This window comes from Apium graveolens, chromosome 5 (assembly GCF_009905375.1).
Source record: "Apium graveolens cultivar Ventura chromosome 5, ASM990537v1, whole genome shotgun sequence".
NCBI lineage: Eukaryota > Viridiplantae > Streptophyta > Magnoliopsida > Apiales > Apiaceae > Apium > Apium graveolens.
The window spans coordinates 249,713,511-249,785,599 of record NC_133651.1 but is presented as its reverse complement, the minus strand read 5'-3'; the positions used below and the strand labels follow the sequence as shown (position 1 = coordinate 249,785,599).

At 32.8% G+C, this 72,089-nt stretch overlaps 2 protein-coding genes and 1 non-coding gene across 3 annotated transcripts; 1 reads left to right on the top strand and 2 right to left on the bottom strand.

Moving 5' to 3' along the window:
- The first annotated feature begins 27,524 nt into the window (after positions 1 to 27,524).
- Positions 27,525 to 30,700, top strand: LOC141725042 (uncharacterized). The gene is made up of 2 exons (XM_074527416.1): positions 27,525 to 28,011; positions 30,315 to 30,700. Exons 1-2 carry the CDS (start codon positions 27,586 to 27,588, stop codon positions 30,525 to 30,527), a joined length of 639 nt encoding a protein of 212 aa, XP_074383517.1. The 5' UTR covers positions 27,525 to 27,585; the 3' UTR covers positions 30,528 to 30,700.
- Positions 30,701 to 33,089: 2,389 nt separating this feature from the next.
- LOC141725041 (alkaline ceramidase-like) lies at positions 33,090 to 38,542 on the bottom strand. The gene is made up of 3 exons (XM_074527415.1): positions 38,323 to 38,542; positions 34,762 to 35,110; positions 33,090 to 33,927 (listed from the first exon to the last, which is right to left on the bottom strand). Exons 2-3 carry the CDS (start codon positions 35,013 to 35,015, stop codon positions 33,414 to 33,416), a joined length of 768 nt encoding a protein of 255 aa, XP_074383516.1. The 5' UTR covers positions 35,016 to 35,110; positions 38,323 to 38,542; the 3' UTR covers positions 33,090 to 33,413.
- An 18,246-nt stretch (positions 38,543 to 56,788) lies between these two features.
- Positions 56,789 to 56,895, bottom strand: LOC141663394 (small nucleolar RNA R71). Its single transcript, XR_012551467.1, has one exon. It is a non-coding gene; the product is annotated as a small nucleolar RNA R71 (small nucleolar RNA).
- Positions 56,896 to 72,089: the final 15,194 nt, after the last annotated feature.

Genomic DNA, 72,089 nt, shown 5'->3' with positions numbered 1-72,089 from the left:
AAGCACTCCACCGGTATCCACCAAGAAAATGATGTAATGGAGGAGGAGATGGAGAGAATTAGGGTTTTGTAAATCTTTTTGATTGAGGCAAAAATAGGGTTTATAATAGTATATTTATAGGCAAAATTTTCAGCTGAAAATTTTTCCATAAAATATTATTATTATTAACCCTTTATTATTCTCACTAATAATTAAAACACATTTTAATTATTAATCATTTTTCTAAACTCTTTAAAAATAATTCTCTCACTTGATTTAATTTCAAAAAATTAAATTCTTAATTAATAATATTAAGAACCTTTTCTTAATTTTTATAATCAATTAAATCTCATTTAATCAATTATTAAATTTGCCAATTAATTATTTATTTCATAATTAAATAATTATCAGCCATTATTAATTAATTCCTCCACCATTAAATCATTCTCTTTTATGTTGTGACCCTGTAGGTTCAATATTAAGCCGATAGTAGAAATAAATAATAATAAAACTATTTTATCATTATTTATATAAATTCTCTAATTCATTAAATATGATTAATTAATTAATCATATTTATTCTACATCGTGAGGGATACTTCTCAGCATATCGCGACTATCCGGATAATACGAATTCACTGCTTAGAATATCAAGAACCTATTCAGTGGGTAGTTACCGTATAATTAATTCCTTCTACCCTGCAATGTCATGATTAAATACAAGGCATGGAACTTGTGTCAAGCCTATCTTATTTAATCACTTGCTTTCCCATTCACTATGCTTAGTTCTATTTAATGTAAATTAGAAACTCATTTCTAATTTCATTCACTATGGCCAGAGATTCCTGAACTAACACAAGTGGATCAGCATTGAACATTCTCTTCCTACACTGGAAGGGGTAGATCCTTTATTGATCATACACTATCTTCGTGTATAAATTCCTATACCCAGTAGAGCCCTTATAATTGTCCCTTGAGACTAAGAACTAAACCAAAGCATAGTTCAGTGTACACAAGATGACTATGATGACCTCAAGTCTAAGGATACTTGTACAACTATCACTATGTGAACAACTGCTGACACGTGAGTGAACTCCATCAGTTGTTCAGCTGTGTGAGTCATATTCAGTGAACTTATTCTATAATAAGCACCTACATACTAGCTATAGTGTCACCACACAAATGTCTATGAGAACAGACATCCTTCATAATGAAGCAAGCATAGTATGTACCGATCTTTGCGGATTATTAATTACCAGTTAGTAATCCTACGACCAGGAACTATTTAAGTTTAGAGTTATCATCTTTTAGGTCTCATTATTATGATCTCATCACAATCCATAAAAAGCTTTACTCTAAACTGTGGTATATCTTATTTAAATATTTAAATAGATAGAGCCCGCAATAAAAACAAAACAAGCATTTTATTAATATCAATGAAATCAAAACAGATTACCTAAAAGTTATTCCTAAATCCTCATACATGATTGGACTTAGGACATATCTCTTTCAAAAGGCTGTATATATAATAGAGTCTATATGTTTGTGTGTTTGTTTTGTGTTTTTATGTGTAATCTGTAAACATTGCATTGTTTATTGTTTTTTCCAAGATTGTACCAAGTTTGGTGCGGTACAAATACAGTGAAAAGCTTATGAAAATAATGAAAATCTCGCTTGAAGGGCATGAATCTTTCGTTTCATACAACTCGGTAAATGGATATTTTAACTGCCTTGGATATATGTTAAGGATATTTTATTTGCGCGAAAGAGATACACTTTTATTTATAATGGATGATAGTGATATCATTTCAGCAAGGATATTTCAGGAAGATGGATTAGAGACTGATTATTTGAAAAGGCATATTAGTGGAAAAGAGATGATTGGAAAAGATTGGTTTCTACAGGTTCATTTAAATTCAGGTGAAGGTATGTCACTTATCAATGTCTTAAAATCTTTATGATTTTAAATTTATATTTATTGAACATATGTTTCTTAATTACATATTTTATAGATATGGAGATTGAACATAAATTTGATGACGGAGAAAAAGGAAAAGGTCTTTTAATGGAAGAAGCAAATGAGATCAATCCATTGCAGGAATTTGTAGTTGGTTACCACTAATAAAGGATGCAAATAATTCCTAAAATAAATTTAAAATTGAAGCAGAAGGAGAAGATGGTATGTAATCATATCAATTCATATTAATAGAATCAAGTTAGATGGTTTTTTAAATTTTAAAATAATTATTTTCTGACCCTGTAATTATTAGGTGGATATTTTTGTATCCAAGCTTCCAGAGTTTATTGTGATTCTTAAATCCGGTAACTATGTACAAAATGTAGTGGTAAGTTTTTTATTTAATATTGTACAAATTTCACATATTAATTTTGCTATAATATATAGTTTGCTGCAAGTATGGTTTACTAATGAGTTTTTTAAAATTTAACTGATTTATACAGAAATTACCAGAGAGGTTGGCTACAACATTTGCAAGTGTGATGCCAAAAAAAGTTTGGTTTCGGTTACCAAATGGTCGTCAATTTGATGTCAAGTATTCACAGGAAGACCACAGTTTTGTAAAGCGTACATGGTTCTTGAAAGAAGTTAGCAGGTATTCAGCTACAATTCTGATTTTCAAGCATGAGGACCTGGGACAATTTATGGTATGTGCACTAAATCCTAATGCAATTGAAGTAGATTATACTTCTGCAAGACTCGCTAACCGGTCGCATTTATCTTCTAGAGGTAAATGCACATTTATACAAAGTTTTTACTTATTTTTTTTGAGAGAGAATTTTAATTTTCATTATTCATTATAACTAAAATTGGATATTGATATTTAATTTATAGATACAATAAGTGGAATTGATTGCAAGTTCATGGTATTTGGTATTGCCGATGTAGTAGACTCTGGAGTAATAATAAGCTTTAAATTGCCTAATCATTATTTTCCCGCACTATGATCAGTATCTCTTTTTTGTAGCAATACTAATCTCTTTTTTGTAGCAATACTAACTTTTAAACCTAGCGATACTTATGATGCTTGTGACAGACCATACCAGAAAAGTTTCACACCTCTTTTGGACAGTTAATACCTGTCAAAGTACAGTTGATGTTAAATAATGGAATGATATACAATTGTCAGTACTTTGAATCTACTGGGAAGATTTCTGATCTACTGGAGCTAGTAAATGACAAAATATTTGAGAGGAAGGATTTCATGTTGCTTACCTACAGAGGATTTGGGAAGTTTGACACTGTCATTTTTGATAGTTCAAAAATTGAAAAATTACCTGTCAGATGTTCATCAAGAAATGGTAATACTTTAAGTACTGCATATCATTTAATTTGTCTTGTAATTAGGATACCAAATATTAGTCATATAATATTCTTGTTAAAATGTTAACACTTATTGAAGCAATGCACTCATTCGCTAATAATGGAGAAGCTATTTATGAAAATATTCATCTTAATACATTTTCTTAATTGTCTGCAGATGTTAATGAAGAGCTTGAAGGTGGAATTGCGGAAATTGGACCGATTGTTGACATGAATATTAAAGAAGAGGCTGATGATGCTGCAGAAATTCCTGAAGCAGGAATGCAGGAAGAAGAAGAAATCTTTGATATGGATATTGAAGGAGAAATCAGTACATATGCCCAATGGCGTGTGTACCCAATAGTCTCGTAAGTGGATTTGGGCTACTTCCTTTTGTTGCCATTTTGTCCTTGTAATTTTAATCACTAACATTAATGTTTACTAGTGTTTCAGTCATACTAATAACCAGGTTGCCATTTCTGCAATTAAAGTAGTTGGAAATATTGCGAGATGGGGAAGGGATGAACAGATTCAGGTTTGACTAATCCTATTTATAACTTTCTTGTTCTCTATCTTTCTTGCTAAATTATATAGATTTTGTAGTTACACATATCTTGGCTTTTATTTATAACTTTCAGAGTGATCTTGCATGCTTCTTATGATGTTTCCCTGTAATTTTGTTGGGGAGATGCCAACATCATTTTTTTGCCCTCTCTCCTATGTGGTACCATATGATACATTTCTGTTGCATCGGTTATGCCAGCAAATACACAATTACAATTTCATCAAAGAGAATAATATAATCAACAACCAACTTTGTTGAACTGTCGAAGGGTGTAGTCAATCTAAACATATGGAGCTTTGTTGGTCATGTCCCTATAATTCATAAAACTTAGCGCGAAAGATTGTGTTAATTCTTAGTTACTGTTGTATTTCAGATTAATAACAAAAATCATTAAAACTTTAAGAATGTTTGAGAAAAAATCCGGTTTCAACTAATAAATATAAAAAGAATGTATAATTTTAAAAACTATCATCGTAACGTAGAAAAAGTAGAAGAATTAACATTTATATTGTTTAGATTTAAAAAGAAAAGTTACCAATAATTAAATGTATAATTTCTGACAAATTTGTTTAAATTAGGAAAAAAATACTAATAATTAAATGGGTAAATCTCTAGATACAGACCAAAAAGTAAAAAGGGACATAACTCAATAGTAATTGTATCATATATGCAATTATAGGAATAGTTATATCGCGCCCAAATAAGCAATTGCATGACCGTACTGTTGAAGCAGGAAGCCAAAAAGAAACTAATATGTGTTTCACCCCGTCTACAAACATAAGAACAACTGATTCCCATCCATGAAGAATGGAGGTAACTATCTCTTCCATCTAAAAATTTATGTTTTCTATTGTTGAATATGGTTATATTGTAAAAAGGGGTTTGTTATTGTGTCGTTACTTCCGATTAATTGAATTTCTTTGATATTGATTTTCATCTTGATGACCATATGAATGTTATGAAGTTTGTTGATATCCTGTGTTAACCATAGTTCGTGCATGTCAATTTCTGATTATGTATCTAAATTTTATGTTCCAAAATTCGAAAACTGAAAATAGGTGATTAGTTTTGTATGCACAAACAGAATGTGAGACCATCTTAGAAAAATATCACAGTGTTAAAATGATTAAAAATTGGTTTGATTTGTTAATATGTAAGGGAGTACTAAAAAATGTCAATTCACTGACATTAATAATTCATGTAAGACAATATAAGATCACTGTAACTACAATCAATTCTGAATTTGTTAGCAATTAGGATTAGATTCAGTAGTTATTGTGTAAAAATGTTAGAGAATGAAGGTTATAACGAAAGAAAAAGGTTCAATATCTTTTGAGATTACGTTATGATGATGAATAATCAGTACACACCTCTTGTCATATAGTACAATTGAACGAAAAATTGAGATTTTATAAAATCACTATAAACGTAGTCTCTGCATGTAAATTGGTGTTAAGTAAAATTATAATGAAAAAATCCAATATGGCAGTAATTTCATTTTTTTAAAAGGGTCATTTGTCAAAATATGCAACTAAATTGAATGAAACGAAACCATAACAATATCTCTGTTAAAATCTATTATTTTAGCCACATTTCAATTTAGTGATTAACTTTAAATGAGTATTGATATTGATATAATTTGTAATTTACAACAGTAAGGACATATATTTGAAAGAAAAATGGAAGATATAGAAAAAGGTCGAAACAGAAAAGTCGAAAGTTTTTTGTCCTGTAACAACGCCTCAAATGTGTTTGGTTCATTTGTAAGTACCAAAATGTGTTTCTTACATAATGAATGGACATAAAATTTCTTAGTGTAACAAAATTACTATTTGAATGCAGAAAATTCCAGATCAGTTTCTATCAGAGTAACTATGGTTCAGGTGTGGCAATGTATTCTGGAAAGGCAGAATTAATTTAGAAATGAGAATATTTGATGGATTGGAAAGTTTCATGAGGTACTATACAGTTAAAATGTATAGTACGATTCAATTTGACTATTACGGAGACGATACTTTCAAAGTGATAACCTTCAAAACAAATATGGTTGAATAAAATTATCCTACTATTGATGTGGAAATTTTTATAAAAAATAAGAATACTGACAACTGGAAAGCTGAGGAATTCATTCTAGGAAAATCAAATTTGAGAAGCACGCTAGTCTGTGGGGTTTTAATGGTTACAGTTAATTCAAAGAGATGAAAGTTTATAATTTTAACATCGATCCTAAATCATATTTCCTGATATGCTACGCAAGTAAAGGATCGTTATATTTGTGGTGATTGTGACACGAGTAACTTTCGAGATGAGGGAATTTTAAATTATTTTTGTTAAAAAGTGATTGAAAATTGAATTAAATTTTTTATCATATTTTTGTTAATTATAAATATCAAACTGTACAAAAATCTGACATCTTTTTCAATAATCTTCAATATATTTACTATGTGTTAAAATTTATGTTCATTTAGTTTACCTAATTACATTCTTAAAAAAATATGATCCAAAAATTATTACAAAAACTTATTTTCAAGATATATTATTTTTAACTTGTTATGATTAAATACAACTATAGAGTACAATATTACTTCACGTTGTCTCACAATGCGTCTTGTATTTTATTATTAGAAATAATTATTAATATTAAAAAAATTATTATGACAAAATTAAATTGCTTGAAATAAGGTTAGGAAAATATTACTTGATCGCATTATATTAACATTATTAATATAATGCAAAATATTAAACGGTGCATAAATTTTACGTCTTTTTTCAAAAAAATTAATAAAAACGGTTACATATAAAAAATTTGTAATTAATTTAATTATTTAAATTTTCGATGAAATGAGATCAAAGATTTCTTAAAAATTATCATAAATTTATAAAAAAAATTAGTATGACAAAGACACATTATGCCCTTAATATAAAATTTTGAATATATTTAATATGTTTAATTAAATATTAAATGAAATAAAAATTCAAAATTCATACTAAAAGATGATTTTCCCGATTTTATGTCCCACGTGTTACTCCTATGTTACCTCACATCATTGTCTCAGCATTTATATAAAAAATATATATTTAGTGACCAGTAGATAAACGGAGGAGTCTCGTGTTAGTGAGAATTGTGATAAGATGAATTTTCCGGACATGGTAATTTAAATTATTTATATAATTTAATTATTAATAAATTATTTGATTATATTAAAAAAAGATTGATTCAAAAATTTACTTTAGTATTAGTTTAAATATTTAAAAAATTCAATATAATTTGTATATCAATGTTATTACAAAAATTAAGAAGAAAGTGTTGAATATTTTTTTTTTTAATTTCGTAGTAAATGATTTCATAATATTCGTTTTACAAAATAAATGATTATTATGTATTAAAAAATTAGTTAACATGTGTATAAAACTAACATATATGTGAACCACTTTAATTAAAATTTAAGGAAATTTAAAATTCTATTCGATGAATTTTTCCTAATATGTAGATTGTGTTAATTAAAATTTATGTGCCATGAAATATAAATACTTGAAATTATATGACAACTTATTTTACATGAATTATTATGTATGACTTTCTGATAATATAATAATTTAAAATTGTGTTATGTTTAACTATTAGAATTAATGATGCTAAAAAAGGATGATGAAAATAAACTTTTATAAATTTTTAATACCTTATTTTTATAATCCATTAAATTATATATTATGACACGCGTGTTTTAGTTTTAAATATTTAATATGTTGAAATCATTTATACTATATATAAATAATTTGTTTCTTCATGTGAGAATATTAATTTGATACAAAAGTCTATTTTACTAAATAGTATTATCACATATAAGTACACAAAAAATGTAATATAAATATTATTATTAGAACTACAATATATAACAGAAATTTGTAATACAAATTATATTAAATATTACCAAAAACAAAAATTCTTTATCATTGAATCATCAATCAGTAGCAACTTAAAAGAAATTTAAAATGGCTTAAAAAGTAAACTTGTTAAAATGTTAAACTCAAATAATTCTTTTGAACCAAACCGATCATTCAGTGCCTGACCTAAAAAAGAAACAAATCACTTTGTACAATAATACCTTAGGTCGGTATAGTAACTATGGTAATTCTAGGTAACTTCTAATAGTATTTAACATTAGTTCATCAGATGTTGGATTAGTATGTGTTTACAGGGTTCAAAAAACTTGGATTAGTATGTGTTTATAGGGTTCAAAAAGTCCAGAGTCCTTGTGCTCCAAAGGTTAATATGAGAGAATCGAGTGTAATAAATAGTTCTCTCCAGCAGTGACAAAATTGAATTCCCAAACCTTTTTGTTTCTGAAATACCAGATCCCCCACAAAGTTTTAGCTATCATGATCCTTTCACAAATATAGTGTGAGGCAGTTAATTCTAATTCTTTGTGAATGGTAACGTGCATTGCTTGATGTACTTGATCTTTCTTCAGATTGTCCAGGAGTTTATCATCAGACATGTTGCTAGTTTCCATAACCTCAACACCATCTTCAGGTTTACTGACCCTGCTTGATTGCTCCATGTTTATTTGATCATCAGAACTGATGTGAACATCTGCGTCCACAGTGTCTTCATAATTGTGGCTACTTGAAGAAGAATCTGCACTACAAATCTCTCCCAAGACATGATGAACTGAATCAGGTTGGAGTTCTATTATTTTCTTAGTATCATCAAACTCGACATCAGCCTCATCTACAGCAAATATGATATCACCAAGTCCATTTATTTATGGATCTATTATAGGATTCTGGGTCTTTATAACAATTACAGGTACAACGGAGCCGAACCTGAATAATTGTATGTTGATACAATAAAAAATTATATAAAAAACCTGAGGACCTGAGAAACTGAAAAGAAGAAACATGGAGGTTAGAGTTTAAAACCTGATACGTAATTACTTTATAAAATTTGTTCATATATATTGCACAGTGCAAGTAAACATTCAAAACTGATGGTACAATCCATATCCTTAAGTACCTATTATCAAAATCGTAGCATAGCACATGCATTTTAATTATTTAGCAACTACATGCATGTAGTTAATCAAGCTAACCCCTCCACTGCGGATTAGTACAGAAAAACCTTTAAGTTATTAATTTTTTCAGTGACTGCATAATCTACTTACGGAAGCAGAGAAATGTGTACGAAATTACTATCTGACACATCATAATCTACTTGAAAATTAAATTCATCTTGTATACTTGTAGGTTAACTATTATCCGGTCTCTTCAGGTTATAGCGCAAATATATTAATGATGCTAAACTTGCATTCTTACCTCGCTGTCAGTCAATGGGCGATCAGCTGATATAACGAAGAGAAGCAAATGTGCACGGGGCACAAATTCACTTAACCATTGTATTTTGATAAAATCACATTGCACGACCGCGAGAGCTCCCTTATAGTACCATTGTAGATTCCCGAGCAACACCTAAAGAGGATTGATTAGCTGATATAATAAAGAGAAACAAATCTGCACGGGGCACACGTTCATTTGCCCATTGCATTTTGCGCAAATCACATTGCGGGACAGCGTGAACTTCTTTGTAGTGCCACTGTATAAATCCTCGAGTGACAACATCCTCTTCTCTGATTTTCCTTCGACCCCTGTTACTACCACCACCACCTATAAATTAACAAAACAATTATTAACTATGACAATTAAACACAAACAAAGAAATATCACCAGCAATTCAACAGAATAAGACAAATCAACGTCGTTGTATAACTTACCGAAAGGGCTTTCACCACCAAAGAAAGATTAGAAGATGTATTGTGGGTTAAGGTCACCACCACCATCTCCCATTCCTTCCTTAAGTGCACAAATCATAAATTTCACGCTTTTCAGGATCAGTAAAAACCTCATAAGCCTGAGATATCTCTGTAAACTGTAACACATAAAACATAATTATTCATCCATCATTCCCACACAAATTTACATTGACATTCCCTCATCACTGATCGACTTGAATTAATCAGGCTTGATTACTTCTTCGGGATTAGACTTGATAAGTTGCAACATCTTCTATGGAAGAAATTACAGGTGTTTTGCATTGAGTTAAAATTCGGGTCTTTGACATGCCTGGACTTAAGTTTTCTAGCAAAGGAACAGTCTTTCAACTGCAGTTCCTTTGTAGATAACTTAGTCTTTCTTCCCACCTTTCTTGGGAATTGCTTGCATTCTCCTCCATACACAACACATGTTCTCTCATAGTTATGAACGTGCCCAAATAGAGCCAAGTCGACCTATTACACACGATGTACATGCAAGAATTCAACCACAAATGTTAAATGATTAAATTAGATTCTGCAAGTTATTTTTTCGTAATTGTTCATATCTTGTTAGATTGCATCAGTGGCTATACTGCTTAGATAAAATATGTGTCAACACTTAGAATGAGTATCAATACATCACCTGCGGTAGAATGCATAGGTCTGGAACATGTGTTACATGTCATGCTATAAGTATTCACTTTTCATTTTCAATCTTGTCTTTGCGCTCTGAGTAATCAGTAGACGATATTAGTAAATTAGAATGGGCAAATCATCAAAGTAGTTTTGATATCTAAATGTTGCATACAGCGCAATCTTGGTAAACAGGCTAGACACATCTAAAGTAGCACTCTCGAGCTCTGCTTGTGGCTCAAATGCCTAATCCATGAGCGATTACTCTGACATAACAAACAACCAAATTTCATTGTCAGAATTTCATAAACATAAGCATATGTATAATCTGAAGAATTTCACACATTGTGAGCTATTTAAACATAAGCTAGTAACTCACAAAAAATCTAATGAAGTCTGTTTGTAACACGATAAGAAAGCAAGAAAAATCAAATCTTTGTATCCTAAAATATATCGAACCATTAACTAACTTGTTTGTGGAGTAGATGATGCATCATCATTCGAAGTTTCATCCATCAGCTTTAGCGCTGCTTTTTCTTCCATATCTCACGTCCAAAATTCACAATAGCCACTACCTAATACATATCATAAACCAAATATCGAGTCCAATATAAAGGTTGCATACCATTGCAAATTGACGTCAAAATATTAGGATCTTGATTCTCAGCTAATAAATGTCGATGTGAAGTATTTCCTGTAATATTGGACGTCTGAGGTGTATGACCAATTTTATACTGTTCTCCTGTACAACCAGAAATATAAAGCATTACACATCAAATAAATTAAGCAAAACATCATATACTACATTTGTGAAGCAGAGTGTATTAATTGAATATATATAAAAATTAACCAAGATATCAAAAATTCCAGTACTGAAAATTAAATATCCTGACGGCCTGTGTAGTTGCGTTTTACTGTTGGTTTGAGATAAATTAAAACTCCTAATAGCATTGTGGGATGGAGTACCCACATCTTTGTAAAAATCAGAACAATGGGCAATACCTAATACAAAATAGAGTAATAAAGATACACAAACATATTTTGATGTGTAAGGCAAACGACTCTAGAAATCTCTGAGAAAGTTATTCTGGGAAATAAAACAAATCAATACTCCTGGGATGTAGTCATATTTTTATACAAATCAGAACAGTGGCCAATACCTCCTACAAATTGAGGAACGAAGGTACATAAACATATTTGGACTTGCGAGGCAAATGACTGCTACTAATCACTGAGAAAATTAGTTTGTGAAACAAAAAGTCTAACCTTTAGATTCGGAATAACGATTGCAAGAACCAAGAGGGAGTCGTTCACGTCCTACAGAAAAAAGGGTCTTAATGTAAATATTATCCGTTTCAGCAAAACAGAAACTATATTTATTAATGGCATACCTGACATTAGAGAGGATGAAAAAATGGGATTTTTTTTCTCAGCCACATCTGACTGTATTTGTCGGACTTCAACACTGGAAATACCAAAGAGTTGGGTTATTTTCTTCCGATAACCTACAACAACATCAAAAACACATTGATTATGAAAACACACAATATATTCCTTATGGACTCCAGTAAAAGATCGAACCTTTATTGCCAGAAGAAGGCCCGAGAGGGGGTCGCTTGCGACCTATAAAAGAAGAACACATGAAAAAGATATTGCAGTTATGGTTAATCTAAGTTTGAAAGGCAAGATGAAATATATCCATGAAAAAAGATCATGGATTTTTGAATTTGAATTGATATATTCGTGCATAGAAGAAAGTTATATCTAGGGTTGGTTAATGGCTGCTAAAATCACGTTATCAGTTATAAAAACAGAATCATAGATAACCGGGTAGATCCAATATTAGGTCATGCTTGCAAAGAATGAGAGAGAATAACGAAATCAATAATTATCATTGAATTAGTGTGGTAACAGATGTGAGAAAATCATGCAAATCTTTCCTTAGATAAGATGTTTAAATTTTAAAATTCAAAAAATGTCCATGTTTAGTGTTTTGATGGGTAAAAAAATGGGTAAACTTATATGGATATATCCATGGATATATAGATTTTATACTTAATATGGGTCATGGGTAAATTTATTTACCCATTGGGTAAATTTTGTGGATATATCCATGGATCTAGTGATTTTATACTTAATATGGGTTATGGGTACCCATTTGGAAAATGGGTAAATTAAGGAGTAATCATTAAGAATATATAGATTATATTTAAATATGTTATTATATTTCAATAATATATATTAAAATGCTATTATATTTAATATATTTTCATTGAATATATTATTTATAGTTTTACTTGTATTTAACTAAATATATACTAAATTTATTTTAACATATAAAATTTTCATATATATATATATAAATAATAATAAAATAATTTTATTGAATATGGATAACCATTATAGCTAATAATACCACTAAGTAAAAACTCTTAAATATTCAATTTTTAGAGATTCAATTTTTAGATAACAATCATTTAACTAACCATTTTAGTTATGGGAGGTAATCCTTAATAATCGTGTGCTAAATAAGTCATATTTAACACACTGTCCGAGAACCCTTAGAAATGGCCAGGTATAAGGAAATTTTTTTAGTTTTCCGCGGATATTTTTCGTGAAAGTGATCCGCGGAAGGGAGAAAAATCATTTGACGGAAAATATTCACGCAAGACTAAAAAAATTTCCTTAATTTTGTGGCGCTTGAAAAATAAATCTACCCCTGAAATAGTATGTTAGATAACACACTATTGTCGGTAACATGACCCTTATTAGCCTTTTGATGCGTATAAGTGTCAACTGTCCCGGTTTTGTTAATTTCATGGTTTCTGATGATGTCTCAACAGAATGGATTAACGCAACAAGAATGATTCAACAAGACTTATCCGGATGTTTTGCAAGTCTACAAATAAGGATTAGGGTTTTTATGTAAATCTTGTTTACCTAGATAAATATCTTTTAACTTATCTCAAACAAACCCTATCTTATAAATCAAGTTTGAATTATTCAAAATCTATCTTTTACTTGGTTTATCTATTTCAAACAAACTAACAGATTAGCCTTCAAGACTAATTCAAATATTTTCAAACAAACTTGTTTTCAAATCTTATCTATCTTATCCTTTGTTTAAAAATATATCTGTTAGAACTTTGCCTATAAATATAACTCACTATTTTCAGATTTGTGGCTAATGTTTGCACGTCAATCTTTTATCATCTGAAAACACCTTCTTGTTCTTTATACCTGAGATATACATCCAGTTAAACAAGAAGCCTGGTTTGAGTTGTAATCTTTCACATTCTATTCTTATATCTGAAAGGTGTATTATATCACTTGTCCCGGGTTGTGGAAGTTTGATTACAAAAGGACGGTCAAGTAGCTGTGTGCTAGGGAAAGGTTTCTTTCAAGTGGGCCAAGTTTGTAATCAAGGGAAGTTTGTAAGTACTTTGTTTTAAGTGGATATAATACATTCTCTATGCTAGTTGGCATAGGGACTTGGATGTAGGCCATAGACTAGGACTAGGGGCCGAACCAAGTGAAAGCTCTTGGTGTTATGCATTGTTTAATTTCTTTATTACTACATTTATATTTCAGTAATTTATTTTTGTGCAGTTAAAAGAGACTGTCCCATATCCTGTCTCATTTGTAAAGGGACTGTCCCATTTGCATAAGAGACTGTCCCATTTGCTTTGTCAGTTAGAATATCATACTATCTATCAAGCCATTGAATTTCAATTGGTATCAGAGCAGGTGCATTTAATTCTCTTTTTAGTGTTTATTTTGATTCATGGCTCAACCAGATAGGTATTCAAATAATTATCCACCACTGCTTCATGGTGCTGAAAACTACAATGACTGGAAGTACCGGATGAAAATCTTTCTCCAGCGTGATGCATTCGAATGGGATGCTGTAGAAAATGGTTTTACAACTTCAATGAAAGATAGGAAGCCAAAATCCCTCAAGGATCTCTCTCCTGAAGAAGTGAATGCATTGAACTCCAATGCTAAATCTATGAACTCTCTTCTTAATGGCATGGTAGCTACCGAGTTACGAAAAGTATCAGCATGTACTACGGCCAAACAGATCTGGGATACGATCAAAGTCAGCCACGAAGGCACTTCTAAGGTATGTGAAGTAAAATTAAGTATGCTCATGAGTGACTATGAAGGTTTCAGGTTGGAAAGAGATGAAAGCGTGTGAGATGCTCAAGGGAGATTCTTGACATTGATGAACTCTATCTCACTTCTGGAAAGGATCATTCCTTAATCTGAGATCAATAGGAAAATCCTCAGAGCAATGCCAAAGAAGTTTGCTCCAAAGGTTACAATTCTGCAGGATTCAACACTTCTTTCAACCATGGACACTTTAACACTCTTCAGTGAATTGGAAGAGTTCAAAAATCAGCTACGAAGATATGATGAAGAAGATGAAGCTCCTCGTAAAAAGACTCTTACACTCAATGCCGAAGCTGATGAGTCTCCTGATGATTCTGATGAAGAGATCGCTCTTCTGACCAAGAAGTTTCATAAATTTCTTGCCAAACGGAATGCCACCAAATGACCTATGAAGTCACAGTTTCCAAATAAGGACTTCAAATCTATTCCGAGCAAGGAAAATAAAACAAATCAAAGCAAGGACACTTGTTTTGAGTGTGGAAAGAAAGGACATTTCAAAAAGGACTGCTACAAGCTGAAGAACAAAAAGAAGGCATTAATTACTTGGAGTGATGATGAATCTGACGTAGAGATCGATTCAGATGATGAAGTTGCTCAACTTTGCTTTGCAGGACTCGAGGACGGCTCCAGTGACAATGATGAGGTACAAAATATAAAGTATAATTCAAATATGTCTTCATCGATGTTGAAATTGCAGGTCCAGGTTAAGAAGCTTAAAGAAAAGAATGCTTATTTAAAACAAGCACTAAGTGAAGTTCTTAGTGAAATGGATGATCCCATGAAGGATGAAGCCTTGGTTGCTGAAAACAAATCCTTGCTTGAAAGGGTTTCAAAACTTACTGAGGAAAATCAATATCTCAAAAATGAGATTGAGATGAAAGATGTCTATCTTGAAGCTTTGAAGAAAGAGTCAATTTCTGTTGATCCAGAAACTGTCAAAAGAGACAGTGTACCTGATCCCCTGGTTCCAGAATTAAAGTAAAAATGGCACAACTTGAAAAGGATTTAGCGAAATGCTTTCATGGAAAAGGAACTTTGAATGCTCTTCTTGGTGAACAAATATCTTCTCTTGATAAAGGAGGTTTAGGATGTGAATCAATCAAGAAACGTGCATTTCAAGGCGGTTACAAGCGAGAAACTATGAAGTATAAGATGCCTTATGAGAAATGTCGAGATTATGGCAAAGCTGGTCACATTACATCTGAATCTAGATTATGTGGAATCAAGGGCCACTCATCTAAATCATCTCATAAATCGTCTGCTAGATATAAGTCTGCTAATACATCTGTTAATATTGTTCAGATGTGGATTAAGAAATCAGATAGACATTTATATAAGATCTGTGATACTAACCAACTAGGACCCAAGGTTAAGTGGGTACCTAAGAGATAAAGCAATTTTTTACAGGTTTGCTTGAATATCCATGTTTCGCAAAATAAATGGATCATCAACAGTGATTGTTCACGTCACATGACAGGTGATAAATCCAAGTTTCTACTCTAGTTGCCAAGGAAGGTGGTTTAGTTACTCTTGGAGATTCTAACATCATCCGAATTATTGGAAAATGCACCATTGGTAATGATAGGTTTGCTATTTCTAACGTTCGTTTAGTTGATGGTTTGAAATACAATCTTATTAGTGTAAGTCAACTTACTGATGTTGGTCATAAACTTAAGTTTGATAAAGATGTATGCTATATCGGTACTAAGACTAACGAGTTTGCTTTAGTTGCCAAAAGGAAAGGGAATATTTTTATGTTAGATTTTGATGAACAGTAGGAGAAAATATGTCTTGCTACTGTTCAAGATCAGCAGAATCTTTGGCATCGACATTTAGGTCATGTTCACATGGATCTTCTTCGGAAGATATCTTCTCATGATCTGGTACGAGGTCTACTCAAACTGAAATTCAAGAAGATTAAACCTTGCACAACATGTCAGCTAGGAAAACAGGTAAAAATATCTTTCACTGCTAAGAATCGTGTGTCAATAACTGACCCTTTGCAGCTTCTTCATCTAGATCTTTTTGGTCCAAAAAGGTATGTAAGTTTGGGAGGTAAGAATTATGCTTTTGTTATAGTTGATGATTATTCTCGTTTTACTTGGGTACTATTTTTACGTACTAAGGATGAAGCTTTTGTTGAGTTTAGGGATCGTATTACTAACCTTGAGACTAAGTATTCCTTTAAGCTCAAAACAATTCGTAGCGATCATGGAGGTGAATTCGAGAAGGATTTCATTACCTTCTGCAAATCGAGAGGAATTACTCATGAATTCTCAGCTCCTCATACTCCTCAGCAGAACGGAGTAGTGGAACGCAAAAATAGGGCATTACAGGAAACTGCCAGAACTCTACTGCATAAGAGTAAGCTTCCAAGAAAATTTTGGGCTGAAGAGGTACACACTTCCTGTTATGTTTTAAATAGAGTACTTATTCGTCCTATATTGCTTAAAACTCCCTATGAATTGCTTAAGAAAAAGACTCCTAACATCAGTTATTTTCGAGTATTTGGTTCAAAGTGTTTTATTTTAGATACTCAAAATAATCGAGGCAAGTTCGATGCAAAATCTACGGAAGGAATCTTCTTGGGATATTCTACAATAAGAAAAGCTTATCGTGTTTATAATTCTGTCAAGAACAAAGTAGAAGAATCCATCAATATTGCTTTCAATGAATCCTCAAGGAATATATCTCCAATTGATGAAGACACTGCGGATCTACCGTCTCATTCCCAAATGAGACAGTCTCATTCTGAAAAGAGTCAGTCTCATTCTGACAAATCAAGCAGCCAAAACTCTCCAGGTTCATCTCAGTCTTCTGATAATTCTTCAGGATCTAATCAATCTTCAGATGAATCTTTTGGATCTCCAAAGACTCCTGATAGTGTTTCGAATGTGATATCTGTTGCTCCTTTGGATAAATCTTCACAAGCGGAAATGAGGCAGTCTCTTTTGAATGAGACAACTCCGATTCATTTCCAGGCAGACAATTCTAATGTGGAAGAGATGAGTAATATTCAACTTCCTAAGTCTTCTAGGACTGTTAAGAATCATCCACCAGATAATCTTCTCACTGATTTAGATCAAGGGATTTCTACTCGAAGCATATTTTACAATTTGTGTGCATTCTGTGCTTTTGTTGCTGAGTTCGAACCAAAGAACGCTCAAGAAGCAGTTGCAGATGAACATTGGTCAGTTGCTATGCAGGAAGAACTTAATCAGTTCGAGCGTTTTGATGTTTGGGAACTCGTCCCACCTCCTCAGGATGCCAAAATTATTGGTACTCGTTGGGGTTTCAAGAATAAGAAGGATGAAGATGGAAATATCATTCGAAATAAAGCTCGTTTGGTTGCTTAGGGATACAACCAGCAGGAAGGAATCGATTACGACGAGACTTATGCTCCAGTAGCTCGGTTAGAAGCTATTCTGCAGCTCACAAGAAGTTCAAGCTCTACCAGATGGATGTCAAGAGCGCTTTTCTAAATGGCTATCTCAAGGAAGAAGTTTACGTGAAGCAGCCTCCAGGTTTTATTCATGAGAAGTACCCTAACTATGTTTACAAGCTCAAGAAATATGTCTATTGATTGAGACAGTCCCCTCGTTGTTGGTACGAGCGTCTCAGTCAGTTTCTTGTGAACAATGGTTTTATTCGCGGTACACTCGATCCAACTCTCTTTATTTTTCATAAACGTGATAACTTTCTTTTAGTTCAAGTTTATGTTGATGATATAATATTTGGATCTTCTAACGAATCTTTGTGTAAGTGGTTTTCTGATTGCATGCATAAGGAATTCGATATGAGTTTGATGGGTGAATTGCAGTACTTCAAAGGTTTTCAAATTAATCAGTCTAATGCAGGAATATTTATTCACCAAGGCAAGTACATAAAGGATTTACTCAAAAGATTTGCATTGGATCATGTCACACCTAAATCAACTCCGATGAGTACTTCAATTAAGCTTACAAAGGATGAACAAGGTACACCTGTAGATGTCATTAAATTTCGAGGTATGATTGGTTCATTGTTATATTTAACTGCCTCACGACCTGACATTATGTATAGTGTATGCTTGTGTGCTCGTTTTCAATCTCAACCTAAAGAATCTCATTTGAATGTCGTTAAACGTATTTTTAAATATTTGAAAGGTACGAGTGACTTGGGATTATTTTATCCAAGCTCCTCTTCCTTTGACTTAATCGGTTTTTCAGATACTGACTATGCAGGGTCACATATTGATAGAAAAAGCACAAGTGGTGCTTGTGAATTTTTAGGAGATTGTTTGATTGCATGGCATAGTAAAAAGCAAACTTCTGTAGCTATTTCTACTGCTGAAGGAGAGTACATTGAAGCTGGAAGTTGATGTGCTCAAATTTTATGGATGCAACAAACATTGCAGGATTTTGGTATTTCTTATTCAAATATTCATATTTATTGTGATAATACCTCTGCAATTAATATTTCTAAAAATCCTGTCATGCATTCTCGTACTAAGCATATTGATGTTCGTCATCATTTTCTTCGAGATAATGTTTCTAAAGGTAATATTGAGCTTATTTACATATTTACTGAGAAACAGCGTGCAGATATCTTCACTAAGCCTTTAGCTGAAGATATATTTTGTGTAATGCGTCGTGAACTAGGTATGTGTTCCATGTAATTTTATGTGATTAATTGTGCATTTTGTCATAATATTCATATATATTTTTGTTTTCGTGATAATTAGCTAATTTAGTTCTGTGTTAATCGATTTTTACTATATGTGTTTATCTGTTTTGTAATTATTAGTATTATTATATTTTATTATTTTTAGTCCGTGTGTTATTGAGTGTTTATTGCTTATAGATTTAGGATATCTTTTGATTTAACTTATCACCTCCTCGTATTTCATGCATGTACTTTCTTTTCAGTACATCATTTTTTTCTCTCCTCTGTTCGTTTCCACTTCCATCTCTAACTCTTCAGTTCTCTTCTCTATTTAAGCCCATCTTCTTAACCTTTTCATTTTCTTATTCATCTACTCTCTCCTAAAACACTCAAACCCTTTTCATCTCTCTTCTAATTTCTCAATCTTTTTCCATGGCACGTAAATCGACTCCGTTCACCCGTTCTCGATCCGCCTCTCAACGAACCCCAATCAATGCAGCCTCAGGTTCAAAGCGTCAAAGAGTCGATAAATTGGAATATGAAGTGTCTAACGGGGCATCTGATAGTTCTTTTGAGCGACATGCAAAAGAAAATATTTCGAAGGTGATGTCAAAGTTAATTTTGAAGGGACGTCTGTGTGATTTGGATCTTTTGAAGAAAGTCGGTGTTGTGGAGTTGTTTGAGTCAGTTGGTTGTTCGTCGTTGTTGTCGCCCCTGGAGGTTATTTATCCTGAGTTAGTGAAAGAATTTTATGCCAAGCTTCGTATTCTGGATGGTAATATTGTGTTCTCGGAGGTGCAAGGGAATTCGGTTTGTTTCTGACAAGGGAATTTGTCCGTCGACTACTCATCAAGCTTTTCAAGATATTCTCGGCCTTCATTATGAGGAACAACTCAAAGTCATTCTTGGCGACAATTTCATTTCAGTATCTGTCAAACCGCTGGTAAACGATTTAACTCATGTCTCTCTTTTATTGTTTCGTTTATTTCATACAAACGTACTCCCTCGCAAATCTGACCGTGATAGAGTCACTTTCCAAGATTATATTCTTATGTCTTTTTTTATGAAAAAGATTCAGTGCGATATTGCTTCATTAATTATAACCAATTTGAGTCATTGTGTCAACCATGGTTCTATGTATTTACCGTACCCTGGTCTTCTATCTCGTGTGTTTGAATACTTTCGTGTGTTGACCCCTGTTTCTGTGTCTGACAAAATTTTGGTTGATTTTGATTTGTCAGTGTTAACCTTGAATGGTTTAATTATTTCTGAGTCGAATGAGTTAGTTTTTGATGATTCTCATAGGACAGTTGGTGGAATTCCTAAGTCCTCAAACTATGCGTCTGACCCCTTTGATCAGCCTACAAACACTTTCCTTAATTCCTTGTTGATTAAATTAAATGAAAATTCTGCCGCTTTGGCTAATCTTAATCAACACTTTGCGTCTGTTGAGACTTTAGGTTCGCTAACCTCACAGGTTAGTATGATGCATGCTTCGTTTGAGTTGTTTCGTAAGTTTGTTTGTTCTTCCTTGGATTTAATCAATGCAAAGCTATCAGTTTTGCATGCTTCTGATGTTAAGTTGTCTAAGACTCTGGACTTTGAGTTTGGCACCCTTCAAGAGGGTCTAGTTTCCTCGGCTAAGGCCTTGGAAAAAGAGTTTGTGAAGTTGTTCTTTAAGTTGGGCTCCGAAACAAAGTTTGTGTCGCGGCAGCTGTCCGCTATGCAGGACAAGAGCAAAATGTACTGGCATAAGAAGCGTGACTGGATAGGCGATTGTACTTTGGAAGAGATTACAGCTCCTCTGCCACTTCCTGCCATCCCTCCACCTTCGGTCTTCAGCATGATGCGGGAAGAATACAAAGCGAAGATCTTTGACTAGCTTCGTGAACGGGACGACAAAGTACCAGCTAAAGATGTTTTTGACAAGCTCTTCTCAGAATATGGTTCTGCTCCTGTCTTTCCAACTGCCAAGGATAAAGCTTCGGGTTCGGGAAAAGACAAAGGGAAGGCTCTAGTTAATGTGGACGACTCAGATTAAGCCTTTTACGATGATGAAGGGGGAGGAATTGTTTGAGTTTTTTATTTGAGTTTTTAAGACTTTGATTTGGTTTGTTATGTTTTAAGACTATGATTTTATGTGGTTATATTTTATGATTTTATGATGCTTTGATGTTTGTGTTTCAGACTAAGTTGTTTTGGTTGATGAATGATGAATGTTTTGAAAGACAACTGGACACCCTGGTTGAATGGGTGGGTTGTTCTTTGGGTTTCTAAGTTTTATATATAATTGAGGTTGTCTCATTTGTATGTCTCATTCTCATTATATGCATACTGTTTCATTCATCCTTAACATATCTTACTGTCTCATTCACATTGTTGCATTCATATTATACTTGTTATATTCTGTTCTTGCTAACTTTCTACCTCCAGGAGCTTTAAGTGTTTTTGATAGGGGGAGCAATTTGTCATCATCATAAAAGGGGGAGATTGTTAATTTCATGGTTTCTAATGATGTCTCAACAGAATGGATTAATGCAACAAGAATGATTCAATAAGACTTATCCGGATGTTTTGCAAGTCTACAGATAAGGATTAGGGTTTTTATGTAAATCTTGTTTACCTGGATAAATATCTTTTAACTTATCTCAAACAAACCCTATCATATAAACCAAGTTTGAATTATTCAAAATCTATCTTTTACTTGGTTTATCTATTTCAAACAAACTAACAGATTAGCCTTCAAGATTAATTCAAATATTTTCAAACAAACTTGTTTTCAAATCTTATCGATCTTATCCTTTGTTTGAAAATATATATGTTAGAACTTTGCCTATAAATACAACTCACTATTTTTAGATTTGTGGCTAATGCTTGCACGTCAATCTTTTATCATCTAAAAACACCTTCTTGTTCTTTATACCCGAGATATACATCCAGTTAAACAAGAAGCCTAGTTTGAGTTGTAATCTTTCACATTCTATTCTTGTATCTGAAAGGTGTATTATATCACTTGTCCCGGGTTGTGGGAGTTTGATTACAAGAGGACGTCCAAGTAGTTGTGTGCTAGGTAGCTGTGTGCTAGGGAAAGGTTTCTTTCAAGTGGGCCAAGTTTGTAATCAAGGAAAGTTTGTAAGTACTTTGTTTTAAGTGGATATAATACATTCTCTATGCTAGTTGGCATAGGGACTTGGATGTAGGCCATAGACTAGGACTAGGGGCCGAACCAAGTGAAAACTCTTGGTGTTCTGCATTGTTTAATTTCTTTATTATTGCATTTATATTTCAGTAATTTATTTTTCTGTAGTTAAAAGAGACTGTCCCATACCCTGTCTCATTTGTAAAGGGACTGTCCCATTTGCATAAGAGACTGTCCCATTTGCTTTGTCAGTTAGAATATCATATTATCTATCGAGCCATTTAATTTCAGGTTTGACTATTGCTCTCATCCTAAAATATACACCAAAGTTGTATACACAAAAGTTGTTCTCGTTAGACGCAGTCTTTTAATTTGTGCATATTTTATACACCAATCGTCAGATCACGTCAAATTTAATTTTGTATGCTCCGCGTGTGAGCATAGTTTTCAGAATAATTTTGAGACTTAGGGGTCATTTGATAACCACTTAACGAAACCAGTGGAACTGAATCTGAGGCATTGTATGTTTCAGATCATTTGTTTAATATTTGCTAGTTACTGGACGGCACAAGAATTTATGGACAAAGCGTACAATTTAGCTGGATGACTGGAGCCCAAAGATATGGCTGAACCAGTCCTGAAATCCACTACCCAACTTTTGTACAAATAGTTTTGGGTTCTCCTTTTCGGCTTAATAATTTTTAAGAAAAGTTTATATTCGAATTAAGCTAATTATATTATTATAATATATAAAATAGGGTCAGAGGGTGTCCTCAGGTAAATTACCTCAATTTAATAAAATTTTAAGGAAAAACCATAAATATAAACACCACCCGTATTTGCAAAAATACTCAATATGCTATACTTGTTTTCTTTTAACCTTTATGTCTTCTGAGGTCATCCACCCGGCCAGTAATATTCAATTTATGCAACAAAAAATTTGGGTTTTCATATATCATATGTATTTTTATAGTTACATGTTTTATAAGAGAGATATAAACTAATATTGTCAAACTAATTTTATAGTAATTTAATATCATTTGTTATTATATAAAAACACGTTTTATATTCATTTTTTAGTTACATGATTAAGCACTTGAAATTTTTGTCTAAGATTTTTTTTTGAAAAATAATTAGATTATTGTTATCCAGATAATTTAGAAAAAATATCAGCAAATAACATTAATTCATTCATATTTTCTAGTCACCTTCTCGTTCAGATCAGTTGATCATCCAGAAATTTTTATCATTTAGAAATAATGATTCAGATTTAACAAATGACCCCTTAAAGTATTTCTCTTAAAATATTTAACTCAAGAAAAAGGTTGAATTGATAGTATAAGTCCTTTTGAGCATATAAGATTTGTAATTATTTAATTAATAATGATAAATTTTTTTATTTAAAATAGATCTATTACTATTTTATTTGTTTTCATCACCTGAGTCATAATTGTATGATCTAAAACTAAAGCGGCTATAAATATAAATTAATATATAACTCATACGATACACGGTTAACTTGATTATATATATATATTAAATTATAACTTTAAAATATTTCTTATGGGATTCAGACATTATAATTATTGAATAATAATTTTTAAGATTTATATGTAACGGTTTTCATCAATTTAAACCTAAGGGATGTGGAGTGACAAGAGAAACAACAATCAAACTTTTAATATTTTGACTTTAATATAATACTAGCTTAAAACGCGTGCGATGCACGGATCACACATGTTTTTTAATACTATATAGGTTTTTTAAGTCGATATTTATAAGATAGTTTTGTTTTAGTCCGCATAATTATTATATATTATTTTTTTAGTTAGTTGAATTGTATTTTAATTTTAATTTTGTGTGTGTTTTGATCAATTGTATAATATATTTTTCCTCGAAGAATAATATATATTATTATTTTAATTTTATAGTCGGATCAGTAATATTTATTATTACGTTTTAGTCCGAGGCCCATTATATCAACCAAAGCCAATTAATTATATTTAGTTTGCCTAAATATATTTTAGCCAGAAATATCAATTAGAATAATATAAAACTCAATATAATGGAATTAAAATTGGTAGAAAAAATTAATTTAAATTGGTAGAAGAAGTTGACTTTAATATCAATTATAGTGATATAGAGTTGGATATAAAATTAAATTTAAATTGGTGGAGGAACCTGACTTTAATATCAATTAAAATTAGAATTGATTCACCAACATCAATTAGAATTAAAATAAATAGGTAAGGGTGGATAAGTAATTTCAGCAAGTACTGAACAACCGACTACCAAACTTTTAATGTTTCGTCTATTATAATATACTAACTTTACAACCCGTGCGATGCACGGGTCTTTATTAATATTTTCATATTATTTAAAATTATAATAAATTTCTTTTTGGATTATTACCTTATTAGTATATTTATTAATTATATAAATATTTGTTGTTGGCAGGATTCGAACCTGAATCTTTGGGTCGTGTATAAATAATAATATAAATATTTGCGTTGGTGAGATTCGAACCTGGAGCTTTAGTATTGTATAAATAATAATATAAATATTAGTTGTTGGCGGAGTTCGAACTTGAGAGCTTGAGTAGTTTATATTCTTTTAGTATTTGAATCTAACGATCCTAATCACTTGATTAAAAAGATCCAACGGTCATAAAAGGAGATAACCAAACCAACCAAAAAAATGTATACCAAATTATATCTCATTCCGGTTATTATAGTATAATATAGATAGTTATATCCTATATATAATTGGAGTAAGGGGGTTTGGGTGGTATGGTTTGGTCGTCACATAGGTGGGGTTGCACGTGCTAAAGTACGTATAATATAGACTATATTTATTCATTTATTCTATTATTCTACTATAGTATCTAATAATATGTATAACAAACATTACTTAAGAAATTGAACTATAATTATATATAATACAAGCAACAATTATCTTAATAAAAATAAATATAAGTAACAAATAACAAATAATTTATAATCGGGTCAAAACAGTATCATTTTTTTAAAAAAAATATTGAAAAGGGTAAGTTTGATTTAAAATAGTTTTTAATTGATAATTTTCATTCGTGTCTTATAAAATAAGAAAAATGTTTAGATTATATTTAGGTAAAACTATTATATTTTTTTGTTTGATTTTGTAAAAGGGGAAAATTACGAATTGTCTTTCAAAAACTTTATAGAAATTGAAACACAAATCTAATAAAATACATTAGATTATATTTATTTCATTTATTCTATTATAATATTATAATATTTAATAATATGTATAACAAACACAATAGGTAATTAATTAAGAAATTGAACTATAACTATATATTCTTAAATGATATAAAATAATGTTAAAAGTGTTCTACATATAATACAAGAAAAAATTATCTTAATAAAAACTAAATAAAAGTAACAATCAACAAATCATTTGTTAATCAGTTTATCGTAATATCATTTTTTTTAAAGAAATGAAATGGGCAATTTTGATTTAAAATATTTTTTAGTAAATAATTTTAATTTTTATCTTATAAAATGAGAAACACATTTAGATTGTATTTAGGGATAAATATTATATATGTTTTGTTTCATTTTGTAAAATAAAAAAATTACGGAATGACTTTTACGAAATTTAGAGTATATTAATCCTATAAAACATAAAAATTAGGAAGAAATATAATAATAATAATAATAATAATAATAATAATAAACTATTACAATTCAAAATTGAAAATACAAATCTAATAAGATATATTTAAAAGTACTATAATAATTAAATGTAAATTATATTTTTCAAAATCACTACACAAATATTTCCAGTATTTAGGCTAAAATATTAAACACAAATTAAAATATATAATGTAAAATTACACAAAAAGTAAATGTTTAGAATTATTGAATTTAATAATTTGCAAAAATATAGTTGTAAATAAGTTTAATAAAAAATAATTTCACTAAAATGAACGAAAAAATTATTCTATACAACATAACAATGATATTTAGGAAAAAATAAAATACTACAAATTTTGTTAATTTCAAAATTACAAAACATAAAAATACATCAAATTCACATTCTAAAATTAAATAAAGTTATATATATAACTCAGAAATTTAATTATTAGAATTTTTTAATAATATATAATAATTTTAAATATACATTTATATAAGTTAGTGTTGTTTTAGTTTAAAAAGTGTCACTAATTAGGAGATATAGTTTTATTAATGTCAATATGTGTTTTTATGAAAGATAATTTTGTTTTAATTTAAAGGTAAATTTTAGATCATATACGAATTATCTTTAGTTTGGTATACCGATTAAATCCAACTAATTATATTTAAATTTATTTTATTTCAATTTGTTTAAACCCGGATTTATGGTAAAAAAATAATGTATCAAAGATAAAAATTTATGCTAATTATTTTCTTATTTTAAGTTTAATTTTAATTTTAACATGAATCTAGGTAACTGTAATCTAAGTAACTGTGTGTAGTTAATTTTTAATTTCTATTTAAGGCTGAATCACTAGTAAAATTTTATTTAACCAACTCGAGTGAGTATTATTTATTATTTCGAGTGAATATTATATATTATTTTATATAAATCAAGACTATTAGACATATTACAATTCTATTTATATTTAAATAATTCTATCATAAATATTAATCTATTTATAAGAGTGTTTTAAATATTACTATAATTACGATGCATAAACTACCAACTAAACTTTCATTATTTCGTTTTTAATATAATAATATATATTATTACCACTAAAAGTAAATAAAATTAAATTATAGAACTAAATTAACAAACATAGCAATTTTTTTAAAAAAATAAATATTATAAAATATTTATAAATCACCGAGTGCATTGCACCGATATAAAACTAATATAGATAGTATAGATATAGATAGTATAGACTAGTACAGATATATTTTTTACGCATAAGACAATATTATAAAATGATGATATTTTGTTAATTACTCCCTCCGTCCCATTCAATTATATACATTTACTATTTGCATGTATTTTGAGACTTCTATAAAGTATAGTTTGATAATGTTTTTTTCAATTTTTTTTTTGAATAAAAGTTTAAACATGAAACTTTTATTCAAAATTTTTTTTAAAAAAATATTGTGAAGTTATGTTTTAAATAAATATTGAAAAACGTGCCGTATAATATTCAATGAGACAGAAGGAGTATAATTTTATTTATTTAATTTATTTGTACCTTCCTCTTTATTTTTTTAGTAGAAATGTTTAACAGTCTAAACCCCAATCAAAACCTTAATCTTCATTTCACAAATCCACCAATCTCAATGGCATCACTCTTCCTCCGATCAAACTCCAAAACGCAAACCCTAAAACCCCTCTTCTTCTCAACCCGCCAATACGCCGCCGTTTCGTCATCATCCCCACAAACCCACCACACCCACCACCAGAACACTCACTCTTACACTTCCCCAAATCAATTCCTCAACAGCTGGGACCCACCCAAGAACCCTAAGGACGCCAATTGGAAGCTTGCTATGCTAAGAAGACAGTATGCTAAGCAAGTCAAAGAGGTTCGAAAAGAGTATATTCAAGAAATGGAAGTCCAGAGGATTGACAAGATGAGGAAAGATGAGGCCAAGAAGGAAGCTCTTCGGGTTGCCAATCAACAACGGAAAGCGGCTAAGTTGGAAGCTAAGAAGGTCCAGGCTGCTGAAAGATTGCTGGCTGAGGAGGAGTTTCGGAAAATGCTCGTATGTTTTATGATTAACTCGGTTTTTTTTATATTACATTTGCTTTGCGGTTATCTGTTGATATCCAAAGTATGCGATTGCGCGATATTAAAATTGTGGATATCAGTGTAATTATATAACAAATGTAAGAGAAAATTTGTCTATTTTTGTGGAACCAAATACCTACTAGTAATGGGTGGTTTTCGGGTTAGGTCAATACTAGTATTTAAATATGTGCACACATACATGCGTCCATTGAGGGTTAAACCATTAAGCTGTTATTAGGGGTATTTTCTAGGCTAAGCTTATAAAAGTACAGGATTGTTTGTCAGATAGAGGGTCAGAGTGGGATTTAAAGATGATATAGGATTCATTGTTTGTCGAATAGAGGATCAGAGTTGGAGGATAGAGGGTCAGAGTTTGATATATATGATTGTTTGTGGTATAGAGGGTCAGAGTTTGATGCAAAGATGATATAATGCTGTTTGTCGGATAGAGGGTCATAACTGGATGCAAAGATGATATAGGTCTATTTGTTGGATAGAGGGTCGGAATTGGATGCAAAGATATTAGGGGTGTTTGTCTTTGTTGAAAAGGAACTTATAGTCTTTGGCCTCGTTGTTCAAGTGCTTAGCATAGATTGAGTTCATACATTATGAATGTCCATTTCTCTCTCCACTACTCACCCTATTATACTCGGAAGTTCTGTAATCTATACATTTTATACAACTTGGTTTTGTGAGAAACTATAAGTTTTATTTTATTACAAAAAATTAAGTAGAATATGAACTTAAAATGTCCTCGTTCAAGTGCTTTAGCATAGATTAAGTTCATACATAATGAATGTCCATTTCTCACTCCAATCTCACTCTAGTACTCGGGAGTTCTGTAGTTTATACCTTTTATGCAACTTGGTTAGAAAGTTTATATTTGTATAAAAAACGATTAAGCTGGTGAAATTATGTGCTACTGCCTATTTTCTTCTTGGACTAGTTTGAGCCGCCTTATTGCATTGTCTTTAATGTCCATTGTTGTTGCGTGAGAACTTGGAAATAGTTTAAAACTATATGATTACTATTGTTTCCTTAATTTTTTTTTTGAAATGTCTTACCTGAGAAATAAGGAGCATATCTGCATCATATGACCACCGACTGTATGTATTTACCATTTACATGTCTACTTTTTCAATTTTGTAACTGTGACCACATTGCGCATCATACCCTCCGTGTTATTTCATAGTTGAATATAAGGAACAACTTATCTTCATTATTGTAAGAGAACAAAGCATCTGATTCTTGTCTCCTGTCTTCATGTTTTTTTTTCCACTAAGTTTTTCTATTGTAATTGTAGTAACCATGTGAGAGTATTTTTTTAGCTCCATTTGAGCATCATGGATATTGTGGGTTCTTCTTTCGATGGATCACCCTTATCATCATGATTCAGATAGTTTTACCATCTTATGGAAAAAGTGTCTCCATTAAATTAAGCATAGGTGTGTACTATGTTCGACAGCCAACTTTTGTAATAAATGTCATTTTTCTTGCACGCTTTTATGCTAATGAAATGGACAAAACTGTATCCGCCGCACCTATTTATCTTTCGGTTTCATTGTATAGTCCAGAACTTTTAAATAGCTTTGTGCATGGGTTATGCTCTTTTTGAGCAATGTAATTGCAGTGTTTTTCATTTTATATATTGCATTTGTTTCATAATTTTAGAGCGTATGCATAAACATTTGCATGTGTCAAATTGTGGGGTTCTTTTACTGCAGAATGATATGTGAATAGCAGGAAGAACGGTATTGTAAGTCTTTACTTCAGACTAAGTAAAAAAGATTTATTCTTTTCAAATATTAAGCGACACTTGAGCTTAAGTTTTTTTTCTTTTATATTAAAACTTTAGAAATATAAAAATGTGCAGCCTAATATATTGCTACTCTGGCATGGAGAAAATTCTGGCATCAAACTTTATTAAGTCTCTTTACTTTTGACATACTAATCCTGTAACTTTTGGGACAAGTTTTTGAAATTGTAGAAGATATATGCAGACAATATAATTTCCAACTCCAGGTCTCAGTTGTGCACGTGTGAATTTCCACTTATTATTGCCTTCAAAGTTTATTTTGGATTATGAGATAGCTACAATAAGGTCATATCATATAGGACTTGGACAATATTTTGCTGTAAATCAGTTTGTATGTCAACTCTATTGAACTTGGCTTCAATTTTTTTGTGGCTCATAGTTGTAAAATTCTTAAATGAGTGTGCTTGAAATTTTTTGGCTGTCATGCTCAGTATTGCCTGCTTACAACTGTTTTGGTGTAGATAAAAGAGAGAACAGAAAAACTGGAATATTGGAAAAAGAGAGAGAGCCTTGTGCAGGAGAAAAAGGAGAAGAAGAAGGAAGACCTGCGCCGCCAAAGTTCATTGTGGATTGAGGAGAATAAATTGGAAGCAAGGACACTGGAAGCCCTGGTTGATGGAAGTAATAATTTTAAGCCTCGAACTTTAAAGGACTCGTCTCATTTTAGTCCTTAATCTGGAAAGATCTGCTACATATAAAAGGCCTTTCTTCAAATTTGTTAACAGTTGAAGAAACTAAATTGGTTAGAAGTTTAGCTTAGCTCTTCAGCCCATATGAACTGATCATTGTGGTATTTTGATATTCTATCTTATGTTTTAATGTAATGGAATCCAAATTTCTCAGCTGCCTTTAGGACTCCCTGCATAACCAATTGGCCTATTATTGTATTGTTTATGCAAAATGGTCTGCAATCGGGCTTGATCATTTTAGTTAATTGTTACATGTTTGTGTACAATTGTCATGGCAATTCAAATCCTGACCTGCTGTCTTATGGAAATCTTTACCATCGCTATATGACTCTGGGATATCCATTGTTGTCTTTATTTGACATCACAACATTAGATGATTCTTGCTAATTGGTAATTATCATTTCACCTCCACTACCACTGTGCCCATCCCGGATACCTCCTTTATCCGCCTTCCTGTTTATACCTTCATCATTGGCAATTTGGCATCACTCATCTTGTCTCCAGCACCAGCAGCACATTTTTTGCATCTCACAATCCTCTTTACGGCTTCACAGCAGCCTTCAACATTTCTCTCATTCCATTTCCATCAAATGTTCCAATTTGAAGCAAATGTACTGATCCCAGACCACAAACATCAGAATTTAGAAAATATTTTGATCCATGTTTACAGCTGTAAAACGCAACCAAAATCATACTGATTAAAACCATAAAAAAACAAGTACTCAAACCAGAAGAAAATAGAAACCCCCTGTCCTCATGCCAGACTTCCCAATATTTGATTTCCTTTTTTAACCTTTGTGGAAAAAGATGTTGTACTTGCATTATATAATAGACTAATTTGCACTTTGCATCCCAGAATTTTGGCCAGATCTCACTTCGGATTTAATATTTTAAACTAAAACAGTTTGCACCCCAAAGTTTATAAACGCCGTCAATAAGCATCCCTTTAACGTTTCAGACGTTAAGTCAGACGTTAACGTTATTGTCAGAGGGGTAATTCAGGTAATGTATATTTTCAAAAAAATTATGCAATCATAAATTACAGTCTGCATCTCATATTTTATGGTGAATCTCATTTTAGGTGTATAACTTTATATTATAACAGTTTGCATCCCACAATTATTTTAAACAAATAAATAAATTTATCTAAAATAATTCAATTTTTATTTTCCAAGTTAATATAATTTAAAATGAAATATAATAAGTCGAAGTATAATATTCTCTCTATCCCATCCAATTTTTTATATTGGGAGACGGGGAATCGGCACGTATTTTAAAACTCTTATGAAATATAGTTGCCTCAATTTCTTTTTTAAATTCTTTTCTTCCAAATAAAAATTTAATGTTCAATTTTTTTGTATATAAAAAGAAAATTTTAAAAATCAATTATGGTACTATAATTTGTAGTACCTCAATTATGAGACGGATGTAGTATTATATTAAGAAAAAATAGTAAATAATCATTAGCTAAATAAAATAAGCGTAACGAGAATAATTAAAGATAGTCTGATTCTAATACTTGAAAATTAATTTAAACGGTCAACATTATATAATATTATATGGTATCTACTTGTACAATACTTAGGATATATACTTAAATTCATAAATAACTTATGCTTTTATGATTTGTAAATTTTATAAATAAAGTAATATCGCATTATAAAATTCTTAATCATCTCTCTCTATTTTCTCTCTAATTTCAGTTATATTATAATTGTGAAAACAACAATGAATTTATTATTATTTTGTGAGTTTCGTGTAAATCATAAAATTTTATAAATTAACTTTTAGAATTTAATATACAACCAAAATAGTAAAGATTACGCGTTAAAAAATTATATAAAATAGACCAAATTAACTAATGATCCAGTTTTAAAATCATAATGTGAACATAAAAAAGAATATAACTACATTATTTTTTGATAATTTGAAATTATCATTATTTTTTGATAACTGAATTACAAAACTCTAGGATGCAAAGTAAGACTTGAGCAAAAATTTAGGATGCAAACTGAAATATAAAAATATTTTCAAAAATACCCTTCTGACAATTAACGTTAACGTCTGAGTTAACAGCAAAACTATAAAGGGGTGCAAAAAGTCACCGTTTTTTAAGTTTAGGATGCAAACTGTTAAGGTTAAAAGTAATAATACCAAAGTGAGATTCAGCCAAAATTTGGGATGCAAAGTGCTAATTAGTCTATATAATATTGGATAACAGGCTGCAAACCACCTGATTTGTGTTTATGCTCGACCAAGTATATGTCCTACCAACATTCACAGTTGGCCGAAAGCTATTTTTGCTTTGGAATGGAATAGAGAAGAGAACATTAAAACATCTTATAGCAAAATATTTTCACTGTGAAAACTAAAATATGATTCCAGATAGTTAAAAATAAACCGAGAGACTTTCAAGATCTTGAACAATAACCTCAACAGTAGTAAAAACTAAACCATGATTCAGATATCTTCTAATAAATTGTTGTTTATCTATGGCATAAAATATAATATTCTCAATCCTTCACAATACTCGGGCAATCAAACAAGAGACCAAAGTTTAAAAGGATTGTATCGCGAAAATGATAAGCCCCCACAGGGAAAATAGTAGTAGACAAGTTCTGGTGACCAGTTAAAGCCTAGTTCAAAAGATAAAGTATAAATACCTTACAGCAGGTGATATCATCTTCTACATCAAAAATATTAACTACCAAAAACCAACTAGCAAACCAAATTTCAACTATCATTTACATCCATTCTTCAACTCCGAATAAAATGGAATATAAATAATCATTTTCGACCTGCTCTTGCTTTAAATGACCCTTTGGCCAAACTTCCAAGGAAGGGTTTACATTTCTTGGACAACCACTCATTTTACTTGACTTTTGTTTTTTCAATCTTCACATAAGGGAATATTCCCATCAGGTGCTTAACTTTGGGATTCCATTCTCGCTGTTGAGCACGGCAGAACATTAGAAATGTATTCGCGTAATACGAGTTGAAACCCATCAATACATGCCACACTGCATGACCTTGCGGATTGAGATACCAGCGATAAATGTCCTGGCAAAACACACGGTCACAGAGCCAACACAAACTTGCCAGCAATAAGGTGACAACATATAGTTTTGCAAGACGCTTTGCAGATCTATCTTCTGTGTAAATATAATATTTGTACATCCTAGGGATGCAAAGAAGACAAAGAACCGCATAGTGCACCTTAAAGCCAATTCCAAACCGCATTTGTGAATGCAAAACGGCAACTATTGCACCATACAGGAACAAAAATGTGGGCATCGTACTGCGATAATGCCAATCTGGGGAGTAAAGTATGTAGATATATAGAAGCATCTCCCAGACCATTGGTGTTTCATCACCTTGCTGCTGCCTAGATAAATAAAAAATGATATCAGCATCATTTTAAGCAAGCACATATAGTATAAGAATCAACAGTGTAGCAATTTTCAATTTTTCCTGACTTGCATGAGAGCCAAATTTATAACTTATAAGCCCAAAACATGACCAGGGAACAAAGCTTATAGCTCTTCTTAAAAGTTCAAACATTTAAAAATTAGCTAAAAAATTACCATATGACTGCATCAGTAGTATGCTTACACTTAAACACCACATAAACCAGCAGCACCACAATTATAAAATATTAAGAAGGTGAGTTTTCACGTTATCCAAATGCCAAATTAAATTTAACTCATAATCACACTTATTTCTTTTTGCTACAATAGAACTACCATCTAATCTGAATGTCCAAAAATTACACCCCAATTGTTGTGTGCATGATTTAATTGCATATATACAGTGTGCAGACTCGGAACTATGGAGGCGTTTGGATACACCATGGGAATGGGAATAGGGAATGGGAATGGAGGGTATGGGAATGAGGGTTAATGGGAATGGGAATAAAATGGAAACCCAAGGGGTATGGTGGGTTTGATTTACCCACCAAGAGGGAATGGAGTTCCCATTCCCCACCACTAAATTGGTAATCCAAACACTATCACTTGGATTTAAGGTTCCGATTCCCGTTAACCGGGCACATTAACCATCAACCAAACACCCCCTATATGTATTTCACTGGATCTTGCCACTTTCCATAAAGACTATTCAGTTTTATGAACTATATACAAAAAACAATAATATTTAAATAGAGTATATTATTTGAAATTCTGATAGCCTTGACGGCCTGAGGGAGTGAAAAAATACTTACAATTTCTGCAATGTAGCATGGAATAACATGCTTCCAATGGCAAGAGTTATATTTGATAAGTGAAGTACGCTGAATCTTTTCTCAAATCGTTGCCTCAAGGTATTTACGAGACCAATGAGTGCCAAAAGAATGCCCGGAATATTTGATGCTGTGTTGAAGAACTCCGCAATGTAAGAAGAGTAGACATAGTTCTGTTCACACCAATCAGTGCTGGATGTGACAGGTCCCCAAAAGCTTGATATTCCATCTCCCATTCTTAATTATATATAAATAAGCTCTAGCTGTGTGCTTGGATAGTACCAGACTGTCCAAAAATGCAGCTAGTTCACCACAGTTTCTGGTTACTTACCTGTAAATATGGACATGAATTTACCCATACAAAAATATCTTAACAACTTGGAATATACAATATCTACAAATATTACGTCATTTATACAAGTAAATAGTGTGATGTCAAGAGATGTTTAATTTTACTGTTGAAAAATAATGGTGAATGCAAGTTAATAGTCAATGTAAAACACAGAAAAAAGAGCCTATAATTTAAAAATTCAATTAATAATATCGAGCAGAAGGAGCAGATGATCACACTATGATTAGGCAAGAAACAATCATGCAAGATTACATGGTCATTGTGAACCACAACTTTAACTATTAATAATGCATATATACTGTACCCAACCCAATCTTTTTTTATATAATAATTTTATTAATTTTAAAAGGATACATATATATAGCCTTATTGAACTTAAAATACTCCTAAATTTTGGTGTATATGATACTTACAGGTACAAGCAGGCCACCCAACTCTATAAACCAAAAGAAGTGGGTTCAGGAATCTAGTAAGTATGAAACACCATACACTTAAAGTGTCAAAGCAAAATCATATCCTAGTAAGTACCTTTTTGGCCATCGGACAATCAATAATGTCATTATAGAGTATAATATTAATTATCGATAAAGATGCCATCATTTACAATTTTCGCGTAAGCGGTCTGCTCGAAAAAAAACTCCAACGTGATTTCAAAACTTTCACTCTGTCGTGGTAGCAGCTGTCTTCTAAGTGACCAAGTAATAAAATATAGCACCATTGTAGAATAACTAATTTAATCCACAAGTCCCAAAAACTACAAGCAGACAGATTAGGATCCCGAAGACGATTAAGCTTGGACAGATTATCAGCATATCAGCAGGTTGAAAGATAATAAAATCTGTTTATTGCTTTTTTTAATATGGAAGGTTAAATCAGAATAGGTAAACATTTTTCCAATATCTAGACAATTTACATCTACTGCCTAATTTGTGCATTCATAATTTCAGGTTCAGTGTATAATTAATATCGCAATACTATTAGTTATAATCATCCAAAAAAGAGCTGGAAACTGGATAAACGTCTAGCTTCATATCGAGCAAAAGGGGAAATGCCAGACGAGCTACTCTAAAACAATATCCTGTCAAAAGACTTCAAACATATGTAAACACCTGACTACAAAAAAGGGAGTCTGTTTAGAGTTTGGTGCTCGCAAGACATTAAGCACTTGACTTTTTTCTGACAAAGATGTTCCAAATGATTTGGTTTTTGCCTATTGTCTACTGATTCTGAGAACACCCATATAAAAACTAAGAAATTCTTTATTTCGAAGAGGCTTTAAAGCAGGTTGGTATTCACTTGCAAGGTACTTTTAGAAGGATACATTGCCCCACGTTTATCACTGATGACATCCATGTTTCTCTTTATGAAAATGGTGCCATATTCGACTACCCAACAAAAGGTATTATCAATTATTCGATTGTTAATTGCTCAAAAAGCTAATGTTTCATGGTTTGTATCCATTTAGCCACTGTGAAATGGTGTTTTGTGTTGAACACATTTTTTTTTGTTAACATTTGGTGAGATATAACTGTATATATCACCAAAGTTTTTGTAATAAAAGACAACTTTAAAGATAAGTTTCTGAATAAACCACATAAAATCCACAACAGCTAATACGACTCAACTTCCAAAGAACTCAAAAACCAATACTCAATTCTTATCATTCTTAGAAGAGGGAAATACATAAGGATCAAAAACTATATCAAGAGTGAGAAATTCTCCATTTAATGGTCGATCCAAGTCTTCGACTCAATGATAATAATAGAAGATTACATCTCTTTACACAGGACTAAAACCTAAAAACTAAAACAAAGAAGTAAAATCCTAATACATTACAATAAGCTCTATTTCAAAAAGTATGACATAAGTAAATTCAAGTTAATAATATATCTGTATTCCTCATAAATTAAAAATTTATAGTGGATTGCAATTAATCAAATTCCTAAATAATAAAATAATATAAGAACAAAATTTTTACTTTAATAAAATTCGATTTAGTACTTGTGTTGCAGTTCAAATTCAGCTTGTTCTATCTGCTCTGATTTTTCCTTGTTTTCATCCAAAAAGAAACTAACTTTTGACCTTTTTTGATAAAGTATCTAGAAATTTAAGTTGGGTAACGCATATAAAGTAGTTGGCGCAGTTTTACTAGTACTGTTACATATAAGTTTCTAAGGTCATCGCTGAATATAAGTTTTCCTGCTAAAAAATTGTATATTTATCCACAAATCAATATATATACGTCACATGGGCAATCATGGTGAGATCATCTACATCTGTCATTAACAAGTCCTCAATATATAGGTAGCAATTAATAAATATGTATCAAGAGAAATAGCAATATGTGTGTGTTCACGCGCACACGCACCGAGTAAAGGGTCAATATTAGAAAATATATTTTAGAAACTTAAAAAAAATTAGTTTCTTAGAATGGATTGGAAACAATTCTCATCTGATCTCTCACTAGCTAGTAACCAACAAAATTGCACATAGGCAATAGCGGAAAACAACATACATCATCTCTATTACAATATTTGCACACACTAAATATAGATACCTATCCAACACAAAAGAACAAGAAATCTTAATTATTCTATTATAGCAAGCCCACATATTGAGTCTCTGACTCCAATAAGGATGACTCAAATGAGAACCAAAGAGTCAGATGTTTGACAATTTTTTCTACGTTATTAGAGCAAGTCCACTGCATATCTATACTCAAATGCGTGAATAAATAATTGGTTCTGAATATAAAACCTGAAATTTATTTATGCATTCATAAATTCAAGTATAGCTAGGCATTAAATTGTAAACGTAGTTCAATATATTAGCTATAACATTTTTTTTTTCTAATTATACTCAACACCGAAATTCACTTTTTGGTTTCAAAATATAACAATCAATGAATACGAGTTTGTGTTCGAGTACATAACAGTCGGTTACCACAGTTGCTTTTCTCCTTATAACCTGACACATAAACATATCTCTAGAACTACAGAAGCAAAGAAACTCCTCAATTTCACAAAAAAAAAACAAGCACTCTCTCTGTGAATTCAATGCACATTATCATTAACATAGTAAACAACCCATGTAAAAGTCTCATGACATTAAAAACACACATACATACATGACATATATAGAAGATAATAAAGGGTGCAAAGGGCATGTGAAAAAAGATAGATAGGACTTACCCTTTATATCAGATCTATGAGTTTCTCATCTCTGTCTTTGTATAAAACCCTATTTATTTTCTCCCCTGTGTATATATGTAAGTATAATTAAGAGGGGGTTTGGAACTGGAGATCTCTGTTTCTGCTGAAGAAACCAAGCAGCAACGAGGGTTTGTATATACAAGGGTTTGTTTTTTTTAAGGTTCCAGGATATGCCCCTTTGCCCCCCTGCTCATTTCACGATGCTTTCCTTTTTTCATTTTTTTTCATGTTTTCTTTTCTTCTTTTTTTAAATAAATTATAGACTTTTGACCGCGTTATGCATACTTATTATCAAATATTTTATAAATTTAAAATAAATAATAACCTTTTAGTTATATTATCATATAAAAAAAATAAATATACCGTATTATTGAATATAAATGAAAGAAATCACTACATCATATTCTGAAATGATGATCTTTTAATTATATTATTATAGATGCACCAAAAAGACATCATCGTGATATCCAAATAAAATTACAAGAACTATTACTTGGTAAAAAGTTAGATCATCGCCAACATTTTCTTCTCCGTTAAGCAAAATGTTTACTTAGATTTTTAATGGTTACATGTGTTATTACGGATCATAAGAAGAGACCTCAATAACAATTGGAAAACTTTGTTCAATAGTATTACATGTACAGTTCCTTATTTATTTTGCTTAAAAGGTATAGTTAGTCGCAAAAATGTTTCATCTGAATGAGCCATAACTATTTGATATACTCTCTTTACTATGCAGAGTTTGACGATCAGTAGTCATTTTGCAAATGTTTGACGATGATTAAGATATCCAGTGATGCAGGATGACAATGCCTAATATGTCCAAATGATGTAAAAGAGCATGTTGATGTTCAAGTAGAGGATTAATAACGGGCTAATATTCGAATATTTAGTAGACTAATGAGAAGATATATCGTAATTTTTTTTTATCGCAGGTAACCCGCAACCGCTACCCTTTGGGTGCACACTGGGTAAACCCTACGGGCTCATGCAATAGTCTGCAAAGCACGTGAACCAAGGTAAACCGCATTTAAGCGACATGCTCTGACTCAGGAGGCATACTCATAAATTCTCCTCCCGTGGGATTCGAACCTGTGACCAAGAGGATAGTTATCCCCTCTTTAACCAACTGAGCCAACCCTTGAGGGTAAGAATAAACTATCATGAAGTAGTGCTTAACACAATAACTTCTGAAGCCTCAGATTTTAAAGGTATATCAATATCTGGCCTTAATTTAGTGCCTCAAAGTTCGACTAAAAGGCTGCAAGCGCTGGATTGGAGATGATTTGCTTGAGGATATTTTATTGTGAACATAATGTCTAAGGAAACAAAAATTATACTAAGTAAACGCTTGTTATAAAGCCTATCGTGCAAGAGATATGATGATAATTAACCTTTACATGATTACCATTTAATACACTATATATTGTAACGGAATATGTAGTTAGTCTTCGGTCTATTTCTTGGACGCTTGAACTATTGATTTTACCATGACAATGAGATTTTCGAGAACCTAACAGTTTGCAAGTGATTACAGGTGATGATTTCTTCGGGCAATGTAGGAACTGATGGAAAATATTTAAATTTTTCGGACTCATAAGATAATGATCATGACAATACACTAGATTTATGAGAATGATAAATTGAAGAAAGAGTAAGACAATATTGCATTGTTTACCTGCTTCATTATAGTAGGTTACTTTTGTCACTTTAGGCCACAATGGTGCTAGAAAAATAGATTAAGGTATTTTTAACATTGAAATATCAGTAATTCTTATATGAATAAAATGTGGCATGTTATTAAAACTCTAATAAGTACTTGACTTAGCGGATATGAATAATACTGAAACTAATAAGACAAAACAATTTAAACGCAGTAAGTTTGAGATTTATATAATAAGCAACATCTACATTGATCCTGATATCAACATTAGAAATTTCATAACATCTTTTTACAATCCAAAATTCATTAATATGTCCTTGCATTGTGCATTCTAACACATCCAATTCAAAATTAAAACTTTCAAAGTACATTCATATCTAACATGCTTAATCTCTGAAACTACTTAGGAGAATCTTGTAAATAATGAGTTGTGTAGCACAATGCTCAAACTCAGTGTTCCACGCATGAGCCATTGTCAAGATTTTGTTATAAATTTTACCCTCGATGCGAAAGTCAGACTCAGCAGTCTTATCGTAAAATGATAGCCATAATTCTTTTCCATAAGGATGGCCCTCTAACTTTCGTGCATTTGGGCAAAACTTGTATACATGTATAAGAAAGTCTATGTCTGCAATGTAAGCATATATATCTTCAAACAACTTAATTACTTTTATCAGCTTCGACCTAAGATCTTGAACTAAGTTGTAGAACATGGCATGATCAACATTATTACGAACAGCAAAAGCGATGAAACTGTGAAATTGATCACGTGTAACCTCAAATGAATTATGATAAAACTGATATAATGCCTCCCAATCCGGCCTTTCTAAAACATATTTGATTTTGGGTGAAATTTGCCTATTTAGCCAAGCCATCAAAAGTTTTGCAAAGCTGTTGAAATCACCTGCCTGAAGAATAATGTAAGAAAAGATCAAGCTGATGATGTCTGATTCAAGATTATCAATTGTTTTGGTTTGTCTAAGAAATTTAAGTTGTATGAAATAGATAATACGATGGAGTAAGAACACTGAAGAGAGGTGTCTAAATGAGATAATAAGGAGGTTGTGTTAAATGAATTATAATTATACTTAATGAAATTATCATCAGAATGAATCCATGCATATGTAACAGTGAGTCCAAATGGACTCTTCTAAAGTTGTATTTTTAACAAAAGATCTTAATATTAGATTTTGTACTTGATGATGTAAGGATGCTCATCATGATTTAGTGTGGAATACATGCCATAATAATTATACACTATTAGATTAGTCTTGTGCATTACATGATTAGTCTCGGCATGTGCAATATAGAAAATACTTTAACTACAATGTCCCAAAAAATGTCATACCGTATTTAACTATATTATTTGTTTAATCTATTCTTTATATAATTGAAGAACATGGGGATAAAAATATTGTGACTTTTTATTCTCCGTGAAATGACGAATTTGCCCCTATATCTACTAAAATTAAAAACTATTTTTGGCTTGAATCGAACCAAAGTCCACCCATTAATTCTAACACTACAATACCACTATGCTACTATGTGTTTTATATTTTAATCAAATACTTAATATATGTGTGTCACTAAAAAATAATATCAGAACATGAGGATAAAAATAGTGAGACTTTTTATTCTCAGTGAAATGACGGATTTGCCGCTATATCTACTATAATTAAAAACTGTTGTTGGCGGGAACCGAACGATAGTCTACCTATTAGTTCTACACTATAATACCACTATGCTACTATGTCTTTTATGTTTTTAATTAAACACTTAATATATGTGTGTGTCACTAAAAAGTAAAGTTTTAATATTCTATTGTAATTCATGAAATAACACTTTTGGTCATATTATATATATATATATATATATATATTGATTCAGTTATCAATATATTTCTAAACAAATAAATTTACAATTAAGATAAGAATTTTGATCAATATTTAACATATAAAGAAAGTCATTATATGAAACATATAAATTAAATAAGACATAACATGTATTCAGTAAATAATGTAATATATTTTTAAGTTACCGCCTTATTAAAATCTACAATATTATATATAAGAATTAATAAACAATGTCAAATAATCATGTTCACACTAATACAAAAATAAATAAAGTTTATAATGTGTGTTTATTCAATAAAAATTATATTATTAGAAAGTATATATAGTATAGTTAAAGAAAAATAGAATGCTAAGTTTTAGTTATTTGATCAAATTGGCCGCAAAAAATCAAATAAGTCTACAATTATGGTATAAATGGAGTAGTGTTAGATGTACACATAATTCATAAATTTATTCGATTTATGATTTAGAACAATATATTTAGGTTTATTTTGAACTTATCATTAGAATCTACTCGATTTTAAAAAACACAAAAACATATATTCATAAATGTATCACACAACTTGATCGAGTTGAAGTGTATTTTTCAATTAGCAACTTTAGAAAGTTTGTTTATTAGATCGATAAGAACGTTATATCAATGAAATAAGGTGATTATAACAATCTACATTCACATGAATTAATGTGTTCGAGACCTGTATAAGACGAAGTCAATTAATAATATATGTAAAAATTTCAAGATTAATTTATTGTGATTTGTCATGGATTTGACTTGATTTATGAAAAGTACTTAGTATTTTGTCCACATTATGGTACGGTAGGGTAAATTTGCGACGTTGTACTCAACCAATTGTTTTCCCATATTCCACTTTGTTAAAACAAAATACATAATAATATCAAAATTTAAACTATGTGTATCTAATTTTCTAATACAGGCGAATTCTTGAAAAGCAAATTTGATATTTTAATTTATATTCCGTACAGAATCAAAAGAAAGATATTAATTTTTTTACAATAAAAAGAAACTAGCAATTAAGTAATTTGAAAAATGAATTGAGTTTAAGAATTTTAGATAGTACCCTAATTAAAAATATAATTTTTATATTATTTATATAATTAAAATTATATATGAATTTAAAGTTTTTGAATAAAACACTAAATTTCTTGCAATTGTTTAATTTGGTATGAAACAATTCATGTTATTATAAAATTATTTTCATATTTTCAAATTATAATATATGACTGAAATCTATATACACACTAAAATATATTATTTGATTCGAGTACTTTTATGTTAAATATGAAAAGTAATTATATTGATCACATAAATTATCGTACTATTTATTTCATAATAATATTAAAGAATTGGAAACTTAAGTACTAATATTTATAAATATTTTATCGAATTTAGAAAAGTTTGGCACATGAAGCCATGATTAATGAATTTGTCTTTGAAAAAAAATTGAAATCATTCACAAAAAAATGACAATGATTAAAATAACACTACATTAATCTCTATACTAGAAACAAAACAATATGTAATGTGACAATAACCCTACCACACACAATTACATATTTTAAAATACATATATCATGTATAGATAGTAGATATGCATATAATTTTAACTAAACATTGCTGCAAAAAATTTAACAACATTATACTCGAACTTCAACAGGAGAAATTTATGAATGGACTGAGACATCTTCTACATCATATGCAATAAGTTTTCATTATCTTACACTAATATATATGAACTACGCAAATTATAATAAATAATACCATATTTAACTTAGAACTTACGTACACTCAAAATATTTGTTATTACCAGAGTCATCAAGATGAAAAAAGAAGAAGAAGAATTGTAATACAATAAATCATCACTCTATAGTCTAAATATTCAATGAACGTAAACTATGTACAGTGCTATTTTTTGTACATTTTAATTAAATTATTAAGGACTGTACTTTATTTATTAATCGTAAAAAATTGAAATTTAAAAACTATATACGCCGAATTCCGATATTGCTAGAAAATAGCCCGTGCCTCACACAGTTATTAGGCTAGTTGTACACATATAGTTAAACCTCGATATATTAATAACACTTGATAGATTTAATAAACTCGACTAATTAATTATTTTTTGGAGTCCCGACTCGAGTATTTTATTATCAATTAATAATTCGCTAAATTTATAAGATGATAAGCTTTTAATGTGTAAGTATAATTAAGAGGGGGAGCGGGGTTGTAAGTAGAGATCTCTGTTTTTGCTTAAGAAACCAAACAAGAATGAAGGGGGATACAAGGGTTTGTTTTTTAAGATTCCCCTTTGCCCTTCGCCCTTCTGCTTATAATTTCACGATGCTTTCCTGTTTCATATCGCTTTCTCTTTTTTTGTCAGTTTTTTTTTCTTTTTTAAATAAATAAGAGGGAGGTAAATAATGTCCTAGTAAATGCTTTAAAAATATTATAAGAAAACATTTTGGTACATCAACTCCAATAAGATGTCTGATGTCCTATATTTGTGCCTTATTAGTAAAATTATAATATATCTGAATTATAATTAGAGGAAAAAGAAATGAAATATGGCATGTATAGTTGTGACTTAAAATGAGGCACATGATGATTGTCCTAATATTTTAAGACACCACTAGACATTGTTGGATCACTTATTTGTCCAAAATGTCTTATATTTTAACTTATTACAGTATTTCTAGGGCACTCTTGGACTTGTTTAAAATAAACAAAACTTCACGAAAAGAATTACAAAATTTCGAATGCAAAAATTTTATGTTAAGGAATATTGGGTGACAAACTAGTTTGATCCGACGAATACCTGATTCGAAATCTTAAACCCGAAATTTTGCTTTTGGATTTAAATTTTAATTTCAATTGTACCAATTAAAAATCTAGAACAAAATCTGAAATCAATCATCAATCAATCCTCAATATACTTATACAAATGAGAAGATAAGAACGTTTATATGGCGCCTCTTAGATAGCCTCATTCTATTTTTTGAAATTTCACAATTTTTTAAATTAAAAATACTAAAAACTACAATTATCTTATATTCTTCTAAACAGTCTACACTTTCTTCTTAAATTAACTTAACATCTTAATATTCACTCAAAATTTCTCTTTTAACATATTCATTCGTCAAAACTTCTCCACTTCCTTTTCTAAATCAACTTATTAACTTAATATTATTTACCTTATTCTCTTACACTCAAATTATTATCTTAGTATTCTTTTAAAAAATCTTTTCAAAAACCTTCCAAGGATATGATAATACAGGAAAATAAAAAATTCCTTATTAATTAATTTTTTATTAAACTCTCTTTAAATAAAAAAATACTTCAATTTACCTATCAAATATTTACTGCTTTCTAAACTTTCTCTCCAAATCAAAAAATACTCCATACTTCAATTTATCTTTCAAAGATTCAAGATTTACTACTTTCTAAACTTTTTCTTCAAGTCAAACAGTACTTCAATAATTTTTCAAGGATTTACTAATAAAGGGAAAATAGAAATTTCTATTTTAACATTTGTTTAAACTTTATCTTCAAGTCAAAAAAGAATTAATCTTGCACAATAAGTCAAAAAACAATTATAAAGTCATGTTTATGAATCATTTTACATAAAATTATAAAATTATAAAATAAGGGGTTTATTATTTGAGAAACGTTTATACAAAGTGACGATGCAATAAGGCTGAGCTGCCCCCTTCCATCTTTTTATTTATATTTGTACGTGTATGTGAAAGTGAAAGTGTTGTTTCCAATTCAAACTTTTGATTTTATGATTATTTTCAATTATACGATGTGATTGAAGTTGTAAATGTACTAATGTTTGTGTTTTATGATTTTGTAATTAAGATTATTTTACTATTTTTATGTTTATTTTAATAAATATTGTTTAATGTGATTATAATCAAGCAGGTAACACGAAGATTAGTCACATTGATGGATACCGGGAGTAGGACGCTAAAACCCGATGTTTATAAGGTCACTGAGAAGCGTGGTTTTATTAAATACTGTGACAAAATTAAGAGTTTCGATGACAAGAAAATTATAGAAAAGTTCTGAAAATGTTGATGCTTCTTATTCAAAGTCGTCATCCTTGCCTCGTGTTGATTATAGGCTAAAAATGATTTTCAGAAGATGATTTCCTTGCTGCTAAGGTAATAAATTTGCTTTGTATAATAGTTATGTTGTTCATGAAGTGATGGGTGCCCGATGATGAGGCATCTCTTATAGCTTCTAAGTCTCTGTTAATATTATTATTTTATTTAAAAGCATTGTTTATAAGGCCGCTATGAAGCGCAACTTAGTAAACTATTTCAATCTTAAACCCGATACAAACCAGACATTCGATTAAAATCCAATACATATATAATATATAACTAATATATAACTCATTCGGTTCATAATTATTTTTATCATTATATATTATAAATTATAATTTTAATATGTTGTTATTTGAATTCGAACTTTATACCTTAAAAAAAGTTCGAATTATATCTAATATCTACCATTAATTTGATATTAAGCATCCAACGAATGTGCATTAAGTGACCAAATTTTGGATGCCCAGATTACCAACAAAAATTTTAATGTTTCATCATTAATATAATAGTACATATATTTAAATATTCATATTCATATATATATATGTATGTATTAAATACTTTAGATGTAAAACTTATAATTTACATATTTTTATTTTGTTATTTGATTGATAATTGATTAATATTCAGTACTTATGTAGTGAAATATAACTTTCTTCATCCATAAAATTTAATTAATATATTTAATATATATAAAATTTTATACTTTACAAAAAACTCGGTTTATGTTGTAATATTAAATATTAATTTTTGAACATATTTTTTATTGAACTAACCATGTCAATCTTTATAACATATAACATATTACATTTCATTATTTATTTATTTAATTTTATTTATTGAATATATGTAATTATTGTTGTTTTCATGTACTAATAATATTAAACTTGATTACACTATTTCTAATTTTGGATACCTAAAAAGAACTTGATTTGATCTGAAATACGATGAATTTGTATTTGGCTAACCCGACAATAATTTAATTTGGATTCATATTTTAGAAAACCTGACCCGAACCCGACTCGTTGTCATCCTTAACTTCATAAGCATAGTAATGAACATAATATGTTGACGGGTTCTTTTTCAATATAAGTGTTAGTGTTTATGCCTTAGAGACAACACTATTATATTTTGTTCATGACATTTGGATTATTAACGTTTATGTTCTATCGATTATTCTCTTTATAATTTATTACGTCTTAATTTACTGTGATATAAATATTAGATTAATAAATGTTCTTGAAATATGATACGAATTCTATATCTCTTAGTACGTGATTTAGAAATGAGATTATGAGAATAATATAGATATTTCTAAATATCCCTAGTCGAGTAGTATTATTAAAGGATAATAATAATACATTAAGACTAGTGTGTTTGTTGACCGATGATCACATCACACTGATCATATGTATAGTGATACTTAAGTCAAAAACACGTGCACATGTAAATGTACATGGTGTTGGATAGACCTAAAGTGAGATTTTACATGTCTGTTGTGTGAAAAGTAATTCTCACAGTGATAATGATGTAATGGTCCTTAGACTTGAAATTATTATATTTGTGTATGATGATTAATATACTTGGATTATATTAAGAGTTGCCTTTGATCGAGTAATGATAAAAGTGGACTTCAGGTATATCATGAATTGTATGAGAAATTTGAATGATCTAGAAATGATTTTACCCTCTTATTTTGGAATGATATTATCGTGTTAGAATAAATTGACGATATCAATATTTAACTATCAGAGTTTGCCCCGACGGATGACCAACATAGTCCCGACGGATGATCATAAATTCAAAAGAGCAGTTGACAGTGACAAAACAGTCACATGCGTCGGGTTTTTGCAAATGGAATATGGCAGCCTAATTGCAGGAGTTAGAGAACAAAGAAGCATTACCATTTCCATGCAATTATGAAGATATTCAAAGATGCTGGATAGAATAATGTAGCAGCATGAAGTTAGACTAGATTCAGTTTATCTTATTGTCTTGTCTCACTATCATGTAACTTGGTAATATATAAACCAAGTGTAGCAAGTTAAAAAGTATCTAAGTTAAAAAGAAAAACTAGAGAAATAGAGAAAGAAAAATCTGTAAAGAATTTCTCAGTTGTTCTTGTTGTTCAACTTGTAAGCAGTTGTGTGCTATTCAAGCATCACAGAGTTCTCATCTTTATATATATATATATATATATATATCTGGTGGATAAGTTCAAATCCATCAGAAAATTTTAAAGCCTTATGTTTTATTGCTTTGTGTTTTGATTTCTATTTTACTTTCATTTCGCACTTCTTGCAAAATCAAACACAGTTATATATTAAGTAAGAACATTCTTGAAATCAGAAAAAGAAGACAGAATTACATTCAACCCCCCTTTTGTAATTCTTCTTGCATTGATTGGGAATAAAAATGACTTTTCTTATTGTACCAATCAATATATGGATATGTATTATGATTCCTTATTCAATTATAACATATCTTCTAGATTAATTGTATAGATGTGCAGTATATAAGCATATGTTAGGTTTATATTGTATGTGTACGAATTGATATACCATTCACATAACCTAGCAGCTCTTAAGGATATTTGTTCATCATTTGATAGAATATTGTAATCAGTTTTTATCCATTAATATAAAAATTGTTCTTTCTGTTGAGTTTGTTAATTCAATTTGATTATTTAAACTATATTCAGCCCTTCTATAGTTGATCAAAGGCCTAACAATTGGTACCGGAGCTTGCTGTTGATACACAAATAGTTTAAGATCCATAAAACAATCATTAATGGAAGACAGAGAAACTCAACAAAATCCCCCACCACCATCAACCACAAATCAAATCAGCCATAACGTGAGTAGATATGAGGCTATCAAGATTCCAATCATGAAGGTTCATGAATATCCAATCTGGAAAGTGAAGATGGCCATGTGTCTGGAAGCAACAGATTCTAAATATCTAAACCGGATTTATGATGGTCCTCACAGGCCTATAAAGCTTGCTGTTGGTGTTGATGATCAAGAGGAAAAGATGGTTGACAAAGAAAAGAAAGACTATAATCCTGAGGATCTTTTATCTATTATGAAAGATGCAAAAGTTAGACATCTTTTGTATAGCAGTCTTGTCAGTGTCATGTCAAATAGAGTAATTGGATGCAAAACTGCCAAGGAAATCTGGGACACTTTGGAGGTTAAATGTCAAGGCACTACTACTATCAAGAAGAACAGAAGGATAATACTCACTCAGGAGTATGAACACTTGGACTAAAAAGCTGATGAGTCCTTGACTGAGATCTATGACAGGTTTCAAAAGTCACTACACCATATATGACCTCTAGCAACACCCAAAAAAAAGTGTAAAAATGGCCAAAAAGTGTTACCTAAAGGACGACCAAAACCAGAATAAAGACTCATTATGAGAGTTAAGTCCACCTAGAAGGGCATTGTAGTCTGTTCATCATTTCTAGAAATTATGTTTATGTGAAAAACCTTGTATCTGTGTAAAAGAGAAGCATACCAAGCACACCAGGGCCGCCATGCTCAGAGTAGTAAATGAAAATGTCATATGCAATGTCATCATACATGAAGATATTTTTATTCTCTTCTTTGATACCCCCTCTCCTCAAGAGTTGATAGGCATGACATATATCAGCCTGTACATTTTTATTAGGTTGTCAAAAAGTACCCAATAGAAACTATCACTACAGGATAAGTCTCTAATCTAACATTTAAGTAAGCCCATAATTAAAAAAAACCTGCTCATTCAATACAATTACAATTTACAACCATGCCAGTATAAAACTTTGCAAATGATATACATATCTTATAGTAGCATTGTTTTAATCAAAAGTACCAAGTGCATGGTAAATCCTCTACCAACAATTTTTATGACTATTCATATAAGTGTCTTTGGTGCCATGCCACTCACACCCTAAGTATACAGAATCAATTCAAACATGAAATTCCATTAAATGCCGTTAAGATCTAAAAGGGGCGTATGTAATAAAACATGAACCTGACTACAAGTATGCAGATAGTTGAACTTGTAAACATTCATCACACATAATTATCGAAGAATGCTAACAGAGTTCATTGAAAGCTAAACTACAAGTAATCAAACAAGTCATATAATAAGTTCATTTGAAAAACATAAAGTTTTCGTCTGAAATTAAGTTATTTGAAAATAAATAAATGATAAAAGTAAATGAAATCCATGCCATATAATCACCAAGCAAGCAACTTTTTTGCAGATTTGGTGTCTTAGAATTGGAGCCAATACACTATACATTATATATGAACATTCATTTCGCCTAACTTTTTCTTAAAAAAATAACCATTCTAAACACACAAATAAACCCACTTAAAGTCTCATCTAAGGAACCATATTTAAATGTCATCTTGATACAGAAAAAAAAGAAAATAAAGTATTGAAGCCTTATAGCGTGAAACAGGGTCCTCTTTTCCCTTTCTCTGGCATTATTAATAGCCTACACCAAAAAATGAAGTTAAAAAATCAATTAATCAATTCCCATATCCATTACAAAGGTCACATTACAATTGTTAACCAATGTAAAAAAGGGTGACATTAATAACCAACCTCCTCAAGCATCTTCTGCTCAGCTTCTTCTTCTGTAATGTCCCTTAACAAAAGAAACCCCCAAAAAACAAAAATATAAGAGAGGTGGGAACTTTGGCAAATTAAACCCAAAATAAAGCAATTGGCTTTAAATTTCAAGTTAAACACTAAAAAAATAGAATCACAAAGATGATAGCTTTAAGGAAATAATAACACCTTCTAACAATTCTATTGACTTGACGAGAACATTTGGCACACACATTATGGTCCTTGGCACAAGCTACAAACAGAAACATCAAGAACTTCAATTACTCCTTAACTCAATACTATAAAAACAAAAGCATAATAATCAAATTGAAGTAAAAAAAGAGGAGCATATCAGTACATAAATTATGATAAGCCTGAAGAACAACTCATTTGGAACATTTCTGACTAGAAATCAAAAAATAAAAAACAGAGAAGTTAACACCTTTTGTGCAGAAAAGAAAATAAATAAAATATAATAAAGATGAGGGGGGGTACCATTTAGCGTGTTTAGAAAGGGGTTTGTGTTTTCCGTATTTATGCTTCCATTCAATTTGATCTTTACAACGTGGGCACACGCCGATAATCTCAGAGTAAGGTCTGAACTTGCCTCCAACTTTCTGTAAAAAAAAGAAAGAAAAAGAATGATGACAATAAATAAGTAAATCTCTCTCACACACACGATAGAAAGGGGGGGGAGAGAGATTCAAACATCAATGATGGCAATAAATGAATCTCTCTCACATAGAGAGGGTAGAGAGAGAGAGAGAGACTCTGAGAAAAGCTCCGAACCCGACTGAGAAAAGCTCAAGAAACCCCCAATTACTCAACCCCTAAACCCAACTGAGAAGACTATGATTTGGCTCTAACCCGGCTAGGATTAATAATGATGAAGTTCCAGAACTATTAGCTCTCCGAACCCTAATTCATCTTCTGTAATAGCTCTGAACCCAACTGTTTGTGTGTGTTTTGATGTGTGAGAGTGTGACGAGAGTGTTTGTGTGTGTTTTTGAGATGTGTTTTTGAGATGAGCGGGGTGTGTGTTAGTTTTGGGCCGCCCAAAAATTTGGTCCAAAAAAGAACCGCCTAAATGTTGTCCAAAGGTGAAAAAAAGAACCGCCTAAAATTTCAGTTCTATGGTAACACATTTTTTGATATCAATGCTAACATTTTTTTTATGTTACAATACCAATTTGCTCATATCTATGGTAACACTTTTTTTATCTCTACTGTAACGTTAAAAAAATATGTTATCTTAGATCAATTTTGGGGGATTTAAGGTAACATTTTTGCTTGTAACACCAAAAAAGTGCTGGGAGAGGTCATATATGGTGTAGTGAGTTGATGAATGACTTTTCACCGGTTCATAAAGAATATGATCTGGAAGATTTTAACTTGAAGTTTTTTCTTGCACTCCCTGAAAAGTGGGACTTGAAAGTCACATCAATAAGGGAGAATTATGATCTTGATGAAACATCTCTAGATGAGATTTATGGTATGTTGAAAACTCATGAATTGGAGATGAAGCAGATAAGCAAGAGGAAAGGGTCTAGAGCAAGACAGGTTGCACTCAAAGTTGAAGATAAACCAAGGGAGAAAGATGAAAGAAAAAACCATTCCAAAGGCAAGGCTATGAGTGCAAAGTCCGATACTGAGTCATCAAACTCTGATGATGACTCAAACTCTGAAAGTGACTCAGACATTGAAAGTGATCATGGTAATGATGATGAAATTCAATAGATGGTTGTTCTTTTGGTAAAAAACTTCAAGATGATGGTCTACTACAAAGACTTCAAGAAAGGAAAAATGTTTTCTAGGAAAGGCTCTAGTTCCTCAAACTTTGGTAGGAGGAACTGCATAAGAAACTCTGATGAGAAGAAGTCAATGACTGGGAAAATTGAAAAGTCAAAGAATAATTGTTACAATTGTGATGGATTTGGACACTTTGCAGCTGACTACGGGATCTCCAAGAGCTGAGAAGAAATAAGCCTTGATCACCAAAAAGAAGAATTGAGATGACACATCAGAATCTGATGAGGGTGTCAACTATGCTCTCATGGATAATGCAGATCGTGAAGTAGAGACTACTAAGTTAAAGGTACCTCAAACTGAATTTGCTTTTGATACTGATGATATCTGTGAATTAAGGCCATTTCTTAAAACATTTTATATTAGTTATAGGGATCAAACACTTGAAAATGCTATGATCAGATTTGAAAATTCTGACTTAAAGAAAAAAATGATCACCTCGAAGCTGAGTTCATTTTTATGTTAGAAACTTAAAAAGAAAGAGATGATGCTTTGTATGTGAAAGAAAAACCGATAAGTGTGAACAAGTTCATACCAAGTCAGTAAATGTTAGTTTAATGACCGAGAAACAGCTTAAGCAAAAGCAGAAGGAAGTCAAAATGAAAAACAAGGAAAAATAGCCTAGGAAGAATAGAAATGGAAAAGTAGGTGTCAATAAGGAAAACAAATATATACCCATTCCTAATACACCTAGAAAGGAATGTTTAAACTGTGATAGTACTAATTATCTTGACGTTGCTTATAAGAAGAATAAAGGAATAAACATTGTTCCTCCTAAATCAGAGTTTAGGAATATAATAATTAGATATAAATCACAGAATCCATGTTTTCATTGTGGTGTTGTTTGGAATTCTATTTACATATGTAAAGAGTATCGAAATTTATATTATATTTATTATGAACTGAAACCCTCTTTGATTAAAGCAAAAGTTGTTTCTGCATGTGTAAACTATGATATTAAGAATGTTAGCATAAACTCTGATATAAAGTCTTTTGCTGCAAATGTTAATAAACTTAAAAAGGCCAAAGGATCCAAGTAAGTCTGGGTCCTTAACACTAATTAATTATTTATCTGATTGCAACGTAACATGAAAAATACTCTAGTTTTGGACAATGGATGTTCAGGACACATGACTGGAAATAAAACCCTGCTATCAGAGTTTAAGGAGGAGATTGGTCCAAGTGTTTCTTATGGAGATGAAAACTTAGGAAAAACTTGAGGATATGACAAAATCAAACATGGAAATGTCATCATATAAGATGTAGCTCTAGTTGCAGGAGTCAAGCATATTTTGATCAGTGTGAGTCAAATTGTGACAGAGGTTACCATGTGACTTTTTATGAAGAATATTATTAAATTGTCAATAAATCAGATGGCAATATTGCAATGATTGGTTACATACATGGTAACTTATATGAAGCCTGGGTCTCCACAAATTCTGATGGTTCTGAAATATGTCTACTAAGTAGAGCAACTGTGGAAGACAGCTGGAACCGGCATAAAAGTCTTTCTCATCTCAATTTCAACACATCAATAAACTTGTGAAGAAAGATCTTGTCAGAGGATTTCCCAATGCAGTATTTACTCCTGATGGCTTATGTGACTCATACCAGAAAGCTAAATTAAGGAAATCATCTTTCAAAAGTAAGACTGGATCTTCAATTCTTGAACCATATCATTTACTTTAATATTGATCTTTTTGGTCTAGTAAATGTAATGTCTATTTCAAAGAAGATGTACGCACTTGTGATTATTGATGAGTACACAAAGTACACAAGGGTGTATTTCCTGCACACCACAGATGAGACTCCATCCATTCTTCTTGATCATGTAAGGGAACTGGAAAAAGGATCAATACACAAAGTGAAGATCATTAGAAGTGACAATGAAACTAAATTCAAGAACAACACAATGGAAGAATTCTTTAAGTACAAGGGGATCAAACATGAATTTCCTGCCCCCAGAACTCCACAGAAAAATGGAGTTGTTGAAAGAAAGAACAGAACTTGTATAGAAGCTGCAAGGACCATGCTTGAAGAAGCGAAATTGCCAACCTACTTTTGGGCTGAGACTATGCAAACTACATGCTTCACAGAAAATGCAACACTGATAAACAAGCATGGAAAAATACCATTTGAGATGGTGAAGGGAAATAAGCCAAATTTGAAGTTCTTTCACATATTTGGCTACAAATGTTTTATTCTCAAAACTCATCCTGAACAGCTTACAAAATTTGATCTAAAAGATGATGAAGGCATTTTAGTTGGATATATGTTAAGTGGCATTTATGTACACTTGTAATGCTCTATAGAGGCTTGAATTGACATTTTGTACTCAAGTTATTTGTGTTTTTGATGTGTTTTGTAGTGTTTTATAGTGTTTTGGTATTTCAGGCTTATATCAGGGATTTAGGTGATTTGGCATTGTTTTGATGCTAAATTGGTGTTAGGATGGTGTCTTGAATAAAAGCTCGTGGATCGCCAACTCAAACCAGCCAAGAAAATAAGAAAAAGAAGATTTTCCAGAAGGTCAGCGCGCCCGCGCTGTAGTAGCACACGGCCGTGCCGGGATGCAGATTGGCAGCGCGCCCGCGCTAGTGAAGCGCGCGCCCGCGCCAGGTCGAGTTTCAAGAATCCCGATTCTACTTCAATTTTGATCTGCTGGACTTCTAATCTGCATGGGCTGCTATATAAACATAACTTATGATCGTTTTTCATAACAAGACATACCAGAGCTTAAAGAGAAGGCATAAGAAGACCGTATAACACAATTCAACCAAGGCGAAGAGGATCTAGTTTATTCTTGTGATTCTTTGTTTTAAGTTGTAATAATGGATGCTAGTTTTCTTATTTGTGAACCTATACTCTTTTTTCATACTTGGTTTATTATTTTATTCAGTATAAAGACTACGTTTGTTATACCATGCTTTCATCGGAACCCACATTGATGATGAGTCCGATTATGGGCTAATCGGTATCGTGGGGTTCTAGCGGATTTACTTATGGATTTCTTTAGTTAATTTGTTTTGATACCTGTGTGTTGTGATTGTATGATATCCTAGTATTGGTTGTGCTTATTCGTCTTATAAGTGTCGCGAACTTATAAGATAGCGTGTTAATCTTTATTGAAGCGAAAGTGAATTTAGAGGTTTAGAACTTGCCATGCTAGTATAGGTTCATGTATTTGATATGCATGATTCATAGGTAATTTTAACCATCTTACTTGTCCTATATAATCATGATAGATAACTTGTGTATTAAACCGTTATATTGTCAAATTCTATAGACATATAGGGTCTCAATATAATTGGTCTATGTTCAGCTTCTATCTCTTTTGTGGATGTCTAGTAGTATTGTATTCGTACAACAAAAGTTGGCGTTTTTCAGTTTTATATTATCTAATTAGTGTCATCACCATTACATGCTAAGGTTAAGAACAAGAAGGCTATTGAATGAAGTAGTAATGAAGTTGGAATCCCATGTTTGTGTCATATAGTTAAACAATCCTTTTTAATCTCTTAGTTAATATTCTTTAGTACAATCTCTTAGTTAATTATAGTTATAGACAATCTCAATTTGTTAATCATCTTAGCATTGGATAATAACCATACCGATGTTGCATAAGTGCATTGATTAAAATTAACCTAAACCAGTCTTTGTGGGAACGAACTAGAAATAATTCTATTTTACCTGTGATCGCGTATACTTGCGTGAATATTAGCGTGTGTTTTCATCCTAACAAGTTTTGGCGCCGCTGCCAGGGACTCGGTGTTAATTATTAGTTTATGTGTTTATCATCAATGGTCCTTAAAGTTCATTGACTCAAACATTATTTCCTACTTATTTCCTTGTCGTGTTTCAGGTACTCTAGCAAGCATGTATGCATACGCGTTCTCAGTCTCGTAAGAGAACACTGGATCAAGCTGAGGAAGAAGTTGTAGTAGCTAAAGAAGTATTTGAAGAAGTTCTTGTCGAGGAGAAAGTTGAAGAAGAAGCTCTTATTGCAATGGGAGAACCAAAAGCGAATACGAAGGCTTTGATGGATTACTCGAAGATCAATGATATTTAGTCTAGCATTGTCCAACCATCCATCTTGGCTAATACCTTTGAGATCAAGTCGAGCACGATTCAGATGATACATAACTAAGTTCAGTTTGGGAGTTTTCTAACAGAAGACCCCAATATGCACATCAGAGATTTCATCAAGATTCGCGATACTTTCAAGTTCAATGGAGTTTCTGAAGATGCTATTAAGTTGAGGTTTTTTCCATTCTCTCTACGGGATAAAGATAAATGCTAGTTACATTCTCTACCACCAGGGTCTATCACTAAATGGGAGGATCTTTCTCAAAATTTCCTAACTAAATTCTTTCCTATGGTGAAGACTGCTGCAATCAGAAACACACTTACTCAATTTGTTCAACAATCTGGAGAATCTTTATGTGAGGCTTGGGATCGCTATAAGGAGATGCTTAGGAAGTGCCCACATCATGGGATGCCTGACTGGATAATCATTAACTGCTTCTATAATGGTTTAGGTGCTACTTCTAGACCCATGCTTGATGCAGCATCAAGAGGAACCTTGTGGGCTAAAAGCTATGATGAAGCTTACAAATTGATTGAATTGATGGCTGTTAATGAATACCAGAATCCTACTCAGAGACTACCTCAGGGCAAGGTAGCATGAATTCTGGAGTTAGATACAGCTACTGCTATAGTTGCTCAGCTTAAGGCTTTGACGATGAAGGTGGATTCTTTGGCTAATTATGGAGTTAATCAGATCACTAGTGTCTGTGAGCTTTGTGTTGGTGCCCATGAGACAGAGCAGTGTGCTATTTCTAGTGAATCAACTCAGTTCGTGAGCAACTTTTAGAGGTCGCAACAGCCAGTTCCAACCACTTATCATCCCAACAACCACAATCATCCTAACTTCAGCTGGAGTAATACTCAGAATGCAGTTCAGCAGCCTTATCAGCAATATGCAGTAAAGCAACACAATCCTCCTGGTTTTCAACAACCACAATATGTACCAAGACAACAACTCCAGCTGTAATAGTTTAATGAAAAATCTGAATTGGAGGAGTTGAAGCTCATGTGCAAGAGTCAAGCGGTTTCTATCAAGACCTTAGAGAATCAAATTGGGCAAATTGCCAATGTCTTGCTGAATCATCAACATGGTATACTCCCTAGTAACACTGAAGTACCAGGAAAGAGGGAAGCTAAGGAGCAGGTAACGATAATTATATTAAGGTCTGGAAAGGTTGCAAATCCTGAAAAATCTCAAATTTCGGAAGAAGAAGCTGTGGATGAATAAGAAGTACAGAAGGAAGCAGAAGTGGAACCAAGGAAGACTACTATGGAACACACTCCTCCTGAGGGTAATACAGGGGAGATCCAGATCTAACCTCCACTTCCTTTTCCTAAGAGGCTGTAGAAGAAGAAGCTGGATAAGCAGTTTGAGAAGTTTCTGGAGGTGTTCAAGAAACTTCATATCAACATACCTTTCGCTGAAGCTCTTGAATAGATGCCTAGTTATGCAAAGTTTATAAAAGGTATTCTCTCTCGAAAGCTGAAGCTTGATGACTTAGAGACAGTTGTTCTCACGAGGAATGCAGTGCTGTGTTGCAACAGAAGTTACCTCCGAAGCTTAAAGATCCTGGAGGCTTCACTATTCTTTGTACCATTGGAAAAGTGTCATTTGACAAATGCTTATATGACTTGGGAGTTAGCATCAATCTGATGCCCTTGTCAATCTTCAAGAAGTTGGACTTACTTGATTCAAAGCCTACTTATATGACCTTGTTGGTCGATCGTTCTATTACATATCCACGAGGCATTGTGAAGGATGTCATGGTCAAGGTTGATAAACTCATATTTCCTGCTGATTTTATAAATCTTGATTTCGAGGAAGATAAGAAGATTCCCATAATCTTGGGAAGACCATTCTTGGCTACTGGCCGAACCTTGATTGATGTGCAGAAGGGTGAGCTTACTATGCGAGTGCTGGATCAGGATGTGACGTTCAATGTTTTTAATGCCATGAAATTCTCGACTGAAAATGAGGAGTGCTTAAAAGTGGAGTTGGTCAATTCCGTGGTTACTTCAGAACTTGATCATATGCTAAGGTCTGATGCCTTAGAGAAGGCCTTGTTGGGAAATTCAGATAATGAAGATGACAAAGGTGATGAGCAGTTGCAGTATCTGAATGCTTCTCCCTAGAAGCGAAGGCTAGATATGCATTTTGAATCTCTTGCAATGGAGGAGCTAAAAAAATCTCCAAAGCGCCTCAAGCCATCTATTAAGGAAGCTCCTACACTTGAGCTTAAACCATTTCCTGAACACTTAAGGTATGCGTTTTTAGATGATGCATCTACTTTGCCTGTTATTATTGTATTTGACCTTTCAGGTAGTGATGAGGAAAAGCTCTTAAGAATTCTGAGAGAGTTCAAATCGGCAATTGGATGGACTATAGCAGATATCAAGGGAATCAGCCCTTCGTATTGCATGCATAAAATTCTGCTAGAGGAAGGTAGCAAGCCTACTGTTGAGCAATATAGAAGGCTTAATCCAATCATGAAAGAATTTGTGAAGAAAGAAATCCTCAAATGGCTATATGCAGGGATCATCTATCCCATTTCTGACAATTCTTGGGTGAGCCCAGTTCAGTGTGTGCCGAAGAAAAGAGGTATCACAGTTGTTGCTAATGAGAAGAATGAGCTCATTCCTACTCGAACAGTCATGGGGTGAAGAGTTTGCATGGACTACAGGAAGCTAAACAAGGCCACGAGAAAGGATCACTTCCCTCTTCCTTTTATTGATCAGATGCTTGACAGATTGGCTGGGCATGAGTACTATTGTCTTCTGGATGGCTATTTGGGTTATAATCAGATTTGTATTGCTCTAGAGGATCAAGAAAAGACTACTTTCACTTGTCTGTTTGGAACTTTTGCCTTCAGAAGAGTTTCTTTTGGGTTGTGTGGTGCACCTGCCACATTTCAGAGATGCATGATGGTTATATTCTCTGACATGATTGGTCAGAATGTGGAGGTATTCATGGACGATTTCTCTGTGTTTGGTGATTCTTTTGACGAATGCTTGCAGAATCGTGGCGCCATTCTTAAAAGGTGTGTTGAGACCAATCTGGTTCTCAACTGGGAGAAATGTCATTTTATGGTGCGACAGGGCATTATTTTTGGGCACAAGGTCTCTAGTAAAGGACTTGAGGTGGACAAAGCCAAGGTGGGGGTTATCGAAAACCTTCCTCCACCAATTTCTGTTAAGGGAGTTCGCAGCTTTCTTGGTCATGCGGGTTTCTATCGGTGGTTCATCAAGGACTTCTCTAAAATCTCTAAACCATTGTCTAATTTTCTAGAGGGAGATGTCCCGTTCAAGTTTGATGATGAGTGCCTAGCTACTTTTGAGTTCTTGAAGAAGAGTTTAATCACGACACCTGTCATAACTGCACCTAATTGGGATGAACCTTTTGAGATGATGTGCGATGCAAGTGACTATGCAGTTGGAGCAGTTCTTGGGCAGAGAAAGAACAACATATTTTATGTGGTCTACTATGCTAGTAAGACCCTCAATGGTGCTCAACTGAATTATACTACTACTGAGAAAGAACTCTTAGCCATCGTCTACAGTTTGAGAAGTTTCGATCTTATTTGCTTGGGACGAAGGTGACAGTTTTCACTGATCACGCTGCTATTCGATATCTCGTCTCGAAGAAGGACTCGAAGCCTAGATTGATTCGATGGGTTCTTTTACTTCGGGAATTTGAATTAGAGATCAAGGACAAAAAAGGTACTAAAAATCAAGTCGCTGATCATCTCTCTCGTTTGGAAGATCCAAGTGCAACTTCACTAGATAAGACATTAATAAATGAGTCTTTTCCCGATGAGCAGCTGTTTGGGGTGCAAGAAGAATAACCGTGGTTCGCAGATATTGTGAACTACCTAATGAGTAATGTCATGCCTCCAGATTTATCTTATGCTCAAAGGAAGAAGTTTCTTCATGAGGTGAAGTGGTACATATGGGATGAACCATTCCTGTTTAGGCAAGGAGCTGACCAAATTACCAGAAGATGTATTCCGTACAGCGAAACGGGGGGATCTTACGAGATTTCCATTCAACTATGTATGGAGGCCACTATGATGGAGAAAATACAGCAGCTTGTATTCTTCAAGCGGGATTTTTCTGGCCTACATTGTTTAAGGATGCGCATCAATTTGTTTTGAAGTGTGATCGATGCCAATGTGTGGGTAATATGTCTAAGAGGGAGGAGATGCCTTTTAATGTTCTTCTCGAGGTTGAAGTCTTTGATGTTTGGGGAATTGACTTTATGGGGCCATTTATCTCGTCTTGCAATAATCAGTATATCTTGTTGGAAGTTGATTATGTCTCGAAATGGGTTGAAGTCAAGGATTTGCCGACAAACGATGCGAAGGTAGTGCTTAATTTTCTTCATAAGCAGATATTCACAAGGTTTGGGACTCCAAGAGTCATAATCAGTGACGAGGGATCGCATTTTTGCAATTGCAAGTTCACTGCTACGATACAAAGGTATAATGTGAATCATCACATCGCTACAGCCTATCATCCTCAGAAAAATGGTCAAGCTGAGGTATATAATAGAGAGACCAAGTGCATTTTAGAGAAAGTTGTGTGTCCATCAAGGAAGGATTGGTCTTTGAAGCTGGATGAAGCTGTTTGGGCATATCGAACATCATACAAGACTCCACTTGGCATGTCGCCATTTCAGTTGGTTTATGGTAAGGGTTTTCATTTACCAGTGGAGCTCGAGCATAAAGCGTATTGGGCTTTGAAGAAGTTAAACCTTGATTTGGATGCAGCTGGTAAGAAAAAAAGGCTTCAATAGAATGAACTCGATAAATTTCAACTTCAAGTGTATGAGAACAACAAAACGTATAAGGAGAAAGTCAAGAGGTGGCACGATAGGGGTCTAGTGCTCAAATCATTTATGCCAAGGCAACAAGTTCTGTTATTCAACTCTCGTCTTCGTCTTTTTCCTGGAAAGTTGAAGTCGAAGTGGTTAGGGCCGTTTATTATCAAAATTGTGTTTCCATATGGAGCGGTGGATATTTTTGAGAATGATAAAGGCCAAGCTTTCAAAGTCAATGGACAGAGGTTGAAGCATTACTATGGGGATACGGCAAACCATGAGGTGGTTAGTGTCATTTTATTGTCTACTTGATCTCGAGTTTCTACGTCAAGCTAATGACGTAAACCAAACGCTTCTTAGGAGGCAACCCAAGTTTGTTGTACATTAGTAGATAGAGGAAGAAGAAAGCAAGGAGAAAAACAAAAAAAATCAAGTTTAACTACAGAAGCACGGCGCGCCCGCTTTGAGAAACGGGGCGGTCACGCTGAAAAGTCAGTAACTGCGTACGTCCGTGCTGGCATGCGGGGTGGCCGTGTTGGAATTCTAGAAGCACGGCGTGCTCGAGCTGCCAGGAGGGGCGGCCGCACTGAGTCCCTGTAATCGAAAAAAAGTCGGCAGGATAACAGAAAATTGGGGACTTCATTACAATATCAATTCAAACCCAAATTTTACTCTCCCACATCCCATATTTCCCTCTCCAAATCAATTTCCATCACCCCATTATTCCCATTATTCCCATAATCAATTCCCACTTCTTTTTTATAACTAATTCTCTCCAAATTCCTATATATACACACACTTATACATAAATTTCTCCATCACTTCTCAAATTCTTAAACACAAATATTTCTTACACACATCTCTTATTCTCTCTTATTCAATCTCAATTGCACTCAAAAGACAACGAACCCAAGTTAGCAGCAGCACCACTGATTCTTCGAGTGTCGGTGGTATGAGGCCTAGGTTTTTAACTCCTGAGGTTGAGGCGGAGTATACGAGGCTGATTTCTAAGCCTATAGCCAATGAGCGAGGTATTCTTCCATCAGGGAGGGATGGTAAGTTGTTGAAGATGAATGTGGAGATGGGGTGGATAACTTTTTGTGAGGCGCCAGCTGTGGTGCCTATGAGTGTGGTTCGCAAGTTCTACGCGAATCAAAGGCGGAGAAGAACGGTTTTACTATGGTGAGAGGATTGAAGGTGGACTATAGTGTTAAGGCAATTCGGAGGGTGATTGAACAGCCCGAGAGGAGGCCAGAACAGGAAAACTGGAACGAGAAGACGGGGGATGATTTTAATTTAGATTTGATCGTTGTTACGCTATGTGTGCCTGCGACTCACTGGAAGTTTAAAAAGGGCACGAACGAGTATGCCACTTTCCCTGCCTCGTGTATGATCAGGTTTGCACGTGCATGGAATTCTTTTGTTTATGCAAACATCATGCCATCTTCTCACGTGCATGATGTTACTGTGGAGCGTGCACGTTTGTTGTGGGGGATTCTTCAGGGAGACTATGTGGACCTTAGGACGGTGATTCATCAGGGGATTTTGAGATTTTTGCGAGGGAGTAATACGGGTTCTATACCCTATGCGTCCATTGTGACGAAGCTGTGTATGGCGGTTGGAGTTCATTGGCCCGCACATAAGCAGCTGCAGTTTTCGAGTGCCCCGATTGATAGTTCGATATTGCAAACCATGCAGGAGTGGTATGGTGGTAAGCCTGATCCTAAGGGGCTTGATTATTCTTATGACCATCTGCCAGGTGGAAGGCCAACTCCTCAGGAATATGCTGGTGGCATGACCCAGGCGAGTAGAGCAGCTTGGAGAGCTGAGTTGGGTGAGGCCGGTCCTTCTGGTTCGCAGCAGCAGCAACAACAGAAAGCACAGGGCAGTGCTGGTATGAGTTCATCACAGTATAGGTGCTTGATGAGGAGGATGGATGCGATACATAACATCCATAGTCGCTTTGCACAAGACCTTACCCAGGCATTGGGGACTGCATTCAGAGCCACGGGAGTTGACTTTGTTGGATATATTTGAGATGTCATGTCTAATATATTTCATGTTTAGTTTTCGGATCTTAATAAACAGGAAATATTAGTTCTTACTGGAATCAGGACTTACGGGAAGTCAGGACTTAAGGATATCAGGACTTAGATTATTAGAAGATAATATCAGAAGATGGATATCAGAACTTAAGTACTGGAGGACTAATAGTTAAGGAAGGAAGCTGATTTACAGGAAAGAAGATCGAGACTAATACAGAAGAAGATATGCATGGAAAGAGTTAGAGGACTAGAAGAATTATATAAGATATCTGATTGATATATTTTAGGAGACAGAATTATATTCCATATCAATTAGAAGTTATCTTGTAACTGTGTGTCTATATAAACACAGACATAGGTTTACACTATATGTGTTACGATCATCGAGAATATCATACATTGTAACCTAGCATCTCTCGTGATATTTGTTCATCACCGAGAGAGGACAGTTCCATTGTAACAGAGTTTATTATATCGAATACATCTATTTTCTGTTACTTGTGTTCTAAATTGATTTAATTGTATTCTACACTGTAATAACCCCAATTTTTGGAAATTTTTGAAACCCTTATGAATAGTGTTTTTGCTGAATTAGAAAACTTTTCATGCCACACTATGTAGGGGTTCTGTTATGGATATTCTAAGATCGTATTAGTATTCCATAAAGTAAATAAATGTATGTAAAGATCGTCAGAATCCAATTCCGAACACTTTGATTTTTCTCGAAAATCCACCAGATACTGAAAGAATTGAGTATAAGGTAACATGATTAAAGGGATTTAAATTCAAGGATTATAAGAGAGGATTATAAAAAGGAATATAATGTATTGAGAAAGGTTAAGGGAACCAAAGTAATAAGATCCCGGGTATGATCCCTCAAACGATCAACGAGAAAGAGAGTTAAGCGAACCGTAAAACAAATAAACGTCCAAGGGGAAAGCACATGCAAGTAACATGAGAAGGAAGCTTCTAATATAAGCTAAAACATGTGGTTAGAAGCAAGGTGACATCATCACACCACAAGAATGAGACATGTGGCAAAGTAGTGATGCAAGCAATGACATAAGCAAGTGAAAACAAGATATTTAGCCAATAATTAACCACAACCATGCATTCTTTGCACAAATATCAAGGCAAGACAAGCAAGCAAAAGCTCTCCCCCATTTCTTTCTTCTTCCATTCGGCCTTTTCAAGAAATGAAGAAATAGATTTTCAAAACTCAAGTTCTAGGCCATGGAAAATTACAAGGTTTGTTTCCTTGGATCCTATATTTCATAACTTAGTTATACCATGAGTTTAAGATCAAGATTCCATGGTTTGCATAGCTAATCCACTCATCAAAGATGATGATGAATAGTAGTGAATAGTAACTTACTTTGATTTTCTTGATTTTCATGAAAGCTTAAGGTTGATTAAGCATAGATCAAGGTTCCTAGAGGCTTGTTAGTGACTACCCACTCTCCAAGGAAGGTATAAACTCTTGAACCCTTAGTTTTAAGTTTGGTTTATTTGGATGATAATAGTGCTTAGATGAATGGGTTTAGTTTGATGTTGATGGATGTTGGATTGTTGTTGAATTGGTGATGATTTGGTGTAGTTTAAACTTTGGAAATTGTTAGGTTATAGCCGTCGTAATGCCCGATTTTCTATAAACTGTTTTGTGATTAACTGTTGGACCCGAACACCCACTTCTATAAACTAACCACTTCTATGCTTAGATAGGTTATGTCTCAAGCTTCGTTTTGATATGTAGTTCGTTCGATTCCGATGCACGGTTTAGGAGAAACGACCGTTTCAAGTAACGGCGTTTCACGAACGAAACTTTTTCCCTCGCCTTACTTTGAAACATAGGTTAAAGACCAAAAAGGGTTAATTAATGTATGAAACATTTATGGTAAGTGTGTTAGGCAGTTGGTAAGACACTCGCGAAGGAATCGCTTTAAACTCATAAAGGTTAAATTATTAAAAATGGTGGAGCCGCGGGTACCCGAGTGACTTAAGCGAATCAGTGAGCGCAAAACAAGCGTTAGAGTCTAAGTTAGTTAAAGTATAGATTTACAAGTGACTTTGGTTTAATTCCAACTTACTTGTTGTTTATAGGTTACCAGACTCGTCCCGAGCCATTCGTAACCCCCAGTCGCTCAGGCAAGTATTATATCCGTTATACTGTTGTTGTGATGTATACATTTGTATATGCATGATCTTGCGATAAATGCATATTGGTTATTTAGCAAATTCTTGCGATATATTGTAGCATGTGATATGGTATATATGCATGCCTGTTTCATATTCTTGAAATAAATATCTGTTGGTTCAGTTGATAATACCTATGCTAGAGAATAGCGGTAACTTGCATATACCCTTAGTATAGGGACCCAAAGGTGAAAATATTTTCTAAAACCGGGAGTCGAGGATCCCGAGTAGATTTTGTATATATATGGATATGGATATATATATATATATTTATATATATATATGGTTATAGTTTTCCAAGCTATTAATCGAATAAGGTTTATTCGATAACTTTAACTTTATTTTATTTAATGAATATTATTATGAATAGTCATTCAAGGGCTTATGACTTCTTTATTTTATTAAATGAATATTATTTCGAATATTATTCGAGGGCTTATGACTCTTTTATATTATTTATTGAATATTATTTGAATATTCATTCGAAGGCTTATGACTCAGTTTATATTATTTAATGAATATTATTTGAATATTCATTTGAGGATCTATGACTCCGATTATTTGCTGAAATATATTCTTTATTTTATTAAAGAATAAGGTGTTAATAATCAAACTTATTTTCGATTATTCAAATAAAGATAATACTTTCATATAAGTATATCTTTGGTTATTTAATACTCGTTTCAAGTATAAGTTTTAATATTTCTACTTCAATTATTTTTATAAAGATATGGGAATATTATTTAAATAATAATATTCAGTCATTTTCTAAATATTCTGGGGACTGATTTACTTCATTAAATCAGCTTTACTCCAAACACTCTTTAAAGTGTTTTCGAGTCTTCAAAATGATTTTTAAAGTCAGAGCGGATCCCAAAACTCATTTTTATATTTAAGATCTTCCTTTTTAAGGGGATTTAAATACTCGCTCAAAACCTGGGGAATCCGGCTCTGTGGTGTATTTTATATTCGCAACGAGGTTGCAGTTTTGGTAAATGAATTGATTACTTGCCCAACGTTCGGGAAGTAAACCCATCTAATTGAGTCGGCATAAGCGACAGGCCGGGGTACGGTCTATGAATGTGTAAGTGGCTGGGTGGCAGCCCATCAACGCGTGAGGGGCCGGGTAACGGTCTAGCACGAGGTCCTAATGCGGCCAGGGTGATGACCGGTGAGGAATTCATCCATCTACAGTAGAAAAGGTTACTTATTGGTATCTTTGCCTGATCAGCAAGATATCTGGTTTATGCCAAAATTCTTTTCCTTCCAAATTCATTGGATATTGCAACTCTGTTCATACTTTACATGACAGAGGTTTTCAGGAAATGTATGGGAGATATATATGAATATATTTATATATCGGGACTTAATGAAGTATCTCGTAGCTTCATTATTTATAATGATATTCAAAGATTGAATCTATTCAAATCTTGTCTTGTAGTCTCATCTATGTGATGAACTTTTGAAGCTAATTATAACTTGAACAGTGGTAGTTCAAGTAGTATTTGGGAAAGATATAAGTATATTGGGGTATCTTGTAACTTCATCTTTTAAACTTATATCTAATTAATAATTGTCTTATGAATGACAAAGATTTTCAGAAAAACGTTGAGACAAGGTTAGATATATGAGATCACCTTGCAACGATATTTTTTTTATACAGTTATACACTGGGACTTGTGTATATTATGCATGGAAGAGGACTTCCAATATTTTGAAAAGTATATATGTATATATACTGAATATTTTGCGACTTCATCGCATTAAGATATCAAACTTGGTTCATTTCTTTTGACCAAGACTTTCATGAGTATTATGAGTAGGCTCATATATTGTAAATCATTATACATATTATTTTGGTGGGCTTGCTGCTCACCCTTGCTTTATTTCTTCATCACACAACAACAGATAGAAAAGATGAACAGAACCAAGCTCCCGATTCGCAAGCGAGTAGGAGACGTTCCGCAGTTTTCTAGAAGCATTGATGCCGCCGTAGCCGAGGTAGGAACTACCAATAGGCTAGGCTTTCAACTTTTGATGTACCAGATTTATTTATATTTATGAATTGTAATAATGGCAAAGAAATGTAAATTTATTCAGAAAACCTTTTAAGGTGTATTGGCAGATAATTATGGAATAAAATGACTTGTGGTTATTTTTTTTGGATGTTCATCTCTGAGACTATAACGTGTGGTGTGTGTGTTTATTGTGGGGTCACAGTACAGAGTAGTTGAGTAATTATTAAGACTGGGTGTTATTAAGAGAAATGGAACTCGTGACAACCCGGATCCCCGACCCCGGATTTGGGGGTGTTACAGAAATGGTATCAGAGCTAAGCGTTATAAACCTCAGAGATGATGGGACGTTAAGATATTAAGTTCACTAAGATAATAAGAACTCTTGCCAAGTTCATAGTCGGACTACCTAACGTAGTACTGACAGTTAAAACCCTTATGGGAACCCTTATAAATATCGTGATAGGAGCGTAGTTCGTTATCGTATATGGTAGCGGGACTCCGAACCCTGAGGTTGAGGAGCAACAACGCGATGATGTTTTATTACTTATTGGAGATCAGATTATGGATCCGATAGAGCGTCCTAACGCGGGATCGGATGATGTTGATATTGAGGATGTAGCGGTTGAGGATGTTGTCCTAGAAGGGATAGTTGCTGAGGAGGATCCCATGGAGGATCCTGACAAGAATGAATAAAGGACCACTGAGGAATTGATGACCATGGTTAGGGCAACTACCAGAGGTAGGATTGGCCGGTCACTACCGGAGGTTCGTTCAAGTTGTAAAGATAGTAGCCCCTTTAACGCGGCTTACTCGTAAGACTGAGAAGTTCGAATGGACAGAGAAATGCGAGAACAGCTTTCAAGAACTGAAGCAGAGGTTGGTGATGGGCCCTATGCTGGCGTTGCCGGATGGAAAAAGGAGATTTTGTGATTTGTAAGTGACGCTTCGCATAAGGAATTAGGGTGCTTCTTAGCACAGCAAGATAATCGCGTCTGCGTCAAGACAATTAAGGTAATATGAAATTCAATATCCCCGCCCATGAGCTTAGGCTCGTGGCAATAGTTTTACCCTAAAGATTGGAGGCACTACTTGTATGGAGAGAAGTGCGAGAATTACCTAAGCCATAAGTGCTCTAGTACATTCTTACGTAGAAAGAGCTCAACATACGCCAGAGGAGGCGGTTAGAGCTAATCAAGAATTATGATTGGGAGATTCTTTATCATTCGGGGAAAGCCAATATGGTGGCTGAAGCCCTTAGTAAAAAGGAGAGACTCAAGATGATAATGTCTTTTGGAGAGTTTATAAGAGATTTTGAGAAAATGGAAATAGTAGTGAAGGTAACCGGAGCCGGTACCGAAAAGCTGTTTGAGATTGCAATACAGCCCGAATTATTGGAAAAGATCATATTGTGCCAGAAAAAGTTATGAATGAAGGCAGGGAGCCAACAATTAGATAAAAGATTAATATCGAGAAAGATGATAAGGGAATAATGAGGTATTCCTATAAAATTTGGGTTCCGAAAGTTCAAGAGCGTAAGGATGAGAACTTAGATGAGAGCCATAGTTTGAGGAATAAGATTTAGAGTAAACCCTGAACGTGATAGTCAGGGAGGTCGCCATCAAGATAGAAGGAACCCATGACATAATGGAGTGGAAAATAAGGATTTTAAATTAAAAGATGACCCTAATTATGGGGAGTAGGATGAAACATTTCATACTAAGGAAACAGAAAGTCGAGTAAGGAAAGGAGACCCGAGACGGTACTCCTATATGGAAATTCATGGACCTGTCTAAAAAGAACTTAGACTATTATCCCCAACCACCACCGTGAGGAGACAGTGCAGTGAGAAATTCTTTCAGGACCTTTAAGTCGCTAAGCTCTCAGAGTTCCATGGAACAAGCTGACCCAGCCGAGGCAAGAGCCTGGCTAAAGGAAATATAGGAATTATTTGAGATTCTAAATGATTGACGAATCACAAAAGACTGTTTTTGTCACTTACCCTCCTAAGAGAGAGACCACCCGCTGGTGAAAGACCAAGAAAGGAACGGAGCCAGAGGTTATGATAAACTGATTAAAGTTCAGCCAATTGTTTTCGGGAAAGTAATTCCCAAGGTTATGGAGAGAGTGTAAAAGCTTTAGAGCCAGAACAAAGGCAGACGAGTATGATGAATTGTGAATTTAAGTTATAAAAGTTGTCAAGATTCGTTCTAAGGGCACGAATCCAGAATGACAGGATGTTGAAATCAATGCTTATGTTGTGTTGGTTCATGAAATAATGATAAGAGAAAGGAAAAAAAAAGAAATTGAAGTGGAAAGGAATATAAAGGCAATAGAGTTTGAGGAATGATAAGGGAGTTGGGTATGAGGAAACCCTAAAGACTCATAGTAATAGAAATAGAAAAGTAAGTAATCGTCAGGATGAGGGTGATTCACCATGAGTTAAAATTGATGGGTGAAGGCATAAGAGATGCATATATTTTATCCCCTTTAAGTTGGGAGGATTCGAGGAAACCTTGAAATAGTTTGAAGGATAAATAATGAGACGCGGATAGACTGAGGAGACAAGAAAGTAAGAAATTAAGAAAATTGGATGAAGGAAGTGACCTTCAAGAATGTGAAGTGTAAGACCGGTGGCTTGATACCCAGGAAGGGAGACGCCAGGTATGAAAGATATCCCAACATTGAGATGACTGTTGAGATAAACAACAAAAGTAAATAAAGATTTATTAAGAAGAAGTTCACGTTGAACACGACCAATATCTTCCAGATCATCCATGTGATCATTACCAAATTAGGCAAGAAAAGCGGATAACCGTTGTTATCTTTTGGAGGCCATACTGATTGACCTCATTTTGAATACATATGTTATTGTGAAATTAGGCATATACTATCGAGGTGGGAATGATTGAATAAGACACCCTTATCAGGGATATATGACTTGATTTATCCATGGAAGGATGCTTGTACCTTTTTAAAGGTGGAATTAAGGATTGAACATCGGTAACTTAAAACGAATCCTAGGGGAATGCATAAAGGTTGGCATTTCACCCTTAATAGGGATAGTATGAGTTTTGACAGTATGAATTGGAAAGGATTAAGGTAATAATAACCTTTAAGGATCAGTGGAGAAATTTTTCAGAAGTATATAGACAATGGTTCTAGTATCAGTAAATGGTATTTTGATATGCCCTGTATATAGGGAATACAGGAGGAACGATTGAAGGATAACCTTAGAGGTTTTACAAGGAGAAAGGAAATATTCGAAATTCTCAAGAATAAAAATGTTGATAAAGGAAATATGACATAATTATAATGTTGCCAAGTGGGGCACGTGTTAAACCACGAGAAAGTATGGATCGAACCAGTAATGGTCGAAATTATTCAGGGCAATTAGGACTTAAGATAAAAGATGTTCTAATTATGATTGAGAGTCAGTCATGACAGTGATTAACCTCTAAAGACTGAGGCAACAACTTATGGAAAAATGGTGATTTTTTTTTCTTATCAGATGTTAAGGAAAACATCTTCACATAAGCTGTGATTGAAATGAGGTAGAAAATTTAGTTGAAGGTGGTTAAAAGACATTGATTATAAGGAACTATTACTATCAGGGAAGGCCAAAGAGGTGGCCAACACTTTAAAGGTAAGAGGATAATTATAGGCGCGTGTGCCAAAAGAATACAGTGATGATGGTTAAAAATGTGAAGGTTGGATTATGGTTAGGAAGATTGACATTCCTTCTGATGACCGTGCAATACCCAACCGTAATAGTAGTTGGTAAAGGTTTAATTCGTGTAATCGCCATGAACGGGCTATCTATCTTAGAAGGTCCTATCTTGAGATAAGCCAGAACCATGTTTCAAAAAGGACCAAACAAACCTTTGAGTTAAGTCTTCTATTGAAGGCATATGATTAAGAATGGTATTAACCTGTTATCGGTGCTTTGATTGAAACTCTTCTGCAATTTTATCTGCTTCATGTCATGTATGTATGTCAGGATCAGGAGTGTTCTTCATGAATCAGAAATGGTGATTATGTTACCTCCTTAGAAGGATTTGATACGACATGTATGGACTCTGTATGGTTAGCTATTAAGACTTCATGGAAAATGAATGACTACAGTAGGTCAGTGGTGGACCATAGTAAGGCAGCAATGATTCTGCGAGTATTGAGCTGATTACAACCGTGAGAGTTGTACTGGAATGGGTGTTGAGATTGAGTACCACTAATCGGGTCGTGGTAGTGTATAAGTTATCATTGATAGACTAATTAAGTAGAGTATCTACCTATTGTATATTTATTCTTTCTTATCAATAGAGAGTCATATTATTATACGAGGAAGGTTGTGGTGCAAGCATAGAACTCTAGTAACGATGATGTCTAGAATGAGATCCGAGGTTCGATTTTCGAAATCAAGGGAGTTTCAAAGGTGATTGTGTATAAGCTCGAGGAAGAGCATGGGTCCATAGAATGATGGACGGAATAGCAAATATTTAGGCATGTGAAATACGATGCTATAATACTTGATGTTGA

Excerpts from the sequence above, each read along its gene's own strand:
- LOC141725041 (XM_074527415.1), bottom strand. The coding sequence starts at position 35,015 with ATGGGAGATGGAATATCAAGCTTTTGGGGACCTGTCACATCCAGCACT. Across the intron at positions 33,928-34,761 it reads CATGCTACATTGCAGAAATT|GCAGCAGCAAGGTGATGAAA; the intron begins GTAAGTATTTTT and ends TTATTTATCTAG.
- LOC141725042 (XM_074527416.1), top strand. The coding sequence starts at position 27,586 with ATGGCATCACTCTTCCTCCGATCAAACTCCAAAACGCAAACCCTAAAA. Across the intron at positions 28,012-30,314 it reads AGGAGTTTCGGAAAATGCTC|ATAAAAGAGAGAACAGAAAA; the intron begins GTATGTTTTATG and ends GTTTTGGTGTAG.